We start from the raw sequence: 71,175 nt of genomic DNA, 5'->3' as shown, positions 1-71,175 counted from the left end.
GTCCAGTTTATGGTTGAGGTGAACATCTACAGTAGGTACTTAGAACTGTCCACAGTCTCTATGTCTGTGCTCTTGAATCACCATCTCCTTGGTTTTACTGGTGTTTAAACACAAGTGGTTGCGCCCGCACCAGTCCATAAAGTTCTTGATGACTGACCTGTGTTCCAGCTCCTTCCCCTCAGACACACAGCCAGTCTGAGAACGTCTGGATGTGTCAGCTGTTGGTGAAGTCAGAGGTGTAGAAGGTGAAGAGAGGAAACCACCACCTCAGACACATGATGCCAGCCTATCAGCCTTGTGACATGGCTGTCTTTTGGGAGAACGACAGGGTGTTTAAGCTCTAGATCAAGGGATGACGCTTTCAGTCTGCCTCCAACACGAATAAGTCCATCATCCAGAATAGGGTCAAGGCGAACAAGAGGACTTGATCTCGGAAGACTATTTCCCTTACGAAATAGCCTTAGCTCTTGGGAGAAAGTGTCCTGCTGAACAAGCTTAATCACCACCTTGGCAGCCTCCTTACGTTCTTCAACAGTCACAAGTTCGCTTTGGTGTTCCAGCTTGCACCCTAGTCTCTTGATTCTGGCAACCACCTTAATGAGCCTTGTCCAAGTGGAAAACCGACTCAGGCGATTCAAAACATCTCTTTGCTCGCTGACCTGTGTTGCAAAGGCTTGGACTGATTTAACTTCTGGATCGCCAACAAGCAACTCAGTTGGTGGATTAGGCGCTGGGGGAACCTCCTCTTCCCACAAAAACCTAGGCCCTGAAAGCCAGGTAGTTGAAGAGATGTCCTTTGCATGAAGACCTCTAGAGGCATGATCAGCTGGGTTTTGTGTAGTGTCGACATAATGCCACTGACTTGGGTCTGTGTTGGCTCCTATCACTTGAACACGGTTGGCTACAAACACATGAAATCTTCGTGCTTCATTGTTGATGTATGCCAACACTACTTGGGAGTCAGTCCAGAAAAATTCTCTGTCAATTTTCATTTCAAGTTCAGTCTTAAGCACAGTACTTAGTTTTGCTGAAGTGACCGCAGCAGAGAGCTCCAGCCTTGGGATACTGTGGACCTTGGTAGGTGCAACTCTTGCTTTAGCCATCACAAGGTTACAATGGACTTGGTTGTTGTTATTTTTATATCTGAGGTAGGAGCATGCACCATATCCCACGTTGCTGGCATCTGAGAAGTGATGCAATTTCACTCTAATAATGTTATCTACAAGTCTTGAGGATGATAACATCTGGGTATGGTGACTTCCTTTAACCTCTGAAGACCATATTTCCACTCCTCCCACCGTGGCAGCAAGTTCTGAGGAAGTGGGTCATCCCATCCGTGATGCAGAGGGAGAGACTCTGTGGTACATTCCCCACCATGGAGTGTACCACCCCAGGAAGCCAGACAAAGTAAGAGTTGTTTTTGACTGCTCAGCAAAGTTCCGTGGTATCTCCCTAAATGACTCACTGCTCACAACGGAGGTGGAATTTCCCAGTTGAACACTTGTTCTGAGTGCTTTGGCTCTCTTTGGAACTCTCTCATCTGTAGTTCTAGTGTTCATCAAGAATGGGGAAGTGTGGTGGAAATTTTCCATAAAGAAGTAGATGAGAGAGAGTTGTCCTTTTGTGCGATTTATTGAAATAGTAAAGAAAATAAAAATAATGGGGAAAGCAAATAAAAAGCATGGATGTTGATCGTGCACATCAACAAACCAAAAACCAGCTGGGGAGATCAGTGCACACACCACGAAGGTGTGATGCAAAGAGCCCACGATCCTCAAGTTGCTTCTGCCTTTTAGCTTCTCTGTCCGACTAGGGTGGAATGTCTTTCCAACCCAATCAAATTACATGCACCATCTCCTCCCTGTCGCAGTGTGTGTGAAGATATTTACATTCTCACACCTGCATCGCTGACGTCCAACTATCTGTGAGAAAGGAGCACCGAGTCTCAACAGACAGAGACACAACTCCCCGACCTTGGGTTTGGGAGCTAGAGTTGAGAGTCTATCAGGCAGAGACAACCATTGAACAATGTAGGTGAAATATCAAATGCATACAGTAAGACAAAACATAAGATATTATTGCAGAACATAAGTCATAACTCGTATAATAACTGCATAGAAATGCATAGAAATAAGGAAGACACATAAAAATAAGAGACAATTTTTCCCATAACACTCCCCCCTTTTGATTACACATTAATCAAACCATAAAGGAATAAAAATTGTCAACATCACATTCTGTAATAATAAAAGATCCTTGCAAATGAAACAATAAGGGTATTAACTCATCAAGATTCAAAATACACCTTCACATAAAATGGAAGTAACTAAGGGACAAAAGGTTGGGAGCTGTTTTTGGTGGGTAGTTATACAAGAATAACTTCTGTATCGGCATGTGAAGAAAATGAGCCCATACCATCGTCAAAGTCATTAAGTGAGTTAGAGTTGGGGTTTTTGAACATAGTGCATTGTGTCATCTCATACGAGAGTGTTGCTGAGGTCGCACGCATGATGAGACCTCTAACCAGTGGGATAACGCAACAACCAAACAAGAGAATCACAGCCATCACAATGATAAAGGAAACAGCTGTGGACATGAGAACAGATTTCCATTTTCCAGACATTTCGTCTAGCCAATTCCAAGAGGAAGAATCTATACCAGAGTTAGCTGAGATTCTGAAGGCCGTGGAGCGCCTTCGCCACAATACCATTAGAATCAGTGTTATTCAGGATGTAAGTACAACATGCGTCTCCAAACATAACACAAACGCCTCTTTTCTCTGCTAACAACGTGTCTATGGCCATTCAATTGTAATGTAATAAAGACAATTAATGTATGATAACCATAGGTTTCCGGTGGGGTTCTGTTTCATATATTCTTAAGATAGATTTAATGCTTTCGGATCTTTAATTGTACATTTGCGTCTAGAGCGAATAGGAGATTCAGGGATTTAACCAGAATGATGATGCATATTTCCGCTTGTGTTGTCTTTCATCTGTAGATGAAGGATAGAACTAATTGTAGCAGTGAATAAAGTGATTGTGAGCAAATTAAACACCAAGTCAACTTCAGGATATTTAAACTCAGTGTTGTTGTTGTTGTGAATTTTCTCATTCAAAAGTAGTGTGTAAAGTTACAAAGAAACATCATATGCTAAAGGCAATAATCCAAGTAACATAAAATGAAGTCTAACAAAGCATGTTTACAATTGATGTCTCGTAACAATCTGCTTCTTCCTGTTGAACAGTAGCGTTAGATTGTTTCCAACCTGTGTGTTGAAGTATTGACAGCTCGTTGGGGTTCTTCAGGTTGTGATCAGCTGATCACAGAGACACTTGGGGTTCGTTATCACCGTCAGGTTTCCTCCCAATGTCGTCTGAGTCACTGTCACTCCCGTGATGTGAAGAGTCTACACGTCGTCCAGCGTTGGCAACTCAAGGCTGCTCGTGTGTGTGTTTTCTCAGGAGCGTGTGTGTAGATGTATGGTCTGATAGTGTGATTCACCGGCGCAGCTTCAGGCGGCGCTTGGCTCACACCTTTAGCTGAACGGTCAACGCAGCCTCGCCTCAGTGCGTGTGTGAGCACAGCGAGGGTCGTCCTTCTCAATTCTTTTCGTCAGTGGTGGTTTTCTCGTGTGGTGTAGATGTAGATGGAGGGTCGTCTGTTGGATTCGGGACCTTCCTGCAGTGGCTGGAGTGGATCCAAGTCGCTCTTTCTGCGATCTTCACAGCCGTGTTGGTCGTCAGAAGGACCTGGAAGGGACCTCGCCACCGTTTTGAGTCCCAATGCTTCCTCCTGAACTCCTAACGATCGCCAGTCCCCTCGTTGGATGGTGTAATAGTCCTGTCGCCTGTTTTCACCTGTTGGGAAATCTGAATTGTGGGGAAAAGGTGTTTGGGCGGCACTGCTTCCATCAGGCCCAAACCAGACTCCATGGCTACAGGTGGAACCATTCGTCTGCCAGAGTCTGCGTTCCTGTGAGGTAGAAAATGTTTAAACCACAGGGAGATGAGGAAGGAAAGGACAGAGAGAGTTTGAGAGAAAACAAGGATCAGGAGAGAAAACAGGGATCAGGAGAGGGAGGGGTTGTTGGGCAGTGACCTTCGCAGCAGCGTCTGCAGCTGCATGTCGGCACAAACAAAGTCGTCACTGATGTTGGACAGTTACAAACAGCATTAGCTGTAGGTACTGTAGCAGGACAGCGTCCAGCAAAGCAGAACCTTATCATGATGTAAGATAAGTTTGCAATCAGACTTCAAAAGCTTCCTATGCTTCCACAGAGCATCTGTAGAGTCTGTGTAGATGGTAACAGACTCTCCTTCTGCTAGTTTACTAGCTTCAGTCAACGCGATCAACTCTGCAGCCTGAGCAGAGTAGTGTCTTAGCAAAGCACTAGACTTCAAGACGACCTCTTGATAGTAATGTTCAGCATGTTGAGCAAGGTGGTGTTGCATCTAAGCCATCGGGCTGTAGAAAGATGTGATCTATTTCAAAAGAATCAAAAACAGTATGAGGACAAAAGAACAGAAGTCGTACAACCTGATTTCTCATCCACTGTTTGAGTGAAAGGTCGCGTAGGGTCAGATCAGAAAGACCCAAAGTAGGAGCCTGAAGAGCAAGCATGAGGTCAGTGAACGTTGTTCAGCCTCAGACGTCCACGTGAGACAAGAAGTGGACGATGAAGACGTCTGCATCAGAACCCTGAGTGGGGCCTCAAAGACAGTAAAGTTAGGAACGAAAGTCCTACAATAAGAACAAAAACCTAGAAAAGACATCAGCTGTTTATACGTGCACGGTTTAGGCAGGTTTCAAATTGCTTCAAATCTGTTGGGTGAGATGGATTTGCCATCAGCTGTAATTACAATGACCCAGAAAATAACCTTTGTCTGAACAAAGTGTAATTTAGACAGGCTCTCTTTGTGGCCTGTAGCATCCAATGTTTCAGTAGCTTAGTGGTGTCTGCAGTAACGCCATCTATGGCTTCCTTTAAGAGGGTGTTGTTGTTTACATGGTCTGTGGTCAGATTTAGGTGTGATGACCACTGGTTCACATCCTCTGATCGAACCTACATCATGTCTGTGTGTGAGCCACAGGGAAGCAGGGCTTCCTGTAAGGCTGAGTGTTGGGTCAGAGCGTCCTCTGAAAAATCAAAATAAAAACAAAAGCATGTAATGTGGGTAAATACGTCACATGGGGTCAGAAGTCGTTCACCAGTCTCCACCCCGTTGACATCTGATCACGAAAGGACCCACGTCCTGCATCTGTCTCCATCATGTTTTCACAGAGGGACGTGTGGAACTGTAGAATAAAAATCAAAAATCTTTTTGTTCGTTAGGAAAAGAAATCGCAAGCGCAGACCTGTGTTCATCCCAAAAGAGGGAAGTTGAGGCCAGTTTGTCAGTGTGTGTGTGTGTGTGTGTAAAATCATAAACAAGCTGTGATGCAGCCTGTGTGAGGGCCTCAGTTACAGCCCCCCCCCCAGCAGCTAATGATAAGAGCACAGCTGAGCTGAAGTTAACACCAACAAAAGAGGGATTATTTAGAATGTCTGTAGATGTAACCTGCACTCCGTCTGGAGTGGAAATCAATCAAATATCTAAACTACATGAGATCTCTTCCTAAAAATTTAACTGGGCACAAGTTTGAAAGCAAAGATGAATGTTAAGGTGTCTTGCTGTCAGATGTTGCACAAGACAGTGAAACAGTAAGTTTTTCTTTAATAGTCTGGTACGTACAGTAATTATTATTACTTCTCTCTAATAGTCGTCTTCCCTTTAATAGTCATTAATAGTCTGTTTCAGTCAGTCTCAGTCTTCCTATAGTCTGTTTTTTTGTTTCTTTTTCTACCGTCTGTTTTGTTTTCTCTATAGTCTGTTTTGTTTCCTATAGTCTTCTAGTCTGGCCAGACAAACCTATATTGTGCACAAACCCTTTTAGAAACATAGAGGATTTTATTACTGAATTTGTTGCAAGTTAAAATAGTTTGAACCCATCAGACTGTAAAGTCATGCAGCAATTGTCATTTAGCTGTTTGTCATCATTTTAAAATCACTCTGTGGGATTTTTTTAAGCAAAAAGCGATTCTTCATTGCGAGCAGATAAGCATGAACATGAATTTGAGCGTGTATCAGCTGTAAGCGTGTTTCTTCATTGCGTGTATGAATGTGTGTGTGTGTGTTTGCGGTACCGTCTTGTACGTCACGTGAAAAGGAACCGTCACCTTCCTCCTTCCCCAACCATCAGTCTGATGTGAGCGCCAGTGGGTGAAGCCTTTCAATGGGACAGTTGTTCCTCGATGACAGACCTTTCCTGGATCCTCAGATGCAGCTCTATTGGGCCGATCACGTCTGAAGCCTCTCCTGTTGTTTCAACCAGTGTCTGTGTCAGAGCACGTCTTCTCTGCTGTTGCTCTGTCCTTGTTTTCCTTTGCTGATTGTCATAAGCAGGTGTCTGTGTCAGACACACACGCTTGTAGTAGCTGGTTCATCTGATGAGCCCAGAACGTGATGGGTGCAGACGTTGTGGAGTCTGTGAGGCCTCCATGCTGTGGTCTGTGTCCTCCAGCTGCCGTGGCGTCAGAGCTTCCACCCCGTTCTGGTTGTTGGTCGGCGCTTCTTCTCCTTCGGTTCTTCTGCTGATGGTGGGAAAGGAGTCCAGATCCGGATTTACCCTCATCGCGCTCGGTTCTGCATTAGGACAGAGAGCAGAAACAATGGGAGCATTTGCTCTTGACATGACGTGTGTGTGTGGTATGTGTGTCTGTGGCAGAGTGCAAACAATTCTTCCCCAGAGTTGTTATCTCCTTTCTTTCCGTTACTCTCATCTTTTGTTTCTTTTAGGGCTTTAGTTTTGATAGTTTTGCTTTTTCAAGTATTTTCTTTTGTCTCTAATTTTTCTTTTAAGGTGCATATGTCCTTACACAAAGCGATTCTCCTTTTGAACCCATAACCAGTTTCCCACTCATGGAAATATGAAACGCACTAATAACCATATTTACTTTTTACTTTTATAATTACTTTTACTTTTGTAATGCTGCAGTCTGGTGGTGGAGACTTAGATCGCCCCGAACCCATCTTTCAGAGTCCCGGCGGTTTCCTGCCTTAGATTTTTATGTGTTCCGGCCGGAACCTTTTTTCGAAATTTCTCTTCCACGGACGTCTCCGTAGAAAGGGAACCGCTCAGATCAGCGACAGGGTTCTCGGAAGTGGTCCCTCACCGTCAGGCCCCTCTAAGACCCGGGTCCCTCGTATCTCAAAACCACTTCCCCCTGCAAACGCGCTCCGTCTTACAGAAGCCGTCTTTTATTTCCTTGTCCACACCCTTTGGACTGCGCTCAGATCTGCACACTGGTCTGTATCCTCAGTACAGACAAAACAAGCTCGGTCCCACGAGCCAACCCTTAGCAACCACCGTCTCGGCCACCAGGGCAGACTTTGACCTAATTAATTTTTTTACCCGAATATTAAATTTTTTTAATTAAAAAAAATTGTTTGGTCCTAATTATTATATTTTAGATGTTTTCAGCCACATAGTCGTTTTAGAAATATTATTCTCTCTTTTCCTAGTTATATTTTCTTTTGTCGTTGTTTTAGTCTAGTTGCGGATGTTTTAGAATTAATTGTTATTTGCCTTACTTTCCCTAAACCAAATGATCAGAGCCAAGTAAACCCGAATACCTGAAACCAATTTCAAACCCGTTTTCTTTTTTTTTCAACCAATTGAAATGTTTCAGCTAAATTAAAAATAAAAGTTCCAATCTTTTTGTTTTTTCCCGAATCAAAAGGAATCTCTCTCACCGAGCCGAGCCAAATTAGGATTTGAGTTTGAATCTGAGTTCGTGGATCTCGTCAGAGGCGATCCAGACGGGTGAGCAGTCCTCCCAGCTCTGAATGTCTGTAGAGGTTTGGAGGCTGAGCGACCCTAGTCCTCAGGACTATCGTCCCTGGTCACACCGTCCAGACGACCTGCCGCGGGATCCTGCCGACAACGCCAATTTCTGTGGTGGAAATTTTCCATAAAGAAGTAGATGAGAGAGTTGTCCTTTTGTGCGATTTATTGAAATAGTAAAGAAAATAAAAATAATGGGGAAAGCAAATAAAAAGCATGGATGTTGATCGTGCACATCAACAAACCAAAAACCAGCTGGGGAGATCATTGCACACACCACGAAGGTGTGTTGCAAAGAGCCCACGATCCTCAAGTTGCTTCTGCCTTTTAGCTTCTCTGTCCGACTAGGGTGGAATGTCTTTCCAACCCAATCAAATTACATGCACCATCTCCTCCCTGTCGCAGTGTGTGTGAAGATATTTACATTCTCACACCTGCATCGCTGACGTCCAACTATCTGTGAGAAAGGAGCACCGAGTCTCAACAGACAGAGACACAACTCCCCGACCTTGGGTTTGGGAGCTAGAGTTGAGAGTCTATCAGGCAGAGACAACCATTGAACAATGTAGGTGAAATATCAAATGCATACAGTAAGACAAAACATAAGATATTAATTGCAGAACATAAGTCATAACTCGTATAATAACTCCATAGAAATGCATAGAAATAAGGAAGACACATAAAAATAAGGAAGAGACAATTTTTCCCATAACAGGAAGCAATAGGGTTACAAGCTATCCGTGCTTCTCTCTGCATGAACTCTGTTCTGTGCAAAGCTTGGATAATCTCCCTGTTTGTCTAATTCCTCCACAATGATTCGGCTCCATCTGTAGACCAACCACTCTGGCAGTTTTCTGAGGAGTTTGTGATTTTCCTCAATCATTTAGGATGGCCAGACCCTTAACATGGGGTATAGCCTCAGCACAGCCTTGGAGGAAGTCTGCAAACTCCCTGAGTGCAAGGGGGTCATTTGCCGCTATTTTGGGCCACTTTGTGAGCTTGTCTCTAAATGCCCTTTGGATAATGAATGGACTTCCATACCCGTCTTGCAGGACTGTCCAGGCACCATTATATGCATCTTCTGTGTTTCGGTAGAAAAATCCCTTCACAGCCTTTTGTGCTTCACCTGCAAGATAACTTTTTAAGTAAAGCATTTTTTCACTAAGGCTTCTGGTCAATGAGAGTCGTGAAGGATAACTTCCAATCTAAAAACTTTAAAGGGTCCTCAGTGAAGACTGTGGGTTCTGGAACAGGCAGACGGTTTAAGGTGAGTGAGCTTGCAATTGCCTGGGCCAAGCTGACTGCATCCTGAGTTGATTGGGCTTCCAATGTTGCATGATGATGCTGAAATTCTGCAGCTTGTGGGTTTAGTGGGGTCTCTATTTTAACATTTTGGCAACTAGGTAGTATTTTGTAGTCAGACTCTTCGTTATTCTCAACACCATCAAAAATGTTGTATACTCTTACTCTTGCTGCTTCTACCTTAACCTCATTTTCTGCTTGCATTTGTCGTAACCTTAGTTGCTCATCTTCAAGTTTTGATTTCATTTCTGCCTCCCTTTGCCTAATTTCAGATAGCATTTGTGATTCTTTCATTTGTGAGACTTTCCATTTTATTTAACTTGGCTTGTTGGGCTTGTATTTGTTGCACAGCCTTTGCCTGTTCTAATTTGGCTGCAAGGTCTGCTTCTGCGTCTGCTTGTTTGGTGGAGGACCTGGAGGTGATGTTTGAGTCACTGAGCCTCGTGGTGACTCTGAAATTACTGTTTCTGTATTTGTGTTGCCAAAAACAGATCCATACTCTTTATTTAAAACCATCCTCACTCTTTCCTTTTCGAGTTGATCATTGAAGGCTTCATCTATACTCTCTAGTCGCTTACTGACAAGTTCACAAGTCTCAGCTGTCAGAGTGACACATGCATCCATTCTCTTGACAATGTCTGGAGCAGAGGTGTGGTTACGTAGAATTGTCTCATAATGCTTCTGTACAATGGCATGTCCAGCCTTAATGTCTCTTTGGCTTTTACCAAGGTCTTCTAGTGAGCAATAACTCTTCAGTCTGACTCTAATCTCTTTTGCTGTTGCCTTATTGAATGCCTTTTCAGTTTTCCTTGCTTCCTGTTCATGCATCTCCTGACCCTTCTCTGTTAAGCGTCGCTCACGAGAGCTGGACCTGACCTGTTGCGCTTCCAGGAGTTTGTCTGTTTCCACAGGCGTTAACATTTTGTTTGTACGTCTGCAGTGCGACGTTAATTATAAAACTTGAGTGTTTTATGTCTGGACTCAAAGTAGTTGAGAGATGGTTTTAACTTATTGTTAACACTATGTCACAACTCACATCAGACATTTACACTTAATGGACACCCAAGATTAGCAATCACACAGTGTAAACTCAAATAAAGATAACAGACGTTTGGGCCTCAGACCTTTGGATCTAATAGGATGTTGCTGATCTAAGATACACTATTACTTTGCAAGACTCAAATTATTTAGGCTTTAATCCTGATACTCATTACTCGTATAACTTACTTTGGATTGCCTTACTGAATTAGATGAGCAGGTGTAAATGTTCTTATCTTGTGTTTTTCTGCGTTGCTTTATACACAAGTGTGCCAAAGTTTCTCACTGCAGCTGTAGCATCCACGCAGCATGTTGTAGAATCTTGCTTCCGTGGCAGATGAAGCTGCTCGTAGAAGACAGGTGGATAGCTCAGATGTAGCGACGAGTTTTCACTGTAGCTGCCCTTGGTATCAAAAAAATTCACAGGAGAGTCTCTAACGGGTGCGGTGAGTTTACTTGCTGGTGTCATCCACAGAAGTTTGTCCAGCAACACTTGAGCATCCTTCAAGCACCGTGAAAACTAAAAATGAACGATACGATGAGTCAAAATGACATACCTCGCTCCGCTTACCAAGGGTGCAATAATTAGAAAACGTGTTGAAGTCTTCGATCTTAGCATCGCTAGCTTGACTGACACACACACGGCATCTGAGCTAAAAATAGCACATGCATGCAAGCGAGGTAAGAAAAACTCAACTATGATTTGTAAAGTGTTTACATATTACCAAATAGCGTTAAATAAAACAACATAATAAACGTTACAGTAACATACAAACTTACATTCAACTTGAAGAAACCTGAAGGCAGAGTCTGCCGTAAATCTCCGTGCTCGGCACACATGGTCTGGGGTGAGTCTGCTTCAATTGAGCCACGCCCACAACGAGTAACTGACATTACCTTTGTGGTCATTTACACTGTCCATCATTTGTGCAGCAGCTCAACATCAACTGCTTTAACATCACTGTCATTCATTGAAACTATTCCAACATTAACAATGACTTTGTTTCTGAACATGAGGTTCAGGAAACGTAGATGTGGTGACAAACACAGAGGGAGAGTGAGGGAGGAACTACTTTCTCTGTGCTCACTTCCTGTTCAGGGGGAAACATTTAACGCTGCACATGATTGACAGGTGTCAGTGCTCTGAGTCCAACATGGCTGACGTTGAGTCGCTGACTCCCTGATGTCACTAAATGCTCAATGGTCTCTGTTCGAGAGTTAAATTGATCAAAAATAGATACAATTTAAAGGTTCACTTTGATTCTGATTAATGATACTCAGATTATGTTGCTGCACAAAACATTTAGACTCTAGTCTCTATGAATCCTCCCTAACAGACAACGACAAAGTCAGTTTTTAGTCACTTCATTCTAAGGACACAAGAACAGTTGTAGTGTTTAACAGGATCAGAGGCAGAAAAAGGTTCAACTTTATCACCAGTGACGTCACCAATGTCTCAACACGGAGCAACTAGTGATGACGATGAGCTCAGTGAGCAGCTCATTAAAAACCAAAGAAGAAATCATGGTTCTAGTTCATCACTTAAATCCTGCATCACAGAGAAAAAGACAGAAATGAAGCAAGTTACAAACTACTCACCAACAACAAGATGAACGGTGAAGGTTTGATGAAGATTTGGTAAATTACAGGTGTAGAATCCACTGTCAGACACTTTAGTATCTCTGATGGTTATGGAGGCGTCACCGTTCTTCAGGTCATGATCAAAATGAGACACGACCTTTGAACTGATCATCTTGACCTGATAACGGTCCAAGTTCATACAGGTAAACGTCCTTCTTTCCATCTTTCTTCCACTCAAACTCAATGTTCTTGTTCATGTAACAGGGCAGAGTCACTTCATCCCTTTCTGTCACTGATGATCTCTGGAACTGGAAAATTAAAACCTTTTTTAAAAATAATTAAGATTTATTAGTAGTGACTAATATCTAAGTGTAAAGTGGTGCAAACTAAATTGTATGTAAGAGTTTTATACTTTTATTTTTCTAATGGTCAAACAAAACACATTTGTACCAATGGACGACTAGTGAAAAACATTGTTCTCACAAAAACAGCATTTTCCTGGTCAAACTGATTGAACCAGATTGTAGAACTGTGGTTTAAGTACAGAACAGGAAATGACATCAACTCAGAGTTGTTCTCGTTTAGTGTCGTTTAATTTCTGCCTTAGCCGAGACGTCACCACAAATGTATTAAAATACAACAGTTGTAGAACCATTCACATTGTTGTTCTACGTAGAAACAGCCTGTCTCTGCTGCCACAAACACATGGAGCAGATGGTTTTTCATGTTATGAAGCAGCTGTAGTCAGACACGCTGCAATGAGAGACGATGCTACTGCGGTCAAATGAGGCGCTGTTCACATCAGCCGTCGCAATAGTTGAAGTGCGCAATTCATGCGATACTTACGGTAACAGTGTTGCAATTGCAGAGAACCGAGACATTCACTCTAATGAACAACAGAGATGATGTTAGAGCTAAAGTCCTAATGAAACATACTGTAAACTGCAAAATATCAGAGGTGATGGAATTTACTGTGTATGTTTACAAAGACTCACTGATGAAATGTATAAACACACAATTGGCCTCTATTCTAAAACTTGGCTTTGAATAAAATGAGTTCCTCAAAAGTAGTAGAACATTATTCCTTCACAGTACTACTTAGTACTTCATGGACTACTACCACAGCAAATATGAACTTACAGTAACAGCTTGTGCTGCCGGTTTGAAAGGAACCATCTCAATAGGCTCAGCCACACCCCAACACGCACACCCTCCCATCACCAGACCCCCTGCCGGCACCCGAGGTTCGTGAAGGAGATGTCTGTCGCCTCCATCACAGGCAGAACACCAGAAAAGGCTCCAGGACCTGACGGCACGTCCCCAACCTGCCTCAGAGTCTGCTGAGCATCCGGCACTGATCTTCACCCAGATCTTCAACCGGACTCTGCATCTGTCTACAGCGTCCAACTGCTTCAGACCGTCCACCATCGTGCTCCTCCCTAAGAAGTCCTCCATCAGCAGCCTGAACGACTACAGGCCTGTCAACCTCACGTCTGTGGTCATGAACATATGTCAGGATCCTGTTCATGGACTTCAGCTCTGCCTTTAATACTATCACCCCTGGAATACTCCACCATAAACTGAAGCTCATTGGGACTGAGCCTCCTTCTCTTAAGCACCTGTACCGGTCCACACTCAGGAAACGGGCTGTCAGCATCACTGCCGACCACACGCCCTGCACATGTAATGGGAAAAATGTGCCTTTGTGCTATTTCTTATCCAACACAGTCGTCATGTGCTGGTTAGGGGCAATACTGAACATTCTTACACAAACAAATAATCTCTTGTGCTGACGTACATCAAGTCTAAACATCTGATGTTCCATTTGACTGACTAATAATTTATGATATATGTTTGTCTTTTACACCCGGACTCTGGCTCCATCCTATCTGACTCCCCACCAGACCCAAGGCTGTTAAAGCCAATGCATCTTGTCTTGGAAGCTCGGTGTTCCTTCCTTTGGATAACAAGACATGACGATGCAGAAGTGAGAAAGCAAACATTCTCACTCACAGCGAGATAAAGTGGCACAAACAGTTCCATTGGTGCAGAGAGACATTCCACCAGAGCCAGAGAAATGGGTTAAAAGGCAGAAGCAACGTGAGGATCGTGGGCTCTTTGCATCACACCTTCGTGGTGTGTGCACTGATCTCCAGCTGGTTTTTGGTTTGTTGATGTGCACGATCAACATCCATGCTTTTTATTTGCTTTCCCCATTATTTTTATTTTCTTTTATTTTTCATAATAAATCACACAAAAGACAACTCTCTCACCTGCCTCTATGGGAAGTTTTCACCACACACACAAACTATCTAAGCTCCTCCCCTCTGGCAGGCGTCACAGAGCCATAACCACCAGAACCAGCAGAACCAGCAGAACCAGCAGACAGGGGTGCCACTAACAGTTGTGGACCCTATGAAAAAAATTTGAGGTTGGAATGTACAGTATAGAAAGAGTCCTGGCTACTGCTGTTTAACCAATAATGCTGGTGCAGTTGGTTAGGGTTTAATGTTAGTAATACCAAGCTTGTAAATTAAAATCTTGCTGCAAGATTAGTTATTTGTTTTGACAACAACGTATCAGTATTCAGTCATAAAGTGGTTGGAGTGAGCGCTCTTACCGCTCTCGTCAAATAGCGCATCTTTGACGTATCTTCCGTTTGTTAGCTAGCTTTAACAGTGAGAAGGAGTAACGGCAGCAGCTCACGTTCTTCAGCGTGTAATTTAATGCAAGAAACGAACGCCTCGTGAGGACATTTTGTGTTTGCTGGTTGTGTAGCAGCACATGGTGCACGCGCTGCGAGGACGGTACACAGAGTCTGAGCTATGAAAGTAGCGCTAACATTATACTGCAAATGAAGATCCGTGAATAAACAAAGCGTTCTTTAATCATTTGTGGACGTTATTGTGGTTTCTGCTTTGTTAAACTCTTCTTTTCGTTTCTGGGGGATGTATTCATGCTTCGTTGTCTGCGAGGACGCTGCTGCTTCATTGACATCTGTCACTCAGTAGCGTCAGGATCCACGGACGGACAGAACCATGCAGTAAATAGGAGGAGGTGGAATGTGTTCTGATAATTTGAGGAACTCATTTCATGAGAGGCCAAAATCCAGCCATTCAAATCAAGGCTGTTTACTGTAGGAAAACGTAGTAATGGATTATTCCAAAAACAATGCAGTAAAATAAGCAGTACTAAGTAGTACTGTGAAGGAATAATGTTCTAATACCTTGAAAACCCCATTTTATTCAAAGCCAAGTGTTAGAATAGAGGTAAATTGTGTTTTTATACATTTGATCAGTGAGTCTTTGCAAACATACACAGTAAATTCCATAATTTCTGATATTTTGCAGTTTACAGTATTTTTTTAGGACTTTAGCTCTAATATCATCTCCGTTGTTAACTAGAGTGAGTCCTCGGCTCATCTTTGCGATCGCAACACTGTTACCGTAAGTATCGCGCGAATCGCGCACTTCAACTACAGCGACGGCTGATTTGACCCCGGAAAAGCGAACAGCGGCTCATTTGACCGCAGTACGATGCTCCACGTACAGAAAACGACTGTGTTGACTGAATAAAAGCACAACATGAACTGCTGCTGTTCATGTGTTCATCATGTCGGAGTCTCAGAGCTTCACCTACTTTAATGAGACAACGCCCTGAACGGACGTCGAATAAAAGCATGAACGGATGAACTGAGACTCATTCATTCACATTATTAAGCATTAACATATAAACACAGACTCTTTATTTCACCCACAGATAAACAGTCTCCTGTTTTACGTCGTTTATATCTCATTATATTCGGTTCCTTCTCTTCAGCTCATAATAAACTTTTCTCACCGTTTCCGTCAGAAAACGTTGATCCAGTCAAAGTCAGGAGACAGAGACTCAGAGGAAGCAGCTGCATGTTGACGGACTCCTCTGATTAACGATCACAACCATCGATTGAACCAACAAAACACACGAGAACCCTTACCTGCGTTAACTGTGACCAGGTCACTGTTGTCATACTGACAAAAAATGTGACTAATAAATGATACAAAAAATATAATAGAAACAGGGAAAATAGAACAAACTGAAGAGTCATATGACTATACCTGAACAGGAGAAAAGAATAGAAAACAGAAGTTCAGCTTCACTGCAGTTAAAAGAAAAAACTTAAAAAGACTCAGTCCACACACTGATCTACTCACAAAAACACAAACACCAACAACACAGCAAACGGAGACTGGAGGTTTGAGCTGCCAGGAACCAGTTTATGACATTTAGCCACAGCTGCAGTTTGTGACTAGAACTGGTTTAAAGCTAAAACACTGCAAAGAAACGGACCAGAACAAACAACACCAAAGTCACAGACTGATCAGAGATCAGCACTGAATGATTCCAGAACCATCCTGTTAATGTCACAGTATCATGTATAGAACCACAGAACCACGTCATCACTTGTGGACATCATCGGTCCAACGCTGAGCAGAGATCAGAGTAAAGCTCCTTAATGTGACCAGCAGATGGAGCTGAACTACAGTCGCTCACATTATGTCTCAGTCTGATGCAGCAACACAAACTCACAAACATGTGACTTAAAGGTCCATGCACATGCAAAATTCCCTTTTTGGACATTCTGGTACGTTTATTTGACTCCCTGGGTCACATTAAGACACTCCTGGTGTGTTAGAAGTACGCCCCCTACTTATTTCACATTTTTGAGAGTTTATCCAATCAGGTTCAAGAACCAACGTTTCAAATTTGGCGGACTGGATACGTCTGCATTCGCGCTGACCAATCACAGAACCAAATTCGCCCCCCCCCCCCCAGACAAACCTGGACCCCTAAATGTACCTGAAACATTTCGTTTTAGTCACTCCAGTCACAGACAAAAGAAGAAGTCACTCACTGTGCAGTCTACCATAGGAGGCGGCGCTAATGCACCTTTCAGTTGGTTGCCACCCGCCATTTAAAAGACAAAAGAAGAAGAAGTCACTCAGGTCGAAGAAGCGCCCACTTGCTGCTTCCCCAAACGTAAGTACATGCTTGATTCTTATTTGATGTATGTACTCCAGAAGTTTCTCTGTTTATAATGTAGCTTCCCTCCTGTGTAAGGAAAGCTAATTGCTAGAACCTTTGAATCTAACAGCTACAGCTACAGAGAGAGACAGTGTTGCAAGGTGCTGACACACAATTTGGATGAGTCCAAGCCTCTCCAGCATTTGTCCGGTTCGAATCGTGTATTATATGGTACTGAGGTCATTCACTCAGCTCACATTATAGCTGCTAGCGCGATGGTAGCGCAGCGTTAGCGGCTAGCGCTAGTAAGTTGAAAGTCAGCTGTGTTTCTAATTACTACCGAGCCTGTCGTGTGTATGTTGTAGCCCGAGTAGACCCGTGAATTTGGGTTATTGTAAGTTCTATCTAAGTCTTACATGTGTTGTTGCTTGTCTAGTCAGCTACTTTAGATGTAAACGTGAGATGTTTTTTTATACAGGCTGACGCATGCCAGTTACCGAAACGCGAGGAGGTTGCTTCTCAAACTGACACGCGGATACCTTGTAGAAGAGTAGAAGAGTGCTCACCTCAGGAGCAAAGGTATGTACATTTAACAGCAGTATAATCATTTGTTGGCCAATATGCAGAGATTTTGCATTTCACATTTCAGTAGTTGTAGTATTCATAATCTGATCTATATTATTGTCTATGTATTTAGTCTGTATGCAATTGGTCAACTTATTTTGATATTTTAGTCTGTTGATGGGTAATTTGTAACTCTAGTGTTATGGTGCAGATTATGTGGAAAATGTGATGGAGACCATCTTCATAAAGTTCTGCTGGACTCAGGTTGTTCTATGGAGGACCTTGTAAACATCCCTGTCCCACCGACCCTCTGAGCAGAATTTGAGCAACCTGACAGAAAGGAGGTCATTAATGTCATGCTAAGATTTAACAAACCAGCACTATAAAATAAGTTGAAAACGTGTTTGCTCCAAACACCATTAAAACTGATCTAACTACTGTAATGGAAAAATTGTACTTTAATGCTTCTTGTGTTCATTTCTGACTCTGTATAGCGACCATGCATTCTGTACTTGTTGATTAGATCCAGAACTGAACATTCTCAGACAGACAATCTATCTCCCTCTCAAGGTGACCGATTGTTCATGGCCTGAGTCTGCCTTTTAACCCTGGGCTCTGGCTCCTTTCTATCTGATGCCTCACCAGACCCAAGGCTGTAGCCTTGTGTATTCCCTGTGTAATGTGAACATCTTCACCCACAGTGTGATAAGGAGATTCCACCAGGTTCCGGGAGAGGGGTTAAAAGGCAGAAGCAACTTGAGGATCGTGGGCTCTTTGCATCACACCTTCGTGGTGTGTGCACTGATCTCCCCAGCTGTTTTTTTGTTTGTTGATGTGCACGATCAACATCCATGCTTTTTGTTTGCTTTCCCTATTATTTTTATTTTCTTTATTATTTCAATAAATCACACAAAAGGACAACCCTCTCATGTGCTTCTTTATGGAAAATTTCCACTGCAAGAGACCCATCTCTTTTGACGACAAAAAAGCAGCCAGCGCCTGCCGGAGAGGACGAAGGTCTAAACAGCCCCGCGGCCAAGGCACTCTCCAAGTACCCCTTGGCCTTTCTGTCCTTGGAAGAGCTTATAAAGCCTCCCCTTCAGCGGAACTGCACCTGGTCTTAGATTAAGGGCACAATCGTGACTGCGGTGATGAGGGACGGAGGGAGGAGACATGAAGGAAGGAAGGAAGGAAGGAAGGAAGGAAGGAAGGAAGGAAGGAAGGAAGGAAGGAAGGAAGGAAGGAAGGAAGGAAGGAAGGAAGGAAGGAAGTGAAGAAGGGAGGAGACAGGAAGGAAGGAAGGAAGGAAGTGAAGAAGGGAGGAGACAGGAAGGAAGGAAGGAAGGAAGGAAGGAAGGAAGGAAGGAAGGAAGGAAGGAAGGAAGGACAGATTACAAATCTGTGTTATCCTGTACTGGATGATGGCGCCGTTGCATGAAGAGACAGGAAGGAAGGAAGAAGGAAACGACAGAGGGAGAGAGGCTTGAAGGAAGGAAGGAAGGAAGGAAGGATGGACACATCAGGCGGCTGAATCACCCGGTACTGCACGATGGTATCGTTGCATGGACACAGGAAGGCGTTTGGCTCGTCTCAGAACTGAAGGCTTCACTTGTGTAGCTGAGAGACCGGCTCGTCACGAACACTCTTTGCTGTTAAAAATTAGCCGTACTCCGTTGATCCACCACCAAGTTTGAACCACTTTGAAGTTTGAAGCTTCCTCTTCTCCTTCTTCCTCATGTCTTTAGCAATGAAACGCACATTACCCCCACCTACTGGTTCTTTGTGCTTTTTTGACTGAACGTTTCTGCTGCTGCTTCATTAGGTTATGTTCAGTATTTTGGAATCACATAATGTGCCATTTTTCCTACAAGATTCTGAAAATTGTTTAATCTGGAAATAATCTGGAAATAATCTGGAAATAACCTGAATCATGAATGAATGTGCAAATAGACTCCACCCCTACCCTCAAACATCGCTGGTCTCAGATCAGAGACGTGTATCAGGGCTAGCCAAGAGCGGACAGGAGAGAGGGACCTAAGCATGCAGCTCAGGAAACAGGTTTAAGATAAACCAGGTTTATTTGGCATAAACCAAGGGCGCAGGCAAAACAGAAGTCGGACAGGCAATAGTCAGGACCAGTAAACACAATCTTAGAGCAGAGGTACAGGCAAGGACGAGGCAAACGCGGTCAAGAAACAGGCAAGAGTCAAAACCATCGACTTACTCTGAGTTGGCTAGGAGACTGACAGATCGGGTGCTCGACGAACAGAATCCGGAAACACTACCAAAATAAAACAGGAAATGAACATGACAAACCATAAAAACACAGGAACAGGCCAGGTTCATGACAACGTGAACTCAAACACCTGAAACAGTACGCGCAAACCCCGCACACATCTGACCTGGAAACTTTTGTTTATAGCGTGGACGTAACTTCGGCTAGCTAGTAAAGTTAGCTAACTAATTCTCCACCGGCGCCACAGAAATATTCTATTTAAACCTACTTAACTCCCTATTAATGGTGTTTACGGCAGCAGCAGTTTGAAGCGGAGCCTCAGCCCGCACACCTGCCGTTACAGCCCGTTCAATCTCCCCCAACGGGAGGGAGTCGGAGCTGGCGGCCATGATGGCTTCAACTTCAGGTTTCTCTCCAGTATTGTCGTGCACCGATCCAGAGTCAGATGTGGGCGAAGCAATGCGTACTGTTTGAGGTGTCTGAGTCCACGTCACTGATATGGGATCAGCTGTTTGAGGGTAGGGGTGGAGTCTACTTGCACATTCATGTATTCATACTCAGTTTTACACTCGGCGATCATTTAACATTTAAAACTTACATTTAACATTTACATTTAACATTTAGACTTTTGAACATTTAACTAAATGTGAGAAAACATGTTGTGTCATTTAGTTAAATGTGAAAAAAATAGTTATAGGTGCTCCTTTTACATTTGGCACCCCATAGGAGCGAATGCCAAACGCAGATCGCTTGTTCAAACACGGACCGCTTGTCCGAAGGTACTCTCATTTGAATGTGTGTTGAATGTCTAAAGTCAAACTAACTTCACTGCGGTCAGGCACCTTAGGCAAGTAGGCTATTGTAGTGTTTGCAAATGTGTTGAAACACCGAGTTAAACCATCAAATGAAAAGCCTGAAGTATTTGTTTGCAGATTTAATTCCCTTAAACCAGGGGTCACCAACCTTTTTGAAACTGAGAGCTACTTCACGGTTACTGAATCATACGAAGGGCTACCAGTTTGATACGCTCTTCTGAAATAACAAATTTGCTCAGTTTGCCTTTAGTTATACATTATTTATAATGATTAGTAATACTCACCTATGTAAAGACACTGATCATGTTAATGATTTCTAACAATGATTATCAAAAATGACAACAAGGTGGGAAACAGATATCAATATTCAACACTTTATCTCTATTAATCACAGTATTTGTTACATTTTCAGATGATCACTTACATCACTACATTTTAGCAAAAAATATCCCATTTGCACAAGCCACTGACATGCCCTGTTAACAAATCATGAACTATGTTGCAACATGTTTCAAAAAGTTAACAATTATGTAATGTTAAACAAAATCAACTTACATATTTTTAAATATGTAATACATTTTTTATTTCACATTTTGAACTAATGGCCAAGTCTGTGTTATGTTTAACAAAATTATAACTTTTAAATGTCATGAACACACTTTTAAATTGAACACAATTCTTCAATATTTTAATTCAACTTTGCCATGGCACTACCATGTTGTCACTGACTACATCTGGTATCCGTCCTTGGTTAGTGGGAAGACTGGCATTGCATGCTGTTCACCAGTGTGTTGTAATCTGGTGTGTAACTTGACACTGCAACTGTGAGTGAGTCTCTCAGATGTGCATCAGTGAGGCGTGTTCTGTGTTTGTTTTTGATGAAGTTCATGTCAGAAAATGCTGATTCACAGAGATAGGTTGAGCCAAACAGGCTGGCAACCTTCATGGCTGCTGTGCATACTCCACTGTACTTCTCTGTGTCAACAAGGCGCCAAAAGTTTGGTGCAGCCTGGTAGGCTTTGAGATGGAGATCATTTTGCAATGTTATAATTTCAATCTCCACCTGTCCAGCATCCAAGTTGAACGTTGCACTTAACTGCTCAGCAAAGCATGTGGTGTCCCCATTCATGAAAGGGTTGGAAATGAAGAACACACATGGTTCAAGCTGATGAAGGTCACAAAACCTATTCTCAAACTCTTGCCCAAGTCTGTTTATTACTTCAATGTACTTTTCTGCCACTTTTTCAAATGTCTCAGATGCAGAAGCATTGTCTTTCAGCACTGACTGCACAGAGGGAAAGTGCAGAACTTTTTTTCTCTGTAAATCTGCAGAGAATGCATTCATTTTGGCTTTAAATGCATTTAAAGCACTTATCATATCGACAACAGTCTTACCTTTGCCTTGCAGCTGGCAGTTCAGGAGGTTTAGTTTCCCAGTAATGTCCACCAAAAATGCAAGGTCAAGTGTCCACTCTGTGTCCTCTAGCAGTGAGACATCTTCGCCTTTGGACTGCATGAACTCTTTGATTTCACGCAAAAGAGACAAAAAACGATGCAAAACTCGTCCTCTGCTGAGCCATCTGATTTCTGTGTGTAGCAGTAGGTCCCCATATTCTGCTGACATCTCCTCTAATAGTACCTTGAAAATCCTGTGCTGCTTTGCTTTGGAGCGGATTTTGTTTATGATTTTCACAACGGGAGTCATCACGTGCCCAAAGCCGATCACTTTCGCACACAACGCCTGCTGGTGAATGATGCAATGGTAATGCAGAAATTTGGGGAAGTCTGGGTCACGTTTACAGTGAGCGATGAAACCTGTCTGTCGACCGACCATAGCAGGAGCCCCGTCTGTTGTCACCGCTACCAGCTTTTCCAATGGCACCTTTTTCTGCACGAAAAACTCCTTCACCGTGTTATAAATGTCAACTCCTCTCGTAGTTGTCTTTAAGGGCAGTAGTGTCAGGAGTTCTTCTTTTGTGGAGAAATCATTAAACACCATCCGGATAAAAACCAATAACTGCGCTGTACTGCTGCTGTCCACGGACTCATCGCACTGGAGGCTAAACCACTTGCACTTCGCCAGATCCTGCTCCAACTGATCGACCAAGTTACTGGACATAGCTGATACTCGTCTTGCCATCGTAGATGCCCCCAGTTGGACGTCGGAAAGAGTGGAGATTAGGTCGCTTCCATTTTTCTCGTCTTTAAATACAGTGTTAGCAATTAATAACATCGCTTCTTTGACAACTTCTCCATCTGTAAATGCCTTTTTTTTCTTGATCAGAAAATGTGTAGCTCTAAACGAGGCTTCGGTTGCTTTTTGTGAGTTTTTGGCCGGCCTCGTAAAAAAAGACTGTTGCTTACCCAGAGCGGTCTTTAGCTCACGGGCTTTTTCTGCCCGTAGGGCGCTTGCAGGTGGATATTTATCATGGTAGCTTTTGTGACACGTATTGAAATGTCTCTCCACATTGTGCCGTTTTGCTGTCGCCACGGTCGTCCCGCAAATCAGACACACGCAGGTTTCTTTTACAGTCGTAAAAAAGAACTCCTCTTCCCATTCACTGTGAAAGAGATACGTTTTCTTTCTTTTTTCTGCCATGTTTTTGGGGTACGAAAGTGCATACAGCGCCCGCTAGCTTACTCTCCACATCCCACAAGCTCTACTTTACTGCCCATAGGTAAATATTGTGCGCGTTAACCTTAAAGTATTTTTAAGATAGTATTTTTTAAATCTATATACATACAAGTGTGATTAAAAAAATAATAGCAACAGAACAAAATTAATTTTTAGACGCAGCTCTCTATGAGATGTGCTATTTTTGGAACAGGCCCGCGGGCGACTCATGTGGTCCTTGCGGGCGACCGGGTGCCCGCGGGCACCGTGTTGGTGACACCTGCCTTAAACATTTAACATTTAGCGACAACATCTATGAATGCACTCCTCCTTCCTCCATCCATCCATCCATTTTCATCCGCTTATCCGGGGCTGGGTCGCGGGGGCAGCAGTCTAAGCAGAGAGTTCCAGACTTCCCTCTCCCCGGACACTTCCTCCAGCTCTTCAGGTGGGACCCCAAGACTTCCCAGGCCAGCCGAGAGACGTAGTCTCACCAGCGAGTCCTGGGTCTTCCTCGGGGCCTCCTACCGGTGGGACATGCCCGGAACACCTCCCCAGGGAGGCGTCCAGGGGGCATCCGAACCAGATGCCCGAGCCACCTCAACTGGCTCCTCTTGATGTGAAAGAGCAGCGACTCTTCTACGAGCTCCTCCCGGGTGACAGAGCTCCTCACCTTATCTCTAAGGGAGCGCCCAGCCACCCTGCGGAGGAAGCTCATTTCAGCCGCTTGTATTCGTGACCTTGCCCTTTCAGTTATGACCCAAAGCTCATGACCATAGGTGAAGGTAGGAACGTAGATTGACCGGTAAATTGAGAGCTTTGCCTTTTGGCTCAGCTCCCTCTTCACTTCGACGGACCGATACACCGACCGCATTACTGCATCCACCGCACCGATCCGTTTGTCAAACTCACGCTCCTTCCTTCCCTCACTCGTGAACAAGACCCCAAGATACTTAAACTCCTCCACTTGGGGCAGCAACTCTCCTCCAACCTGAAGAGAGCAATTATGGATAACCACTCCTACTTCCTTTTCCAACTAAACAATCGAAACCATGACATATTCATGCACACGATTCCGTTGCATCGTCTTAACCATTTAACAATATTTAAAATTTTAACAAAACACAAATCAATGATGAGACAAGTGCCTTAAGGGCAACACACTCCCCGTCTGGCCTCTGTGAGGTCACTACACTTAACTATGGCCCTAAATTTAACCTTTAGCCAGAAGAAGAATAACTTCTGTGACTGGTTGCATAGGTCTTTATATAGCCTTGGTCGGTTTCGGTGTGGTAATGTCCATTGTTGACTCTCTCCTCCAACGTGTCCAGAACTGGTTGGCAAGGGCCTGGACCTGTCTCCATTGCCTGGTGCAAAGATCTTTATCCAAAAAGTCGCTGGGTGGGAGCAAGAGGCCAGATTTCTGGGTAAGAAGCATTAAAGGGGAGAGAATGAAGGGATTCTCCGGATCTGAAGAAACTGGAAGGAGTGGTCTGGCGTTTATGATTGCTGTTACTTCAGCCATGAATGTGCATAATACCTTGTGCGTCAGCTGGATCTGCTGGTTTTGCAGCAGCATGGAGTCCAGGATTCTACGAGCGATGCCGATGATACGTTCCCACGACCCGCCCATGTGGGAAGCATGTGTCGGATTGAATACCCAGGTACAGTCTTGATCACAGCAGCCAGAGTTCTGACAGGACTTAGAAAGAGAGATCACATTTCTCCTACATTAGCTTCTCTGCACTGGCTGCCTGTAAAATGTAGGATAGAATTTAAAATTCTCCTGCTCACATACAAAGTACTCAATGATAAAGCTCCTTCTTATCTTAAAGACCTTATAGTTCCTTATGCTCCCAGCAGAACACTTCGTTCTCAGAGCGCTGGGCTACTTACGGTTCCTAGAGTGTTTAAATGTAGAACAGGGGGCAGAGCTTTTAGCTACCAGGCTCCTCTCCTCTGGAACCAGCTCCCTCTTCAGGTTCGAGAAGCTGACACACTCTCCACCTTTAAGATTAGGCTTAAAACCTTCCTTTTTGATAAAGCTTATAGTTAGAGATGGTTCAGGTCACTGGCAATTATTGTTAGTCACAGGAACCATCTCTTAGTTAAGCTGCAATAGACATAGACTGCTGGGGGACTTAATTTATACACTGAGCTCCTCTGTTTCCTTCTACCTCCTCTGTCCCATAACCTCCCATCATTGTCCCATGTTTAACTAACCTTGTCTCTTTCTGTCCAGTAGTTGTGCTTCTCTCCTCCCCCCCCCCCACCCCCACTCTTTCTCCCTCTCTGTCCTCACCCACAGGTATCATTGGACTCAAAATTTGGTGTCTGTGATGGGCAGCTGCGGATCCAACCATCCTGCCTGCATCCAGTCCCCGGTCCTACCATCCTGCCTGTGCTCTGTTGTTGCTTGTTGTTGCTTGTTGCTGTTGCTGTGCTTTTCTATCTCTCTATCCTCTCACCCCAACCGGTCGAGGCAGATGGCCGCCCACATCCAGTCTGGTTCTGCTGGAGGTTTCTTCCTCGTTAGAGAGGGAGTTTTTCCTCACCACTGTTGCTGTCAAATTAAATGCTTGCTGTATGTGGGATTTGTTGGGTTTAGTTGTGTGAGGTTTTAAACCTTACTTTGTAAAGTGCCTTGAAATAACTTTGTTGTGATTTGGCGCTATATAAATAAAATTGAATTGAATTGAATTGAATCACTGAGGTAATGCTACACTGCTTGGTATATTCCTAACTCCTTGGATGCTCCAACAAAGTTAGTGCCGCGATCTGATAACAGATCTAAAGACTCTATTATTTCTACATGTGCAGGTCTTGAGCTCATGCAACTGAACATAATGGCCCACCGTTTGCTTTCTGCTTGGCCTCCGTGTGTACGCCTGGTTGTTACTGTCCATGGCCCACAAACATCAAGGCCGACATAAGTGAAGGGTGGACAGGCCTTGAGGCGTTTTTATGGAAGATCTGCCATACGTTGTTCCTCTTGCTTTTCGCACAGTTTACGACAGATAACACATTTATTAATTACTGAGTTAACTAGTCTTTTGTCGCCCAAAAGCCACAATACTGTAGCTCTAATAGCACCTTCTGTCAGGTGGCGTCCTTGGTGCTTCACCTGCTCGTGGTGATGGCGAGTGAGCAGGAGAGAGATGTGACTGTCCTTGGGTAGAACTATAGGGTTCTTTTCAGTCTCTTCGATTTCTGAGTGTTTGAGCCTGCCTCCCACACACAAGTCAGTTTTTCACTACTGGGCTGAGTTTTTGTTAGGGGCTCCGCTCCGGGATTAGGTTTTTCACTTTTTAGGGCAGACAGTTCTTTTTCAAAGTTGGCCTCTTGTTTCTCTTTGAGAATGATATTTTTTGCCTGAGTCATTTCAGCTGGTGTCCGTGGTAAGTGACATTTGTCCCAGCCTTTACATTCACTGTGTGGATTCGTGCCACCAAAGGATTTTGCGATGTGGATAAGGAAGGCTATCGCTCTGACTAAAGATTTAAAGGTGGAAAAGTGCTCGAAGCGTTTAGTGGTAGATACTTGGAGGCTGGTGGAGTAAGTTTGAACTTGTGCCCTGATTTCTGAGTCTTTTTCTGGCTCAACTACTGTAACTCAAACCTTTCACTTATTTGGCATGTTCCTGCAAGAGAGCGATAGATGAATGGTGGTACGATGAACCACGTAGACTTTGCCAGCTGTGATGGTGACAACGAACTTGATGCATGGTCTGCCGGGTTTTCCTCCGTCTGCACGTAGTACCACTGTTCCAGCTTAGCGGACTGGCGAATGCGCTGTACTCTCTTGTGGACATATGTGTAGAATCTTTTTGACTCATTGCAGATGTAGCCAAGTACCACCTTGCTTCCTTTGTGAAAACGCACTGCGTCAAAATGTATATCCGCCTCGTCTTTAATAAGATCAGCTATTTCTACTGCCAAGACGGCGGCACACAGTTCCAACCTTGGTATAGTGGGTTCTGATCGAGGAGCTAGCTTTGATTTGCCCATAATGAATCCGACTTCAACTTTCCCATCGGTTTTCATCTGTTTTCAAGTACGCTACAGCTCCTATCGCCTTAGTCGATGCATCTGAGAATACACACAGATCCTTGTGGCTGGAAGATTCTGAAGTGAGCTCTCTTAGTAAAGCTCTTCCTTGGATTGTGACAGGTGCCAATAGACCCAAGGGATCAAAGATGCTATTGACTGAAAAGAAGACACCGCGCCGCGTAAATGGTTTGTTTGTGGTAGCCACAGAGTAGGTGTATGTGTCTGGCCTGACTTCCCAAATGAGGCCCAAGCTTCTCTGTGAGGGCACATGTTTTCCACCTAGGTCCAAGTCCTTGACAACTGCTGCCCGGTCTCCCGGCGAAAAGGCCTTTGTTACTGTCTGGGAGTTGGAAGCAAATTGGACTCTTGGCTTGCGTTCTTTGCAGCAAATCAATAGCCTCGGCAGGAGTCAGTAATGAGATCAAGCCATCATCTACATAAAAATGTCTTTCTACGAACTTTACAGTGTCCTCACCATACTTTTTGGCACCTTCTGTGATTGCTTTACGTAGTCCATAAACTGCTACAGCGGGGGATGGTGAGTTGCCAAAGACATGGACCTTCATTTTATATTCAATAACTTCCTTGTCAATATCATTGTCTTTGTGCCACAGGAAACGGAGAAGGTTGTGATGGTCCTCACGCACTCTAAAGCAGTGGAACATCTGTTGTATGTCAGCCATAATGGTGACATTTTCCTTCCGAAAGCGTAGAAGAACTCCAATGAGAGTGTTAAGATCAGGGCCAGTAAGCAGTACCTTGTTAAGTGAAACACCTGCATACTGAGCACTGGAATCAAAAACGACCCTGATCTGGTCTGGTTTTCGTGGGTGGTAAACGCCGAACATTGGGAGGTACCAACACTCCTCTCCCTGCCCCATAGGGGGTGCTATCTCAGCGTGACCGTTGTTGAAAATCTTTTCCATGAAGTTCACAAATTGTTTCTGCATTTGGGGCTTCCTTGTTAGGTTCCGTTTCACACATGACAACCGACTCAGTGCGTGCTCCTTGTTATTTGGCAATTGTTGGCAATATTCTTTGAAGGGAAGAGGGGCAACCCAACTATTTTCTTCATCCCTGTACATGTCTTTGCCCATTATTTCGAGGAAGAGAGTGTCTTCTATTGAGGGAGCTGGTTTGTCGTCAGTGTCAGTCTGAGTGAAAACTGTCTGTCCTATAGTTCGCTCAGTTGCTTTTGTGGGCCTGTTGTTCTGCAACGTTTCTTTGACATGCAGAAGGCCACAAGGTTGGAAAGCTGTCGTGCGTCCAGTTTTCAGAATAGTTGTCTTAAATGTGCCAACTACTTTTGGCCTATGTACATTACCCAGACACACCTCTCCGACTGTGACCCAACCAAGGTCTAAGCGTTGGGAAAAAGGGGCGTTAGGAGGGCCGTTGATTTGCTGCCTAACCTTGTGTGCCTGTATAACATCCCGACCTAGCAACAAGAGTATTTCAGCTTCGGGGTCTAGTTCTGGAATGTGTTTGGCTATGTGTCTGAGGTGATGTGGTGTAGCACTGCACTGGGTGTAGGGATCTCACACCTATTGTTGGGAATATCCTGACACTCGACAAGTGGTGGTAAAGGGATTACTACTGACCCGTTCAATGATTCGATCTGAAACCCTTCTGCTTTTTTACCCCACCTTTCTACAAGGCCAGAGCCCGTCCTAAGGTTGTAGGAAAAGGGTTCGTTTTCAATGCCAAAAAGTTGAAATAATTCTGGCCTGGCTAGGGAACGATTGCTCTGGTCATGTAGCATTACATACGCTTTGATTGCTTTGTCCTTAAAACCTTCGGGGTATATCCTAGTGAGACAGATTCTTGAACAGGAACGACTCCACTGGCCTGGACCGCAGACTTCTGTACAGCTTGTTGTAATGTTGACAGTGTCTGAAGAATTTTCTTCTTCCCCGCCGTTCTCCTGCGCAAGCGGAGGGGCCTGTGTTGGACGGCCAGGATGCATAATTGCATCGTGAGTCATGCTGTTGCGTTCAAGGCACTTTACTGTAGATTTGCAGTCCTTGGCAAGATGGGAATCTGAAGAGCAGCAAGGGAGGAAAGCAGCCGTTGTTATCCTCCTTTTATTGTGATCCATGAGACATCCACTTCTCCTGAAGTCCATATGGGAGTTTGTCTATGATCGGGCCTATTCCGTGTGAAGTGTCGAGGTATAGTAAGCCAGGGAGATATCCGTCTTCCTTCACCCCTTGGATCTCTTGTAGCAGATCCTCGAGTTCACGCAGCTTAACGTGATCTTTGACTGTCAATCTTGGAAAATTATTGAGCCGTGATTTTTCAATTACCTCGGGTGCTGCATAACACTTGTGTAATCTCTCCCATGCTTTATGCAAGGCCAATGTGGGATTGTTGACGTATACTGAGCGTATGCGTCTCACCTGGTCACTCGACTCCTTCCCCAACCATTTTACCATGAGATCTACTGTAGCTCTTGGGTGGGTGTGAGGCGGACCTCGCTGGTGGCGCCATTAAACAATGAGTTCCATGCTCTGAAATTCTCTGGCTTGTTGTCATATTGGTAAAGACCTGAAGTGATCAGATCACAACGCACCATATACTGGGCAAACGGCTCAGCTGGATGTGATGTGCTTGCTAAGGTGCTATAATCGGGTATAAACGCTGGAGTAAATGGGTTGAAAGAGTTATTTGTTTGTTCTATCTTGAGTTCAGTTTCACCTTTAGGGTTATCGAGGGTATTCTGGATAGGAAGAGCTTTTTAGTAGGCACCCGGTCTAAATTGTCCCCATCCAGTGCATGCCAGGTAACGAATGTATTAGACGCGCTTGCTCGTCGATGAACTGTGGGTGATAATTGTGGAGAACATGGAAATTTGTTGAGGTGCATTTGAGTCTGTACATATTGTCTTGTTCGTTCTCTGCTCACTATGTCTGATGCAGATTTATTGCCCCCTGCGGCATCCTGTGTCGCCTCTGCTTCCTCTAGTACTTACGCTTCCGCTACCGCAGCATTAGCTTTTTTTTGTGATGTCAGCACGTCTAGTTCTATTTTGACTCTTTCCATTTGTCGTTGAGCATCTATCTTAGCCTTTTCGACGTCGATCTTGGCCTTTTCCATTTTTAGCTGAGCCTCTTTGTTTGCATATAATGCCCTCACCTTAGCAGCTTCAGCCTTAGCGCAAGCATGGGCGGTGCTTGCAGCAGATGCAGATGTGCTGCCGGTCCTGGTGCTGGACATAGACTTGTTACTGGAAGCCATCTTGATCGCGATGAAACATCGAATGGCGCCTTTTCACTGTAGTGTTTGCAATTGTGTTGAAACACCAAGTTAAACAATCAAATGAAAAGCCTGAAGTATTTGGTTGCAGATTTAATTCCCTTCATGAGACGGTGAAAACTGTAAAACAAATACATACTCTTAATACATACAATGGTTGTTCAAATGAAAATAAAGCATATCGAATTTCACACACTTAGTACTTCAACATTCTAAATAACACGACTTAAAGCTTTACACACGTTAACTAATGAGTTGAGGCACGGCGTTCCCCGCCAAATGAATCACCACGGATAGCGCTAGCTTCCAGTCGCTCCCCCGCTACTGTCCTCCGCAAGCGCACGAAAACCCGGAACCGCAAATGACTACCCAGAACCGGAAGTAACATTTAGCGACGAACTTCTACAAACGCACTCCTCCTTCCTTTTCCAACTAAACAATCGAAACCATGACATATTCATGCACACGATTCCGTTGCATCGTCTTAACCTTTAACAATATTTAACATTTTAACAAAACACGAATCAATGATGAGACAAGTGCCTTAAGGGCAATACAGCTATATTATTATTATTACTACTAATGAGTAGGCTTTGCTGCTGTGCAGTTAAGTTAATGAGTGTCTTCTTCCTCCATTTCTGCCGTCCCTGCATGTACGGCGCCCGTAGCGTTTACCTACATTATGCTGCCGATGCCACGGGCCCCGCACGCGCACCTCGAAGTCCTCATTACTGCTGTTCTAACAGGTGGAGACCCACTCTATCCACCAGGGGGCGCCGTTTGTACAGTAGTTTCTCTGGTTCAACCTGTTTGACGTTTGTCAACAGTAGTTGCTGCTGGAATAATAGACATGAATCTAATTGTTTGTTTTGTACCTGATGATCGACCTGCTAATATGATGAAAGCAAACAGATAAGAGGTGAAGCAGCTGCATTAGGTCTGATCATTAAACAACATCAGAAACAAGAGAAAACTTTATCTGGACCCAAACTTCACTTTGTCAAACAGGAAACAAAAGTAAAATGTTCCACAAAACAACGTGTCCTGATAAAATAATGATGAAATCCTTCATTCATAAATGATTAACTGTGAAGCTGCAGGTTATGACCACATCATAAATACTGTAAGAGCAGCTGCTCATCAAACATCTGTTCTGATGTTTAGACAGGAGTCAACATTGACAACTCAACGTTTGATACTTGATGAATGAGCTGCTTACTATCTTTTAATCTGGTAAGAAATGAAGAAGTTGCATTAAACTAAAGAGGAAGTTCAGACGTTCACATCACGTTTAACATCAACTGAAGAGCTGCCCAAACACTGAGATGCTGATGACGACGTGCTTATGCTTTATGTTCTTGTTAACAAGCTTCAGGTTCCTGGAACCTCTGCTTAGCAACAGGTTTGTGCTTTGAGACAGATACCAACAGGAAATCCAACATTCACCACTGTTATTTCCACAACACAGTCAGAGTCTAACAGTTCAGAGATCAAGAATCTGCAGCCAAAGGTCTGAGAGGATGCAGAGAAATATTTAATGCTGTCAGAATAAAGTTCAGAGACATAAACACAAATAAAAAACATCAACAAACAGGTTAAGTCATAGTTGGACGTTTTAACTTTCAACTTTAAGAAAGTTGGTAGAGCGTTAGAGGGTTGGGGAGCAGAAGGTCCCATGATCAAACCCACATCAGAGCACCAAGTGTGTCCTTGAGCAAGACACTTCACACTAACTCAATGCATGGCAGCCCACTGCTCCCCAGGGGATAGGTTAAATGCAGAAGACCAATTTTGTTGTTAGATTGTATGTGATAATGAGCAATAAAGGCTTTCTTCTTCTACATAGAAAAATCATCTACAAACAGTTTGAGTATATTATGTATTTTAATGTTTGCACAGTTAAAAGTTATTTAATAATGACAAATATTTGTTATTAGACAACAGGAACTATTTTAATTTCCCTACGAAACAATCTGATCTCAAGTAAAACCTGAATCTGAACTAAAATTATAACAGTTATAAACAGTATCTGAACTAAATCAAACAATAAAGTAAATGTGTTTTAATATTGCAGCATAAAAACTGTATCTGACACTAATTAGATAAATCATAGAAATGTTACATCATGAAAATGAATTAATACGACAAACTCTGAAAAAGCTAAAGTTAATCAAATAAAAACGACTAAATGCTAACTGTAACTGTTTACTGTTAACCACATGAAGATGTCCAGATTTTGGACCAACACTTTATACAGAAAAGAAGGAACCATTAAATAAAAGTCACATTTTGTTGAATGTAGCTGCTAAATATTCACATTAAATACATCAAGTTTAAGCCAATGAATCAATTAAGCGTCTGATCACTTTAAACGGGGAACGACTGTTTCCTCCAGCTGGTTCCTCTGTTCAGGTCTCAGGGTCACTCACTTGTTTATACTTAAACCTTAGCTGCTTGTTCACAGAAAATATATATTTAATTATATATTTCATGAGGTTGAATATTTGGAATTGAAGCAAAATGTTGGTAAAATCCTTTAATTGCTTTTAACAGCAACTCAAGTTACATTTGACTTCAAAGCTGCACAACAATGTAAATAATTATATTCACCAATGGTTCTACAGCCTGTGTTTACGTGAAGCTGGAAGGTTTTACCATCAGGTTCCTGCAGAATCATCAATGTCTGTTTATAGTGACGTCAGACATTTACATCAACATGGACTGAAAACAGAAAAAACAAAACCTAACACCTGTTCAGGTAAACACAGGGTGAACTAAGACAATGTGAAATAAAATCACTGTAACATCATGTCAGGTTGAGTCATGTGGACACAGAAACATCGAGTCCAGATGAAGTTCTGTGTCACACCCCGGTCTGGATGTCTGGAAGTTGTCATGCCTAGATCCGTGACCTAAGGAAATAACACAGAGGATTCGTTAATTGAATTAAACTTTCTTTTACTCTTTTTTGGAGCCAGAGTTGTCATGTTTTCTGTTTGTTTCCTTCGATGTGTTCTTTTGACACTAAGCAGCGACCACACAACTAAAGCCACACATGGTTGGCAGCAAAGAGCGGAGCTCTGTTTCTCCCACATGATTTAAGCTGGAGCAACAGACTGTGGTCTCTGAGCCCCAGCAGCATTCTGTAACATGTAACAGCTGCTTAGCTCTGTGTCACTGTAGGCGACAACAATGCTGCTGATCAACTGTGTCCAAGTGTTTGTGTGTTGGAAATCCAGTTTTGGAGTTTATCTGAGCAAAACCACAGATGGTTCTGTGAGTGGTCTGCTTAGAGTCGACATAGAGGAGTTTGAGAACCAAAAAATGCTAGGATGCAAGTGCTAGGATGGCGTTTGACACTTCTAACTGTGTCTAAACATGAACAAGAGAGACGAATAAATCTACCAGAATGTCTAAAAATCATTAAGTTTTTCTGGATCCTTTCCTGCACATACCACAGGAAACACCATCAATTATCTTAACTTTAAGATAACTGGTGGAGATCCAACTAAATGACATCTGAGCAGCGAAAAGCATCAAGCGTTGATCAAGGCAGGACTTCACTGTCACCCACTGCTACTAACACACTGCTTTAAATCACCAGCACCAAGATGCTGATCCAGGAACAGCTGCTCCCACACTGACTCCATGTCCGACTCCACAGGCTCAGTGACGGCTTTCACCCCTGATGTCACTTAATGCTCAGTGGTCTCAGTTGAAGACGCTGATTCATTGAATGGATATAATTTAAAGGTTCACAGTCTTTGATTCTAATTAATGATCTTCAGATCAGATGTTGGTGCACAAAACACATAGATTGTAATTAGTTTAGTGTCAGCAGGTCTCTATGAATCCTCCCTAACTCAGGAAACAATGGGTCTGAAAAGGTTTATTGAACCACCTCCAGAAAAACAGTGAAGCTGAAGTTAAACTATCTGAACCTACTTTTGAAACTACTAAGTAGTTTGTCCTAAATGGTTCAAAGTTAATGCATCTAAACCTGTTTTTATTCTACATTCAATTATTGATCCTAAGCAACTGCACCAGTGTAAGTGTCTGTAAGGAACTAAATGTAAAGAAGATTCAAGAAATGATGGAGGGAGAAGGGCACTGACTCTGAATACAAACAGAGACATATCTTCATGTCAATAAACGCTTCAACATGTGGATGATGTCACAGTGACAGAGCATCAGTCCATGTTCAGCTTCCTGGAGGCCGTCTGCACCTCAAGCTGCTGAACTACAGTCAAGGCTCAGAGTTGGACACAGACACCAGCTTTAGTTTCTACTAAGATCTGAGCTGATGAACAGGAAAAGAGCCTCAGTCACAACGTGGACCATGAGAGGAAACATTGAAATGTGTCTGAAACACAACGTTCATGTCTCTGCCTCAACTTCTACAAGAATTCAACCTGAACCTCATCAGTTCAGCTGCTAAGAATTATGTCTGAACATTATTTGACATTTAGGAACATTTGAAGTGGACGAAGAATAAAAAGCTCAAACAGAAGCTGATGGAACCGAAATATTCTGATGTTATGCTGATGAAAACACATTAAACTTACCTGTTTTTCTTCCAGAGTTTGTATATAACTCCAGCCCCAGCTACAATTATAAGAGCCATAACTGCTAAACCAACCCACACACCCACTGGGATGTCTGAAACACAGAACAAACATTAGTGTGACACAGATAATGGAAGTGAAACATAAATACGATGATGAAAACCTGTTATTCCCATAAAATAAAATGTGAGCAAAAAATAATATTTTCAAACATAAACATTTAAAGTGAGGTTTTTGTGGGACTTAACAACCAGCATCTAAAAGCCAAGAGTCACTGACGTCTCAGAGTAAATGAGACTAAATGTTTAAAACCTGCTGTTGTTTAATTTCGTGACTCGACTGATGCTTTGGTCCAAAGTGACCTCACACAGCAGCAGTTCACCACGTGGCATCAAACTAGCAACCCTCCACCCTGTTTGACGTGTGAGCCTCCTCCTGGTGAAACCCTGAGGCTCCACGTGGTCCAGGATCCACCAGGAAGAGACCGACACATGAGCAGAGCGGGATCTGCTGAAGAAGAGCGAGCGTCGTCCTGGACGCTTCATGAGGAGTCGCACTCTGCTTTGCTGCCTTGCTTCACTGCTGCCTCAACTGAAGCTTCATGCTTCCTGCTCTGCTCCATCAATCAGAAGAATCACATCAGGAGTCAGTGACGACGCACAACGACCACGACTTCATGAGCTTTAAACTATTTACAGTCACTGTTGTTACAATGAAGCTTTAAACATGTGGTGCAGGAACCGATCTGCTCCACAGCAACAGGAGATATCTACAGTCACAGATCAAAGGTGGTGAACTGAGGATCTGGAGGGAAACTCATTGATGGTGGGACTCACCTGAAGTGTTGTTTAAGTCTTCATCTAAATAAAAAATAAAACATGCCAATCAACAACTGATCTCACATTTACAGACACAAATGTTTTGTTTGAATCTTAAATAGAAATAACAAATCACATTTTAACTGATACGTTTCCAATAAGAAGCTGCCATGATACTTGAATTCAATTGAATTGAATTTAATGAACTAAAGAAAAACTACAGGAACACATTGTAACATGTCTGATAGATGTTAATAACTTTAGATGTGGTCACAGCTGTTTGGTTGTGAACTTGACACAGATTAGACACTATCAGACAAATGTTTATGAGATTCTCCAACGAACTGTGCTTGAATGACTGGTCTCACTGTTTATTACAAACTTAACTTATCTCAGCTGTTTCCATTCAAGTCTCTGATTCTCTCTCTGAAGATGAGTGAAATTAATTCTCAATAATTAATAAATATTTTCAAAATCAGTAGATTTTATTTGAAAAAAGAGCTAAAGTTATTAATCAGGTTACACAGAAACTCACCTGTGACAGTGACATTATCATCAATCTGATGACTAAGTTCCTCCATTGTTGCATCACAGCGATAAGTATCACTCTTGGTCACAGTAGTTTGGAGGATGTGGAGTTCTCCATTTTTTTTTATCTCTAATTGTGAATTGAGTTTGTTTCCAGAGCTGTCGAACCAGGAGATTTTCAGTTGAAAATCAGGAGATGCATCTGAAACCAGACACAGCAGCGGGACCCCGTCCTTCATTTTTGTAAGTTTTTTGGTGTGCAGCTTTGCAACTTTACCTGTGAACACAAACAATAACTTAAGGATTAAACATGTGAGTTTCGATCAGTGTTTAATTTAAATGAGAATGAGACATCGGTAGTTACACAAACTAAGTAACTCTTCAATTAGTGTCAAGTAAGCAGCTCAACTACAGACACATTAATTTATTTTCTTATTCAGGATGAGGATTTTAAATAGCAGAAAGTGTAATTTTTGCTTGAATCTAACAATACCTTTGAATCATTAATTTCCTAACTTGAGTTTTTTCAAGTGTCTTTATAACATTGAATAATGTAATTTATTCTAACCCTAACAAAACAGTACATTTACCAGTGATGGAAAGTAAAGTAAGTAAAGAAAACTAACTTTATTGTAATGGCTGATAGGTGTCAAACTGTGACACACAGTAACAGTATCATAACCTGTGAGCTTTTACTGCTGAACGTCTTTTCTTCGCGTCACTGCTTCGGTCGAACTCACCAGGAAATTCACGGCTTCGGTCCTTTAACCGTTAAAAGCGCGGAGGATGGATGCGACCGACATTTACACGTTCACGAGACAAACGAAACGTTAATGTTGGACGTGAATGTTCACAAACGTGTTTTAGGTCGTTTAAAAGGGCTAACTGTTCGTTTTCCTCCGTACATAGGAATCAACGTAACGAACGTACGACATGTAAACATAACGTGCCACTTTACGGCAGTGAACGTTTAGCTCCAACACGTTCACCTGGTTCCTCACTTTATACACAACTAAAGCCCAGGACAGGTTATATAAGATAACGGAGAGCTTATATAAGATAACAGGGGGTGGAGTTACAGGAAACACATTCATAGATTAAAACAAACTCTGGTTAAATGGGTTTAATATTAAATAAAACAAAATACAAACATTAATGTTACCGTCAATTAGTTTTTACCCTCCTCCCTAACCAGTCACACGGCGACGTCAGCGTCGGGTGTGAAGCAGACAAACGATTTAACCAATGTTTAGTATCTCTGAAATTACTAAACGCCTAGAAACAAAACTAGCCAATCAGCATGTGACGACAATTCAGGGTGATGTAGCTAACAAACCTTTAGTTTATCAGCTCAACTTATCAAAGTTGGTCATGATTAAATACGCTGTACGTGCGTTTATTTCCTTTAACAGAAAGTAATCACCGTGTAAACGAATGTGGTCGACACGTGACCATATATGGTAGTTTATGTTGTCGGACTTTTGGTGACAGTTTGTTAAGTTTTATCTGTCAAATCTGTCACAACTTTAAAAGATTTAAATTTAACCAATGATGAAATTTACACGTGTTTAATTCATACTCGGACATTATTCCACTGTAATTAAATGTTTTATGCTATTATTTGTTATTAGAGCAGCTTTGCGAAGCGCCGCAGACACCTGTTGGTTAATATCTGAACTGCACTTAATCAAAATCTCAGTCACGTTTATCTAGAAACCTGAAGTTTGACAAACAGAGGAGGAGAGGTAAGTTATTTCAGCCCTGAAGCCTTTGTTATGACTGAATTACAGTTTTAGGAAACAGACAGTGGGAAAAGATATAAAAAAGCATTCAGTATGTTTGAATTTGACACTTTAAAAATTTTATTCTCTCAGCTTTAACTAAGATTCACCAACATAATGAAACCTGTCAGAGTTTGTTACTAGAGTTTTGTTATTACAAGAACTTAATTAAAATGTATCAGTTCCCGGTCATTCTGGAATTTTATACAGTTCAAGCTGAAAAGGTTTTAAAAGACAAAGCCATAAACAATAAAATGAGCTGCATGAGGTTAATTCACCACCTAAAATGTAAGACAAAAAAAGTTTGTAGACTTTAATTTTTTTTTTTTAGAAAATAACATGTTACGTATCATTTGGTTCTAATTCTGTCTGAAAAATGTGGGAGGAATATTATTGGATATGTTTGACAACTTTACAGTCATACAATTAGAAGAGATTAAATGTGAGCAGACTCAGGTTTGCACTCATAAAACTATCTAAATCCTGACGTGATGAGGTTTGTTAACCTGATCACATGTCGACACCTGGAGCTTTGATACAGACGTTAGAACATCAGAGTCACTGTCCATCATTTGTGCAGCAGCTCAACATCAACTACTTTAACATCACTGTCATTCATTGAAACTATTCCAACATTAACAATGACTTGGTTTCTGAACATGAGGTTCAGGCAGCTCATTAAAAAGAAGAAGAAACGCACATTCATCACAACATCAGCTTCAGACTCATCGTGGTTCTAGTTCATCACTTAATTCCTGCATCACAGAGAAAAAGACTGAAATGAAGCAAGTTACAAACTACTCACCAACACGAAGGTGAACGGTGAAGGTTTGGGTAAGATTTGGTAAATTACAGGTGTAGAATCCAGTGTCAGACACTTTAGTATCTCTGATTTTTATGGAGGCGTCACCGTTCTTCAGTTCATGGTCAAAATGAGACACACGACCGATGAACTGCTCATCTTGACCTGATAACGGACTTCCGTCATACAGGTAAACGTCCTTCTTTCCATCTTTCTTCCACTCAAACCGCTTAGACAAAATGTCCTTGTCTTTGATGTAACAGGGCAGAATCGCATTATTGCCTTCTTTCACCTTGATGATCTCTGGACCTGGAAACATTTAGATTCGGATTAGTTCAGTACAACTTGTTCTTGTTAATGGAACAAGGCAGAGTCACATTACCTTCGTTTAACCTGATCACTCGATCTGAAAAACTAAAACGCCTTTTAAACCATTTTTAACATACAGAAGTTACAGAAGTTTGAGTTTCAAACCAGTGTCTAACGTATATGTTTCCTGTTATGACATTATAGCAAATATCTCCACTTCCTGTCGGAGGCGACGCCCTGAATGATCAACATAGAATCCAGAGCTCAGTGATGAACAGAGCTGCAACTGATTTCTGTTTTCATATTTATCTGCTCTGATTATTAGTCATCAACCTGCTGATGTGCAGAGAAAGACGCTGTCTTCACTACTCAGGTTAAAGAGGCTGTTTCCTGTTTTAGCTTTAATTATTAAATCTGATCTCTGTTTCTCACCGTTTCATCCAGTTTTAGTTCTTATTAGGTCTGATAAACGTTTCTCACCGTTTCCATCAGCAAACGTTGATCCAGACAAAGACACGAGGCAGAGACTCAGAAGAAGCAGCTCCATCTCTGACAGACTCCTCTGAACAATGAGGCTGCTGCATTAAACTGCGACAGAATCATCGCAGTTTCACTTTCGGTTTCTCAGTTTTTTCTTCCTCCACAATAAGATAAAATGTTTAATGTACCGGATGTGAAGGTGAGGAAGCAGAAGAGAGACTGAAATAACAGGAACGCACAATAACCATAAACAGATTAGATTTAACCTCCTGGTCCTGGGGCCCGTTTCAAGAAGGAGGTTTAACAAACTCTGAGTTTAAACGAAACTCTGTGTTGATCTACTTTGAGTTTGCAAACCTGGAGTTTTCGGTTTCAGAACAGCTGAAAAGAGTTTAGAGAAAAGGTTTAAGCAACTCTGAGTTGTCTGACTCAGAGTTAAGCGCGTGCACCGCGACGATACAAAGCCCTGATCAATGGAGTGAAGATATTACGTGTCACCATGGCAACAGGACAACATAAGACGACAGGTGTCGTGCCAAAAATGACTGTCTGCCAGGAACTGATTTCCGCACGCGGGAGCGCGCACCGCCTCGTTAATGCGTTTAGCTTGGTTTGTGTAGGCCTACAGCTGCTTATTTCGGTTTCAAACGGCCATAACTTGTAAATATGATCCGCTACACGTTTTCTAGTGGACGTAGTGACGCCACGTCTTTTAGATTTTGTGTAAACGACGGAAATAATTATCGTAGTTCTCTTTACAGCGATCGTCGATCGTGAATGTTTAACTCTGACATGACGCTAGGACTCAGATCTACGACCCAATGTTGCTGCAACATGTTTGTTCTTTACATTTTGTGTCTGATTAAAACTGGACGAATGACCACCGAGTTGTTTCACCACTTTTAACTTCCTGTATGGGACCAGTTAAACCAGTAAGATGCTTTCATGTTGCAGAAACGTGATTATTAGAGCCAAAGCTTTTGGTCAGAAGCTTAATTATGTCTTATTTTAAATACACTGAGCTCGGCTTTGTTATATTTACAGATGTAATACACCTGGGGCCCGTTTCAAGAAGGTGGTTTTGTGGAAACTCTGAGTTTGTTAACCCGAAATGAGGAAAACTCAGAGTTTCGGTTTCAGAAAGCGGGGTTACTTAAACCCGTAAAGCGGGGTAAGTTTAAGCCCGTTTCAAGAAGCGAGGTAACCGAAACTCAGAGTCAGTTACTATGGCAACTGACTCTGTGAACCAAACCTGGTCGCGAGCAGGTTTTATTCGGGAAACCCAGAGTTTCCTTCGGTCTCCGCCCCTTTTTAAAGTGAACAGTGTTTAAATACCTCGTTTAATCTTTCAGTGCATTCATAGATTTCACCTGTTTCCTTCGCGCAGAGACCAAAATGTCCGTTTCTAGAGGATCCTGTAGATGAGGACGCTGTATTAATTCACACGACGTTGAATTCACGCCGCGAGAGGATTTTGACGCCACGAGTTAATTTTCTGTCATATCGCAGTGCATATTTATTTGAGCGGTACCGATTTTCTCGAGACTCCATACATATATTTATAATCTTATTCACCCATTCATCAAACACATCACCCATCGTGGCCGCGCTTTTACATCCGAACAGATTCTTTGTGTTGCGTTACGTTTTTTTTGCAAACGGTAGTTTTCTTTATAACATTGGAGATGCTGAGCACATTAGTGAAGCCACTGTTTGTAGAAAAGTTCGACCTCAAGCGCTTTCCTTGACACAAACTCCTTAAAGCCATTAAAGAGGAGTTTCACAGTATTGCAGGTATGTGGTAATCACTTTGTTTCATTGAGGCTAATCTGAAAAATGATGATCAGTTAATAACATCTTGCTGTGATCTGAAATAAACTGATAAATGTGCAGGTTCACTGACTACTCTTTCTAGTGGTCACTGTAACTGACATCACATTGTTTACATCACCAAGATCATATGTGATGCTGCACATATCATAAACGTGAACTCATGAATATATAGTGAGTCAACCCTAAATAACAGGCTGCACTGTGGTAAGTACATGTATGTCCTATAGACTTATTTCAATGCATGCACTCACACTCACAGGAGCACTTCTATGCAGCACTAAAGTAATGAGAACTTTCTTCTAGGAGAGATTGACGGCTTTCTGCTGGAGATAGGGGTTAATGCCAGCTCACACTACTGACCCCTCACCCAGAACCTGAAGCAGAACCCCAGCAGCGCTTTAATGTGGCCCTGCAGAACAAGAGCCCGGGTGGAAATGACCATAGGCCTGTTGAAAGCACGTCTTCAGTGCCTACGTCACCTCAGGGAAACACCTGAGAGGTCTTATTATTATTATTATTATTATTATTATTACCTCAGGGAAACACCCGAGAGGCCTGTGACATTAATGTGGCATGTGTTGTTCTCCACATTATTGCAATTATTAGAGAGGAGCAACACCCTGCAAATACAAGACCCTGAGGAGACTCCTTCCATCACAGTAATCTGCAGAGTGGATGGACAGATTTGCTTTAATGTCTTAATCAACCATCACCACCACCACCAATAAAAGAAACTGAATAGATGTAAATCATAATTTATTTGTTTTTTTTTCATTTCCTACAAATACAAAGGCAATTGTTAGATTTTATGATTCTTTCAATAATTCATACAATTCACCTTTAACTATACACTCATCTCCAGCTTGTGTTTGGGAATTTTAATTTCTAGATCTGCCTTTTCAATCTTGTGGTACAAGTATAACATTTCCTTGAGATTACGTTTATACAACTCTGTAACCGGTAACCTAAAATACAGAAGATTTATAGTTACATGACATCTCGAAATGACATGTTCCTCATTACTCTTACAGAATTGAACTCTGGCATTTACTGAACATCACTGAACTGTGTGCATCTGTGCAGCAGAATGTGACTGACCTCCTCCTGCTGTTCTTCCACACTCTGGGGCAGAGGGGAGATAATAAAGTCAGTATACATGGAGATCAAGTTACATCATTTAAGCTACGCAACACAAACATCAGAAATCATGTGATGTGTATAAACTGTATTAATATTACACTTTATAATACTGCTTATAATAATTTAAGCTTTATTTAGTAGTATACTTACAACATCCTGGGCTTCTGTTGTGACAGGAGGATTCATATATTACCATCAGAATCTGTTGAGACCAAAGAACCCAACCCAGAGTCTAAGAAAAGTAAAAGAAACTAAGAAATTAATATATCAAAAGTAGCCTATGTAAAAAATCAAATATATAGGTAGACCTCTTACATTTTACACATGCACTTGTATCCTGGGGAGTGACGGGTTCTGATGAATTCCTTTAGCCCCTGCTTTCCAGTGTTCAGGCTGAGGCCCTTCTCCTCTGCATGCGTCAATGGTGGAGGTGCAGGTCCTCCACCAGTTGTTTTAGCCTCTGCCTACTTTCTGTTGGCTGAGTAGAAGTCAAAAGTTTAACTGTGTGAAAACATTACAGCCATGTTGAAAATGCTGCTGCACTGCTATACTCTGCATGCTATTTAGTTATTTTATATGTCAAATATTGTAAAGTCAGGTAGTCTACACCCATGACATGATGGTGCCTTATACCTGTTTGAATTATGTTTTTATATTTAATTTTTAGCCACGTTCTTTTATGTCTGCAGGATTGTGCCTACATGAAAACTGAAATTAATTTCTTATATTATTACGTGTTTTGGGTAACTTTTAAAAACCTAATTAGATTAATGTAATAATTGCTCTCCATAAAACGTATTGGATTATTGAATTATCATTACTCTACAAATCCCACATCAACCACAACAGGAATTTTAAAAATGCATAGACATAACACTGCACTTTTAATTCATACAAACGTCGGCATTTGCAATTACTGAAGTAACGCCTTAGATGAGTGAAAAAGTCCTTACTTTACGAGTGAAAAATGACAACAATACTAAAATTATTTAGTATTTAGTTACGCTGAACACTGTATGTATTAAATGTAAACTTACGCATTGACTCGAGCAGCTATTTTCTTCCAAGCTAATTCTTTCTCTTTCGCCGCTGCAGCCGTGTTGCCTTTTCTACGGATTATAGACTCGTAGTCGTTATATGCTTGAAGTATCATATCCATTTCCGGACGTCTTTTGTTGTCCTGTTGCCATGGTGACTCGTAATATCTGCACTCCATTGATCAGGGCTTTGTATCGTCGCGGTGCACGCGCTTAACTCTGAGTCAGACAACTCAGAGTTGCTTAAACCAACTCTTTTCAGCTGTTCTGGAACCGAAAACTCCAGGTTTGCAAACTCAGAGTAAATCAACTCAGAGTTTCGTTTTAACTCAGAGTTTGTTAAACCTCCTTCTTGAAACGGGCCCCAGTATGCTGGTTTTATGTTGCCACAACGTGATTAAAGCCAATATCTGTTTACTGAAAGCTTCTTTCTCCCTTATTTTAAGTTCACGGAGCTCTGCTGGATTATAATAATAGATTTATGAGCATCCAGTACATCTTATCACTTTCCACACCTGGCTGAGACCAGTTAAACCAGTAAGATGCTGTGTTTACGTTGCCAAAATGTGATTGCAGCCAATATCTTCTGAAAAGAAGCTTATTTCTTCTTCTTCCATGTTTTTGGCAACATGGAACGAGCTTCTTACTGGTTGTACTGGTCTCAGACAGGTACAGACAGTGGTCAAGTTAATTTGAATGTGTTAATATAAACAAGAAGAGCTCCACTGACTTAAAATGAGGCAGAAATAAGCTTCTTGTTAAAAGATATTTGCTGTAATCACTTTTTGGCAACGTGGAAACAGTATCTTACTGGTTGCACTGGTCTCAGACCAGTACAGACAGTGGTCAAGTGAGGTGGATATTTATTAAACCTGTCATTTTAACTTAATGAAGTTAAAATAAAGAAGAAATAAGCTTCTTGTTAAAAGATATTGGCATGAATCACTTTTTGGCAACATGGAAACAGTATTTTACTGGTTGTACTGGTCTCAAACAGGTGTAGACAGTGTTCAAGTGAGCTGGATGCTCATTAAATGTCTGTATATGAACAAGAAGAGCTCCACTGACTTAAAATGACACAGAAAGAAGCTTCTTGTTAAAAGATATTTACATGAATCACTTTTTGGCAACATCGAAAGAGCTTCTTACTGGTTGTACTGGTCTTAGACAGTTACAGACAGCGGTCAAGTGAGCTGGATGCTCATTAAACCTGTTAATATAACCAAGAAGAGTTCGATAAAGATAAAAATGAGGCAGAAATAAGCTTCTTATCAAACGATATTGGCTTTAACCACTTTTTGGCAAGGTAAACACAGCATCTTACTGGTTTAACTGGTCTCAGACAGGTGTGGTGTTATGGGAAAAATTGTCTCTTCCTTATTTCTATGTCTCTCCCTTACTTCTATGCAGTTATTATACGATTTATGACTTATGTTCTGCAATTAATATCTTATGTTTTGTCTTACTGTATGCATTTGACATTTCACCTACATTGTTCAATGGTTGTCTCTGCCTGATAGACTCTCAACTCTAGCTCCCAAACCCAAGGTCGGGGAGTTGTGTCTCTGTTGAGACTTGGTGCTCCTTTCTCACAGATAGTTGGACGTCAGCAATGCAGGTGTGAGAAAGTAAAAATCTTCACACACACTGCGACAGGGAGGAGATGGTGCATGTAATTTGATTGGGTTAGAAAGACATTCCACCCTAGTCGGACAGAGAAGCTAAAAGGCAGAAGCAACTTGAGGATCGTGGGCTCTTTGCATCACACCTTCGTGGTGTGTGCACTGATCTCCCCAGCTGGTTTTTGGTTTGTTGATGTGCACGATCAACTTCCATGCTTTTTATTTGCTTTCCCCATTATTTTTGTTTTCTTTATTATTTCAATAAATCGCACAAAGGGACAACTCTCTCTCATCTACTTCTTTATGGAAAATCTCCACCACAGAAATTGGCGTTGTCGGCAGGATCCCGCGGCAGGTCGTCTGGACGGTGTGACCAGGGACGATAGTCCTGAGGACTAGGGTCGCTCAGCCTCCAAACCTCTACAGACATTCAGAGCTGGGAGGACTGCTCACCCGTCTGGATCGCCTCTGACGAGATCCACGAACTCAGATTCAAACTCAAATCCTAATTTGGCTCGGTGAGAGAGATTCCTTTCGATTCGGGAAAAAACAAAAGGATTGGAACTTTTATTTTTAATTTAGCTGAAACATTTCAATTGGTTGAAAAAAAAAAGGAAAGAAATCTTCTGTTTGGTTGAAACACTAAATTTGATTAGGAAAATTAATTAGATCGAGAAGAAAAAAAAATCCCAATAATACGTGTTCTTAATTAGGTGAAAGTCTGCTCTGGGTGGTGAGACGTCGGTTGCTAAGGGTTGGCTCGTGGAACCGAGCTTCCGTCTGTACTGAGGATACAGACATGTTTTTTTGATCTGTGCGTGGTCCACACGTGGGGGACTGAGTATAAAAGACGGCTTCTGAAAGAGGGAGCGCGTTTGCAGAGTGAAGTATTTTCAAGATACGAGGGACCCGGGCCTAGAGGGGCCTAACGTTGAGGAAATACTTCGGGAAAGGCTCTGTCGCCAGATCAGGTTGGTTCCCTTTTTACGGAGACGTCCGATAAAAAGGCATTTTGGGAAGGTTCCGGCCGGAACACACAAAAAATCTAAGGCAGGAAACCGCCGGACTCTGAAAGACGGGTTCGGGGCAATTTGAGTCTACACCACCAGACAGCAACCGTACAAAACTAAACGTAATTAAAGTAAATATGGTTATTAGTGCGTTTCATGTTTCCATGAGTGGGAAACTGGTTATGGGTTCAAAAGGAGAATCGCTTTGTGTAAGGACATACGCACCTTAAAAGAAAAATTAGAGACAAAAGAAAATACTTGAAAAAAGCAAAACTATCAACACTAAAGCCCTAAAAGAAACAAAAGAGAGATGAGAGTAACAGGAAAAAAGGAGATAACAACTCTGGGGAAGAATTGTTTGCACTCTGCCACACCACACACACACCACACACACACATATCATGTCAAGAGCAAATGCTCCCATTGTTTCTGCTCTCTATTCTAATGCAGAACTGAGCGCGATGAGGGTAAATCCGGATCTGGACTCCTTTCCCACCATCAGCAGAAGAACCGAAGGAGAAGAAGCGCCGACCAACAACCAGAACAGGGTGGAAGCTCTGACACCACAGCAGCTGGAGGACACAGACCACAGCATGGAGGCCTCACAGACTCTCACAACGTCTGCAGCCATCACGTTCTGGGCTCATCAGATGAACCAGCTACTACAAGCGTGTGTGTCTGACACAGACACCTGCTTATGACAATCAGCAAAGGAAAACAAGCACAGAGCAACAGCAGAGAAGACGTGCTCTGACACAGACACTGGTTGAAACAACAGGAGAGGCTTCAGACGTGATCGGCCCAAAAGAGCTGCACCTGAGGATCCAGGAAAGGTCTGTCATCGAGGAACAACTGTCCCATTGAAAGGCTTCACCCACTGGCGCTCACATGAGACTGATGGTTGGGGAAGGAGGAAGGTGACGGTTCCTTTTCACGTGACGTACAAGACGGTACCGCAAACACACACACACATTCATACACGCAATGAAGAAACACGCTTACAGCTGATACACGCTCAAATTCATGTTCATGCTTATCTGCTCGCAATGAAGAATCGCTTTTTGCTTAAAAAAATCCCACAGAGTGATTTTAAAATGATGACAAACAGCTAAATGACAACTGCTGCATGACTTTACAGTCTGATGGGTTCAAACTATTTTAACTTGCAACAAATTCAGTAATAAAATCCTCTATGTTTCTAAAAGGGTTTGTGCACAATATAGGTTTGTCTGGCCAGACTAGAAGACTATAGGAAACAAAACAGACTATAGAGAAAACAAAACAGACTGTAGAAAAAACAAAAAAACAGACTAAAGGGAAGACGACTATTAGAGAGAAGTAATAATAATTACTGTACGTACCAGACTATTAAAGAAAACTTACTGTTTCACTGTCTTGTGCAACATCTGACAGAAAGACACCTTAACATTAATTTTTGCTTTCAAACTTGTGCCCAGTAAAATTTTTAGGAAGACATCTGATGTGTAGTTTAGGTATTTGATTGATTTCCACTCCAGACGGAGTGCAGGTTACATCTACAGACATTCTAAATAATCCCTCTTTTGTTGGTGTTAACTTCAGCTCAGCTGTGCTCTTATCATTGGCTGCTGAGGGGGGGCTGTAACTGAGGCCCTCACACAGGCTGCATCACAGCTTGTTTATGATTTCACACACACACACACAAACTGACCTCAACTTCCCTCTTTTGGGATGAACACAGGTCTGCGCTTGCGATTTCATTTACTAATGAACAAAAAGATTTTGATTTTTATTCTACAGTTCCACACGTCCCTCTGTGAAACATGATGGAGACAGATGCAGGACGTGGGTCCTTTCGTGAACAGATGTCAACGGGGTGGAGACTGGTGAACGACTTCCGACCCCATGTGATGTATTCAACTACTTTGCATAGTTTTAGAAAACTTTTTTTATTCTGCCTGTTATGTGCAGCAAACAGTGAACTGGGTACCTCCACATTCTAATGACACACATTACACGCTTTCGTTTTTATTTTTATTTCAGAGGACGCTCTGACCCAACACTCAGCCTTACAGGAAGCCCTGCTTCCCTGTGGCTCACACACAGACATGATGTAGGTTCAATCAGAGGATGTGAACCAGTGGTCATCGCACCTAAATCTGACCACAGACCATGTAAACAACAACACCCTCTTAAAGGAAGCCATAGATGGTGTTACTGCAGACACCACTAAGCTACTGAAACACTGGATGCTACAGGCCACAAAGAGAGCCTGTCTAAATTACACTTTGTTCAGACAAAGGTTATTTTCTGGGTCATTGTAATTACAGCTGATGGCAAATCCATCTCACCCAACAGAGTTAAAGCAATGTGAAACCTGCCTAAACCGTGCACGTAAAAACAGCTGATGTCTTTTCTAGGTCTTTGTTCTTATTGTAGGAACTTCATTCCTAACTTTACTGTTTGAGGCCCCACTCAGGGTTCTGATGCAGACGTCTTCATCGTCCACTTCTTGTCTCACGTGGACGTCTGAGGCTGAACAACGTTCACCGACCTCATGCTTGCTCTTCAGGCTCCTACTTTGGGTCTTTCTGATCTGACCCTACGCGACCTTTTACTCAAACAGTGCATGAAAGATCAGGTTGTACGAAATCTGTTCTCATGTCCACAGCTGTTTCCTTTATCATTGAGATGGCTGTGATTCTCTTGTTTGGTTTTTGCGTTATCCCACTGGTTAGAGGTCTCATCATGCGTGCGACCTCAGCAACACTCTCGTATCAAATGACACAATGCACTATGTTCAAAAACCCCAACTCTAATTTACTTAATGACTTTGACGATGGTCTTAGGCTATCTAATCACAAAATATAATCTGATACAAATATGATTATGAGCTTATTTTCTTCACATGCTCATACAGAGGTTATTCTTGTATAACTACCCACCAAAAACAGCTCCCAACCTTTTGTCCCTAAGTTACTTGCATTTTATGTGAAGGTGTATTTTGAATCTTGATGAGTTAATACCCTTATTGTTTCATTTGCAAGGATCTTTTATTATTACAGAATGTGATGTTGACAATTTTATTCTTTTAGTGGTTGATTAATGTGTAATCAAAAGGGGGGAGTGTTATGGGAAAAATTGTCTCTTCCTTATTTCTATGTCTCTCCCTTACTTCTATGCAGTTATTATACGATTTATGACTTATGTTCTGCAATTAATATCTTATGTTTTGTCTTACTGTATGCATTTGACATTTCACCTACATTGTTCAATGGTTGTCTCTGCCTGATAGACTCTCAACTCTAGCTCCCAAACCCAAGGTCGGGGAGTTGTGTCTCTGTTGAGACTTGGTGCTCCTTTCTCACAGATAGTTGGACGTCAGCAATGCAGGTGTGAGAAAGTAAAAATCTTCACACACACTGCGACAGGGAGGAGATGGTGCATGTAATTTGATTGGGTTAGAAAGACATTCCACCCTAGTCGGACAGAGAAGCTAAAAGGCAGAAGCAACTTGAGGATCGTGGGCTCTTTGCATCACACCTTCGTGGTGTGTGCACTGATCTCCCCAGCTGGTTTTTGGTTTGTTGATGTGCACGATCAACTTCCATGCTTTTTATTTGCTTTCCCCATTATTTTTATTTTCTTTATTATTTCAATAAATCGCACAAAGGGACAACTCTCTCTCATCTACTTCTTTATGGAAAATCTCCACCACAGAAATTGGCGTTGTCGGCAGGATCCCGCAGCAGGTCGTCTGGACGGTGTGACCAGGGACGATAGTCCTGAGGACTAGGGTCGCTCAGCCTCCAAACCTCTACAGACATTCAGAGCTGGGAGGACTGCTCACCCGTCTGGAGGACAACTCTCTCATCTACTCCTTTATGGAAAATTTCCACCACATGTGGAAAGTGATAAGATGTACTGGATGCTCATAAATCTATTATTATAATCCAGCAGAGCTCCATGAACTTAAAATAAGGGAGAAAGAAGCTTTCAGTAAACAGATATTGGCTTTAATCACTTTATGGCAACATAAAACCAGCATGCTACTGGTTCTACTGGTCTGGGTGTATTACATCTGTAAATATAACAAAGCAGAGCTCAGTGTATTTAAAATAAGACATAATTAAGCTTCTGACCAAAAGCTTTGGCTCTAATAATCACGTTTTGGCAACATGAAAGCATCTTACTGGTTTAACTGGTCCCATACAGGAAGTTAAGTGGTGAAACAACTCGGTGGTCACTCGTGCAGTTTTAATCAGACACAAAATGTGAAGAACAAACATGTTGCAGCAACATTGGGTCGTAGATCTGAGTCCTAGCGTCATGTCAGAGTTAAACAGTCACGATGTACGATCGCTGTAAAGAGAATTACGATAATTATTTCCGTCGTTTACACAAAATCTAAAAGACGTGGTGTCACTACGTCCACTAGAAAACGTGTAGCGGATCATATTTACAATTTATGGCCGTTTGAAGCCGAAATAATCAGCTGTAGGCCTACACAAACCAAGCTAAACGCATTAACGAGGCGGTGCGCGCTCCCGCGTGCGGAAATCAAAATCTGGCAGACAGTCATTTTTGGCACGACACCTGTCATGGATATGATACGTCAAGCATATAACGACTACGAGTCTTTATTCGGTAGAAAAAGCAACACGGCTGCAGCGGCGAAAGAGAAAGAATTAGCTTGGAAGAAAATAGCTGCTCGAGTCAATGCGTAAGTTTACATTTTAATCATACAGTGTTCAGCGTAACTAAATGCTAAATAATTTTAGTATTGTTATTTTTCACTCGTAAAGTAAGGACTTGTAAAGTAATTTTCACTCATCTAAGGAGTTACTTCAGTAATTGCATAAATACCGATGTTTGAATGAATTAAAAGTGCAGTGTTATGTCTATGCATTTTTAAAATTCCTGTTGTGGTTGATGTGGGATTTGTAAAGTAATGATAGTTCAATAATCCAATGCGTTTTATGGAGAGCAATTATTACATTAATCTAATTAGGTTTTTCTAATTAGGTACCCAAAACACGTAATAATATAAGAAATTAATTTCAGTTTTTATGTAGGCGCAATCCTGCAGACATAAAAGAACGTGGCTAAAAATGAAATGTAAAAACATAATTCAAACAGCTAAGGCACCATCATATCATGGGTGTAGACTACCTGTGTCAAGGAACGCCCGGATGAGGACCCAAATGCACAGCAAAACACAGGTTGACGGTGATCAGACGGTGGTTTATTCCAGGTATTAGGCAGAGGCAGCGTCAGGAACAGGCAAGGTTCATACACGAAATCCAGCATCCAGTACCAATTCGTCAGGCGGAGAATCGTGGTCAGGCAGGCGAACGAGTTCGGTAACGTGCAGAGCAGAGAACGGGGTACACAAAACACGGACGGACAGGAACAGCGAACTGGGAACAACGGTAAGCACACAAACAACGATCTGGCAGTTTGCTAGAGTGAGAGGTGGTGCTTAAATATACTGAGCTGATTACTGATCGCATGCAGGTGTGGGTAATGACCGGTAATGGCAGGGAACAGCTGTGGAGTGACATAGCAGGAAGTAAAGCCGAAACAGAAACAGAAACCGGGAGTGCTACCAAAATAAAACCGGAAATAACTAGACCCAAGACCCAGATCGTGACAACCTGACTGTGGTGGAAATTTTCCATAAAGAAGCAGATGAGAGAGTTGTCCTTTTGTGTGATTTATTGAAATAATAAAGAAAATAAAAATAAAGGGGAAAGCAAATAAAAAGCATGGATGTTGATCGTGCACATCAACAAACCAAAAACCAGCTGAGATCAGTGCACACACCACGAAGGTGTGATGCAAAGAGCCCACGATCCTCAAGTTGCTTCTGCCTTTTAACCCATTTCTCTGGCTCGGGTGGAATGTCTCTCTGCAGCAATGGAATTGTTTGTGCCATCTTATCTCGCTGTGAGTGAGAATATTTGCTTTCTCACTGTCACGATCTGGGTTTTGTGTCTAGTTGTTTCCGGTTTTATTTTGGTAATCTCCCGGTCTCTGTTTTTGGTTTGAGCTTTACTTCCGGTTTTTGTTCTTCTCACAGCTGTTCCCTGTTAGTACCGGTCCGCATTATCCACACCTGCACTTCATCGGCTATTAGTTCACTTTGTATTTAACCACCACCTTTGTCCTCGGTTCCCCGCCAGATCGTTGTTTGTGTTTCTTCAGTGTCCCAGTTTCATCAGCGTATTCGAGTTCCATGAGTGTATGTATGTTTCATCGCCTGACCCTGGACTGCTACTGACCGTGAGTTTGTCTCATCCCTGCCTGTACTTTTGCTGAGCCTCTTCGTGTACGAACCCTGCCTGGACATTGGACTCGAGATTGCCTGCTCCCCTTGTTACTGCTTTAAGCCCTCCCGTGTATGACCTGGACCGTTTGACCGTGCTTTGGAGAATAAACTTCCTTTTGATCATAACCCTGCCTCCGTGCTGCGCATGTGGGTCCTTTCATTGCCGCCCCTTGACAGAACGATCTGGCCAAACTTGGACCCAGCCAGCACTTAGCCTCCGGTCAGGTCAGTGACTGTTTTTCCTTGTTTTTTTTTTACGGCGAGTATAACTCTCCCGCGGAAGTATGGAGTTTACCTGCGCCGAGCTACCCAGCGACCTACATGTTTATTTCGAGATCCTCGCGGAGGATTACCGACGGGCTAGTAACCCGAAGGACCAGCGCTGCGCCGTGGAGGTGGCGATATTGACGCTGGAGGACGATGACACCGCGTTAGATCACCCCAGTGTTCGTCGCCTCTATGAGCGACTGTGCGCGAAGTCTGACGAGCTAAGCGACGCGCTCTGCACCACGCCAGCGCCGGTCGCACCGCCGATGGTTTCGGTTTCCTCTTCCCCGCCCCGTCGGATCGTCGTGCCTGCACCAACCTGCCCAGCTCCATGGTTGTTTCCCTGGGAGGATTTTCTGCTCTCACGCGGTCCTCAGTCTCCAGTTCAGCCGCGCGCTGCTCAGTCTCCAGTTCAGCCGCGCGCCGCTCAGTCTCCAGTTCAGCCGCGCGCCGCTCAGTCTCCAGTCCAGCCGCGCGCCGCTCAGTCTCCAGTTCAGCCGTGTTTAGCCCAGTCTCCAGCTCAGTCGTGTTTAGCCCAGTCTCCAGCTCAGTCGTGTTTAGCCCAGTCTCCAGCTCAGTCGTGTTTAGCCCAGTCTCCAGCTCAGTCGTGTTTTGCCCAGTCTCCAGCTCAGTCGTGTTTAGCCCAGTCTCCAGTTCAGCCGCGTGCTGCCCAGTCTCCAGTTCAGCCGCGTGCTGCCCAGTCCCCAGTTCAGCCGCGTGCTGCCCAGTCTCCAGTTCAGCCGCGTGCTGCCCAGTCTCCAGTTCAGCCGCGTGCTGCCCAGTCTCCAGTTCAGCCGCGTGCTGCCCAGTCTCCAGTCCAGCCGAGCCCCGTTCAGTCTTCAGCCCAGTCGAGCCCAGCCCAGGTCTCAGTCCAGTCGAGCCCAGCCCAGGTCTCAGTCCAGTCGAGCCCAGCCCAGGTCTCAGTCCAGTCGAGCCCAGCCCAGGTCTCAGTCCAGTCGAGCCCAGCCCAGGTCTCAGTCCAGTCGAGCCCAGTCCAGGTCTCAGTTCAGTCGAGCCCAGTCCAGGTCTCAGTTCAGTCGAGTCCTGTTCCGACCCCAGTTCAGTCGAGTCCTGTTCCGGCCCCAGTTCAGTCGAGTCCTGTTCCGGCCCCAGTTCAGTCGAGTCCTGTTCCGGCCCCAGTTCAGTCGAGTCCTGTTCCGGCCCCAGTTCAGTCGAGTCCTGTTCCGGCCCCAGTTCAGTCGAGTCCTGTTCCGGCCCCAGTTCAGTCGAGTCCTGTTCCGGCCCCAGTTCAGTCGAGTCCTGTTCCGGCCCCAGTTCAGTCGAGTCCTGTTCCGGCCCCAGTTCAGTCGAGTCCTGTTCCGGCCCCAGTTCAGTCGAGCCACGTTCCTGTCCAGGTTCCAGTACAGTCGAGCCACGTTCCTGTCCAGGTTCCAGTACAGTCGAGTCACGTTCCTGTCCAGGTTCCAGTACAGTCGAGTCACGTTCCTGTCCAGGTTCCAGTTCAGTCCAGTCACGTTCCTGTCCAGGTTCCAGTTCAGTCCAGTCACGTTCCTGTCCAGGTTCAGTTCAGTCACGCGCAGGTCGTGTCCCAACCAGAGGGCACCACCTGTCGCACAGGTGCTATGCACACCCGATCAGGCCCGACGTCTGTTCCGTCGAGCTCGGCAGCGGCAAGTAGCCATGCCAGCTCCAGAGGAGACGCCGTTTCAGTCCCTGCCGGCCCCTGTGAGGAGTCTGAGAGCAGCGCCGCCGGCTCCAGTGAGGAGTCTGAGAGCAGCGCCGCCGGCTCCAGTGAGGAGCCTGAGAGCAGCGCCGCCGTCTCGAGTAAAGACGCCGTCCCAGTTCTTGTCGGCCATGTTGCGGCCGTTCCTGTCGGCCATGTGGCGGCCGTTCCTGTCGGCCATGTTGCGGCCGTTCTAGTCCCTGTTCCTGTTCCTGTCGGCCAAGTAGAGGTCGTTCCTGTCGGCCAAGTAGAGGTCGTTCCTGTCGGCCAAGTAGAGGTCGTTCCTGTCGGCCAAGTAGAGGTCGTTCCTGTCGGCCAAGTAGAGGTCGTTCCTGTTCCTGTCGGCCAAGTAGAGGTCGTTCCTGTTCCTGTCGGCCAAGTAGAGGTCGTTCCTGTTCCTGTCGGCCAAGTAGAGGTCGTTCCTGTTCCTGTCGGCCAAGTAGAGGTCGTTCCTGTTCCTGTCGGCCAAGTAGAGGTCGTTCCTGTCCCTGTCGGCCAAGTAGAGGTCGTTCCTGTCCCTGTCGGCCAAGTAGAGGTCGTTCCTGTCCCTGTCGGCCAAGCTGAGGTCGTTCCTGTCCCTGTCGGCCAAGCTGAGGTCGTTCCTGTCCCTGTAGGCCAAGTTGAGGGCGTTTCCGTAGGCCAAGTTGAGGGCGTTCCCGTAGGCCAAGTAGAGGTCGCCCCAGGCCCCGTTCCTGTCGGCCCGAGAGAGGTCGTTCCAGTCCCTCTCACCCTCGGAGCCGCAGCGCCCGCCGGCCCCCAGGAGGAGGTCGCGCCAGCTGCAGTTCCCGCGCACCTCCAGGAGGAGGTCGCGCCAGCTGCAGTTCCCGCGCACCTCCAGGAGGAGGTCGCGCCAGCTGCAGTTCCCGCGCACCTCCAGGAGGAGGTCGCGCCAGCTGCAGTTCCCGCGCACCTCCAGGAGGAGGTCGCGCCAGCCGCAGTTCCCGCGCACCTCCAGGAGGAGGTCGCGCCAGCCGCAGTTCCCGCGCACCTCCAGGAGGAGGTCGCGCCAGCTGCAGTTCCCGCGCACCTCCAGGAGGAGGTCGCGCCAGCCGCAGTTCCCGCGCACCTCCAGGAGGAGGTCGCGCCAGCCGCAGTTCCCGCGCACCTCCAGGAGGAGGTCGCGCCAGCCGCAGTTCCCGCGCACCTCCAGGAGGAGGTCGCGCCAGCCGCAGTTCCCCGCGCACCTCCAGGAGGAGGTCGCGCCAGCCGCAGTTCCCGCGCACCTCCAGGAGGAGGTCGCGCCAGCCGCAGTCCCGGCGGACCTCCAGGGGGGGGTCGCGCCCGTCGCAGTCCCGGCGGACCTCCAGGAGGGGGTCGCGCCCGTCGCAGTCCCGGCGGACCTCCAGGAGGGGGTCGCGCCCGTCGCAGTCCCGGCGGACCTCCAGGAGGGGGTCGCGCCCGTCGTAGTCCCGGCGGACCTCCAGGAGGGGGTCGCGCCCGTCGTAGTTCCTGTCGACCCCCAGGAGGGGGTCGCGCCCGTCGCAGTCCCGGCGGACCTCCAGGAGGGGGTCGCGCCCGTCGCGGCTCCGGCCGCACCTGCATCGGTTCCTGGCGGCTCGGCTCCGGCCGCACCTGCATCGGTTCCTGGCGGCTCGGCTCCGGCCGCACCTGCATCGGTTCCTGGCGGCTCGGCTCCGGCCGCACCTGCATCGGTTCCTGGCGGCTCGGCTCCGGCCGCACCTGCATCGGTTCCTGCCTCGTCCCCACGTCTGCCTTCGCCTCCGGTTCCTGCCTCGTCTCTGGCTCCGCCGCCGGACGGGTGGCCTCGCCCTCGGTACCTCCCGCTGCTTGGATGGCGCTGCCTCCTGCGGCGCCGTCCGCCTCGACTCCTCAACCGCCTGGATCAGCGTCCGCCAGGAGGACATCGCCGTTCGGGGAGATCCCCGTGGACGCTGGCCCAGCCCAGGGGCGCTGGGTGTGCCCCTCTGCCTCAGAGGGGGCAGAGGCGGCTGGGCAGGATCTCGCCGCGTCTCCACCCGCCTTAAGAAGGAGCAGCGGGACGTTTCGGTTATTCATGCACCCTGGACTTCTCTCATGGACTCTGTTCTTGTTTCATGGACATTCGTGTTGGTTTCTTGATTTTGGGACTCGGTCTTGTTCTGTTTTTCTGTTAGGTCCTCTGGTCTGTCGAGTTCGGGCGTGAGTTTTGTTTTGATGGGGGTTCCCGTTCTGCCCTCCCCCAGTCCGCCCTCCGCCCGCCCTGTCGGTGTTCTGTGCGGGTTGTTTTTGGTTCTGTCCCTCCGCCGGTCCTCCCTCCGCCCGCCCTGCTCGGGTTTGTTGTTTTTTGTTTGGTCGTCTGGAATCCGCCCTTGGGGGGGGGGTACTGTCACGATCTGGGTTTTGTGTCTAGTTGTTTCCGGTTTTATTTTGGTAATCTCCCGGTCTCTGTTTTTGGTTTGAGCTTTACTTCCGGTTTTTGTTCTTCTCACAGCTGTTCCCTGTTAGTACCGGTCCGCATTATCCACACCTGCACTTCATCGGCTATTAGTTCACTTTGTATTTAACCACCACCTTTGTCCTCGGTTCCCCGCCAGATCGTTGTTTGTGTTTCTTCAGTGTCCCAGTTTCATCAGCGTATTCGAGTTCCATGAGTGTATGTATGTTTCATCGCCTGACCCTGGACTGCTACTGACCGTGAGTTTGTCTCATCCCTGCCTGTACTTTTGCTGAGCCTCTTTGTGTACGAACCCTGCCTGGACATTGGACTCGAGATTGCCTGCTCCCCTTGTTACTGCTTTAAGCCCTCCCGTGTATGACCTGGACCGTTTGACCGTGCTTTGGAGAATAAACTTCCTTTTGATCATAACCCTGCCTCCGTGCTGCGCATGTGGGTCCTTTCATTGCCGCCCCTTGACACTCACTTCTGCATCGTCATGTCTTGTTATCCAAAGGAAGGAACACCGAGCTTCCAAGACAAGATGCATTCACTTTAACAGCCTTGGGTCTGGTGGGGAGTCAGATAGGATGGAGCCAGAGTCCGGGTGTAAAAGACAAACATATATCAGAAACTACTAGTCATCAGATGTTTAGACTTGATGTACGACAGCACAAGAGATTAGTTGTTTGTGTGAGAATGTTCAGTATTGCACCTAACCAGCACATGATGACTGTGTTGGATAAGAAATAGCACAAGGCAAAACTTTTCCATTGCACTGACTTTACAACATTTGACATATTAAATAACTAAATAAACTAAAATAAATAGGATGCAGAGTATAGCAGTGCAGCAGCATTTTCAATATAGCCATAATGTTTTCACACAGTTAAACCATTTGACTTCTACTCAGCCAACAGAAAGAAGGCAGAGGCTAAAACAACTGGTGGAGGACCTGCACCTCCACCTCTGACGCATGCAGAGGAGAAGGGCCTCAGCCTGAACACTGGAGAGAGGCTGAAGGAATTCATTAGAACCCGTCACTCCCCAGGATACAAGTGCATTTGTAAAATGTAAGAGGCCAACCTTTATATTTGGTTTTTTACATAGGCTACTTTTGATATATCTATTTTTAGACTCTGGGTTGATTCAGATTCTGATGGTAATATATGAATCCTCCTGTCACAACAGAAGCCCAGGATGTTGTAAGTATACTACTAAATAAAGCTTAAATTATGATAAGCAGTATTATAAAGTGTAATATTAATACAGTTTATACACATCACATGATTTCTGATGTTTGTGTTGCGTAGCCTAAAGGATGTAACTTTATCTCCATGTATACTGACTTTATTATCTCCCCTCTGCCCCAGAGTGTGGAAGAACAGCAGGAGGAGGTCCGTCACATTCTGCTGCACAGATGCACACAGTTCAGTGATGTTCAGTAAATGCCAGAGTTCAATTCTGTAAGAGTAATGAGGAACATGTCATTTCAAGATGTCATGTAACTCTAAATCTTCTGTATTTTAAGTTACCGGTTATTGAGTTGTATAAACTAAATCTCAAGGAAATGTTATACTTGTACCACAAGATTGAAAAGACAGATCTAGAAATTGAAATTCCCAAACACAAGCTGGAGATGAGTGTATAGTTAAAGGTGAATTGTATGAATTATTGGAAGAATCATAAAATCTAACAATTGCCTTTGTATTTGTAGGAAATGAAAAAAAAACAAATAAATTATGATTTACATCTGTTCAGTTTCTTTTATTGGTGGTGGTGGTGATGGTTGATTAAGACATTAAAGCAAATCTGTCCATCCACTCTGCAGATTACTGTGATGGAAGGAGTCTCCTCAGGGTCTTGTATTTGCAGGGTGTTGCTCCTCTCTAATAATTGCAATAATGTGGAGAACAACACATGTCACATTAATGTCACAGGCCTCTCAGGTGTTTCCCTGAGGTAATAATAATAATAATAATAATAATAATAATAATAATAATAATAATAATAATAATAATAATAATAATATTATTATTAATAATAATAATAAGACCTCTCAGGTGTTTCCCTGAGGTGACGTAGGCACTGAAGGCGTGCTTTCAACAGGCCTATGGTCATTTCCACCCAGGCTCTTGTTCTGCAGGGCCACATTAAAGCGCTGCTGGGGTTCTGCTTCAGGTTCTGGGTGAGGGGTCAGTAGTGTGGGCTGGCATGGGTGACCCCTATCTCCAGCAGAAAGCTGTCAATCTATCCTAGAAGAAAGTTCACATTACTTTAGTGCTGCATAGAAGTGTTCCTGTGAGTGTGAGTGCATGCATTGAAATAAGTCTATAGGACATACACGTACTTACCACAGTGCAGGCTGTTACTTAGGGTTGACTCACGATATATTCATGAATTCATGTTTATGATATGTGCAGCATCACATATGATCTTGGTGATGTAAACAATGTGATGTCAGTTACAGTGACCACTAGAAAGAGTAGTCAGTGAACCTGCACATTTATCAGTTTATTTCAGATCACAACAAGATGTTATTAACTGATCATCATTTTTCAGATTAGCCTCAATGAAACAAATTGATTACCACATACCTGCAATCCTGTGAAACTCCTCTTTAATGGCTTTAAGGAGTTTGTGTCAAGGAAAGCGCTTGAGGTCGAACTTTTCTACAAACAGTGGCTTCACTAATGTGCTCAGCATCTCCAATGTTATAAAGAAAACTACCGTTTGCAAAAAAAACGTAACGCAACACAAAGAATCTGTTCGGATGTAAAAGCGCGGCCACGATGGGTGATGTGTTTGATGAATGGGTGAATAAGATTATAAATATATGTATGGAGTCTCGAGAAAATCGGTACCGCTCAAATAAATATGCACTGCGATATGACAGAAAATTAACTCGTGGCGTCAAAATCCTCTCGCGGCGTGAATTCAACGTCGTGTGAATTAATACAGCGTCCTCATCTACAGGATCCTCTAGAAACGGACATTTTGGTCTCTGCGCGAAGGAAACAGGTGAAATCTATGAATGCACTGAAAGATTAAACGAGGTATTTAAACACTGTTCACTTTAAAAAGGGGCGGAGACCGAAGGAAACTCTGGGTTTCCCGAATAAAACCTGCTCGCGACCAGGTTTGGTTCACAGAGTCAGTTGCCATAGTAACTGACTCTGAGTTTCGGTTACCTCGCTTCTTGAAACGGGCTTAAACTTACCCCGCTTTACGGGTTTAAGTAACCCCGCTTTCTGAAACCGAAACTCTGAGTTTTCCTCATTTCGGGTTAACAAACTCAGAGTTTCCACAAAACCACCTTCTTGAAACGGGCCCCAGGTGGTTCAGATTCAGACGTGCAGTGCTTTATTTCCCAGTAACATGAAGCGTCCAGTGTTTTAGTCATGAGTATGTGTCGCCCTCTAGCGGCTGGTTACAGTCAGTGCAGGTCACAACGCTGCAGGTAAGAACCAGGACGACGGGCGTCACCTGTGGAGACTCGGTTCTTAGAGTCACTGAACTACAGTGAAGCTGGAGGCGACGAAGAAGAAGAAAGTCTGGATTCAGCTGAAATTAAAGCTTCAGCAGTGGATGTTTATCTGTTCAACCCAATGAAACTAATATGAACTTTATGTAGCAGAAAAAACTCAGGTTTGAAATTATTAAACGTGTTTAGTTTATTTTATGAAAAAGCAAAAAGATCACAAATGATTTGAGATTTATTTATTTATTTATTTATTTAAACACAGACGTTTTTTAAAACTATGATGGTTAATCTAAGCTGATGTCAAAGTAAAAGAGCATGTTTATAAAGTAGCATAAATGTATGAATATAATAAAAATAAACAGGTGCTGGAGTAAATGTTTAACTTTACACACAACAAAATCATTTCTGCTGAAGCAAATTAGTTAAAGAAGCAAAACTAGTCAGACATTAAACTGTAAATACGTCTGTTAGTAGGAACCAAAACAAAGTCGAGAATGTCATTAAAAAACACAAATCCGAATATAATACCAGATGATTTACTAGTTATTGAGGATCCACTGGAAGATACTTCTTGTATAGATGCATGACTAAACTTAACTAGGCAACTTCATTCAGCTTCTTCCCCTCGGGAGTCGCCACAACGAATGGTTCGCATGGTTGATTCAGCAGGTTTTTACACTGGATGCCCTTTCTGACACAACCCCTCTATTTGTTCAGGCCATGATTAAACTTAACTAAAGTAAGCTAAAGCTTTTTACAAAGAAACGTAAGTGAACTATTTGCATCTGCTTCACCTTGTACATAAACCTTCTGCACTAACTTCTAACAGATTAAATTCATGCTTTGTTTCTTTGCTGTCGCTTCATGGTTTCGGGTTTTTCTGCCTCCAGGTTCAGAAGCTGATCGTTGTCCTACAGGATCTTGTGGATGAAGCTCAGCAGAAGCTGATGAGGAAACAGGACGATTACACTGAAGTCTGCAGCCGATCTCTAAATGACTTGACTGTGACTCATCATGGATCATGTTGTGTTATTACAGCTGCAGGATGAGACACATTCACTAGTTCAACAACCTGATGACCTGGAGCAGCAGCTGGTTCAGAACCTGCTGGTTCTGACCCATTTGTTCCAGAGAAGCGTCTGTGGAGCGTTTAGTCTGATGTTTCCCTGCTCACATTCATCCAGTCAGAGGCTCCACAGCCTCCACTCAGAGGCAGCAGGTCTGAGTGTTTGATGTCAGTGGAAGAAACACGTCAGGACTCAGAGCAGTTGATCTGTTATCAGGGCGTCGCTGTGGAGACTCTCCTCAGCGTCGCTCTGACATCAGCAGCAGCTCATCCGTTCTTTACTGTTTAGTTTTACATTTTATTTGTTGTGACAAAAAGCTGCTGATTTCATAATTATTAGGCCACAAACATAATTTAGATGAATAAAAACATGATCCATGAGGGTCCAAGAGAAAATGATCAAATCATGCACCTGCAAAGGTGATAGAAGCTGTTGTCATGACAACAAGGGTAAACCAACTGTCTCCAGGAAAAAAATGTCACTTTTAAAAAGAAAGACAGTGGGTTGTTGAGGGTCGATGAAGGTTTGGAATCTGAGGAAAGAACCACATCCTGCCTCTTTCTAGATGTTTTCATTATCCATTTGTATCCTTGATGTTTTTAAAGGTTAAAGGTAGATAGATGCATGTTTCCTGCAGAAATTAAGCAAAAAACTAAATCAAATAATGTTAAAGACTAAGGGTGAAGTAAGTAAACACTCAAACGCCACACACACTGGCTGATTTGCGTCTATACAGTTCTCAGAGCTCAACGGTCTCAGTTTATGCTTGTTCAGTTTCACCACGTCTCTATGAAAGGCCTCCAAAGGACGACGAGACAAAGAGGCCAATTTTTTGCATCAGCTGCAGAAAAACAGTGAAGCCAAACTCTATTAACGTGTCTACGAATTAGATGTGTTAAAAAAAGATTCAAGAAATGAAGAAGGGAGAAGGAGTCAACTGAATACCCGGATGTTGCAAACTGATTTTCACTGACTCTGAATCCAAACAGAAAATAAATTCATGTAGATCAGAGTTTAGTTTCTGCTCCGATGCTGCAGCAGCGATCACGTGTTCAACATGTGGATGATGTCACAGTGACAGAGCATCAGTCCATGTTCAGCTTCCTGGAGGCCGTCTGCACCTCAAGCTGCTGAACTACAGTCAAGGCTCAGAGTTGGACACAGACACCAGCTTTAGTTTCTACTAAGATCTGAGCTGATGAACAGGAAAAGAGCCTCAGTCACAACGTGGACCATGAGAGGAAACATTGAAATGTGTCTGAAACACAACGTTCATGTCTCTGCCTCAACTTCTACAAGAATTCAACCTGAACCTCATCAGTTCAGCTGCAAGAAATGACGTCTGAACATCATTTGACATTTAGGAACATTTGAAGTGGACGAAGAATAAAAAGCTCAGACAGAAGCTGATGGAACAAAATATTCTGATGTTATAGTGATGAAAATACATTAAACTTACCTGTTTTTCTTATAGCGTTTATATATAAATACAGCCACAGCTACAATTATAAGAGCTAAAACTGCGACAACCAACCCAATGATCAATGGGATGTTTGACCCTGAAACACAGAACAAACGTTAGTGTGACACAGATAATGGAGGTGAAACATTGTTTCTTCATCCTCATCATCACACAAACAATAAAACTGATCAAAGCTGAGAACATTAGTTAAAACATCAAACCTCAGTAAATGATCAGAACCTGTTATTGTTATAAAATCAAACTATGTGAACATAAAATATTATTTTCAAACATAAACATAATTTAAAGTGAGTTTTTTGTTGGACTTAACAACATGGATCCAGCATCTAAAAGCCAAGAGTCACTGACGTCTCAGAGTAAATGAGACTAAATGTTCAAAACCTGCTGTTGTTTAATTTCGTGACTCGACTGATGCTTTGGTCCAAAGTGACCTCACACAGCAGCAGTTCACCACGTGGCATCAAACTAGCAACCCTCCACCCTGTTTGACGTGTGAGCCTCCTCCTGGTGAAACCCTGAGGCTCCACGTGGTCCAGGATCCACCAGGAAGAGACCGACACATGAGCAGAGCGGGATCTGCTGAAGAAGAGCGAGCGTCGTCCTGGACGCTTCATGAGGAGTCGCACTCTGCTTTGCTGCCTTGCTTCACTGCTGCCTCAACTGAAGCTTCATGCTTCCTGCTCTGCTCCATCAATCAGAAGAATCACATCAGGAGTCAGTGACGACGCACAACGACCACGACTTCATGAGCTTTAAACTATTTACAGTCACTGTTGTTACAATGAAGCTTTAAACATGTGGTGCAGGAACCGATCTGCTCCACAGCAACAGGAGACATCTACAGTCACAGATCAAAGGTGGTGAACTGAGGATCTGGAGGGAAACTCAGTGATGGTTGGACTTTGAGCTCAGATGCTCAAATTACAATTTAAATGAAAAACAAGACACGTAAATCTGAATAACAGAGTTAAACTGAGAAATAAACCATTCTTTCAACAACTGATCACAAATTTAGAGGCAGTGTTCTGCTTAAATCCCAAATAGAAATAAAGCACATTTAACTAATTACAGTGATGAACTGTTGATGAACTGAAGAAGATCTACAGAAAACATGTCTGATTAGACTTAATGACTCCAGATGTGGTCACAGCTGTGTGGACGTGAACATGACACAGATTTATTATTAAGACAGAAACAATTAATGACAAACCAGGAGACAGTGAAACTCACCAGGGACATGGACATGAATTTCAGAATAAACCTGGTGACTGAGTTCCTCCATTGTTACTACACAGCGATAAGTGTCGCTCTTTGTCACAGTAGTTTGGAGGATGTGGAGTTTTTCACTTTCTGTGTTGCTTATTTCTTCAATAAGTTTGTTTCCAGAGCTGTCGAACCAGGAGATGTTCAGTTTAAATCCTGGAGAAACATCTGAAACGTTACACTGCAGCGGCACTCCGTCCTTAGTTGCTTCTAATGATGTGACATACGGTTCACGACATGCACCTGTGAACAAACACAAGTTAATCGGTATTTTAATGTCATGAATCTGTTTTGATTCAAATCTTGGGGATTTAATACAACATAAACTGTAATAACACATCTTAGTTGTTTAAATCTAACATGTTTAAAATACACATTTACATGTGTCTTACAAAAGATAACAGTGTTGGGAATTTTACTGTTAAATGCATTTTCTTCGTGTCAGATACAAACGTCACTGCTTCGGTCGAACTCACCCTGCAATCCACTGCTTCGGTCCTTCTTTTTCACCACCTGAAATGAAAAACAATAACACCATTTTAGACTCTGTTAAAGGTCAGTGGAAGTATACTGTAATATGATTACTGTAGATAACTGGTTAGAAACTGGTCAAATACACAGACTATATCTGCAATATGAAACAAACATCAGTCATGTTTGAAACAGCGTGAATGAACCCAGATGAGGGTTGATTGAGGAAATCAGGAACCAGAACCAGATGACTTCTTTTGTTTATAATCAGACATTTACTCACCAACCAGAAGCTTAACAGGAAAATTTGGTGAAGATTGGGAAATTTACAAGTTTAGATCAGCAGCAGCAGCTGGTGTTAAACTCAGTGCAGCTCATTGAATCGTTGCTGAACACAAGGAGCATGAATCTAAATCCTGAATCTAAACATCAGAGTCACTGTCCATCATTTGTGCAGCAGCTCAACATCAACTACTTTAACATCACTGTCATTCATTGAAACAATTCCAACATTAACAATGACTTGGTTTCTGAACAGGAGGTTCAGGCAGCGGGCGGCACGGTGGTGCGGTGACCGTCGCCTCACAGCAAGAAGGTTCTGGGTTCGATTCCTGGAGGCGGCCCTGGTGCTTTTCTGTGTGGAGTTTGCACGTTCTCCCCATGTTTGCATGGGTTCTCTCCGGGTTCTCCGGCTTCCTCCCACAGTCCAAAGACGTGCATTAGGTTGATTGGCTTCTCTCCATTGCCCGTAGGTGTGAGTGTGTGAGTGAATGGTTGTCTGTCTGTGTGTTGCCCTGCGATGGACTGGCGACCTGTCCAGGGTGTACCTGCCTCTCGCCCATGGCCAGCTGGGATAGGCTCCAGCACCCCGCGACCCCGCATTAGGGAGTAAGCGGTTTAGAAAATGAATGGATGGATGGAGGTTCAGGCAGCGAGAAGGAAACGTAGATGTGGTGACAAACACAGAGGGAGAGTGAGGGAGGAACTACTTTCTCTGTGCTCACTTCCTGTTCAGGGGAAACATTTAACGCTGCACATGATTGACAGGTGTCAGAGCTCTGAGTCCAACATGGCTGACGTTGAGTCGTTCTAGTCACTTTATTCTAAGGACACATGAACAGTTGTAGTGTTTAACAGGATCAGGGGCAGAAAAAGGTTCAACTTTATCACCAGTGACGTCACCAACGTCTCAACACTGAGCAACTAGTGATGACGATGAGCTCAGTGAGCAGCTCATTACAACATCAGCTTCAGACTCTTCATGGTTCTAGTTCATCACTTAATTCCTGCATCACAGAGAAAAAGACAGAAATGAAGCAAGTTACAAACTACTCACCAACAACAAGATGAACGGTGAAGGTTTGGGTAAGATTTGGTAAATTACAGGTGTAGAATCCAGTGTCAGACACTTTAGTATCTCTGATTTTTATGGAGGCGTCACCGTTCTTCAGTTCATGGTCAAAATGAGACACACGACCGATGAACTGCTCATCTTGACCTGATAACGGACTTCCGTCATACAGGTAAACGTCCTTCTTTCCATCTTTCGTCCACTCAAACCGCTCAGACACAATGTTCTTGTTCTTGATGTAACAGGGCAGAGTCACATCATTGCCTTCTTTCACCTTGATGATCTCTGGACCTGGAAACATTTAGATTCGGATTAGTTCAGTACAACTTGTTCTTGTTAATGGAACAAGGCAGAGTCACATTACCTTCGTTTAACCTGATCACTCGATCTGAAAAACTAAAACGCCTTTTAAACCATTTTTAACATACAGAAGTTACAGAAGTTTGAGTTTCAAACCAGTGTCTAACGTATATGTTTCCTGTTATGACATTATAGCAAATATCTCCACTTCCTGTCGGAGGCGACGCCCTGAATGATCAACATAGAATCCAGAGCTCAGTGATGAACAGAGCTGCAACTGATTTCTGTTTTCATATTTATCTGCTCTGATTATTAGTCATCAACCTGCTGATGTGCAGAGAAAGACGCTGTCTTCACTACTCAGGTTAAAGAGGCTGTTTCCTGTTTTAGCTTTAATTATTAAATCTGATCTCTGTTTCTCACCGTTTCATCCAGTTTTAGTTCTTATTAGGTCTGATAAACGTTTCTCACCGTTTCCATCAGCAAACGTTGATCCAGACAAAGACACGAGGCAGAGACTCAGAAGAAGCAGCTCCATCTCTGACAGACTCCTCTGAACAATGAGGCTGCTGTATTAAACTGCGACAGAATCATCGCAGTTTCACTTTCGGTTTCTCAGTTTTTTCTTCCTCCACAATAAGATAAAATGTTTAATGTACCGGATGTGAAGGTGAGGAAGCGGAAGAGAGACTGAAATAACAGAAACGCACAATGACACAATTTAACAGATTAAATGTTACTGATTCAACCATGAACAGATGATTTTTAACCTCCTGGTTCTGGTCTCATACTGGTTTTATTATTATATTGTTTTTTAGTTGTTTCAGTTGCTGCAGCTCCAGCTCTGCATCACTCAGGTTCATAGACCTAAACTGATTTATAGAAGGCTTTTATTTTGAAGGGCTTTTCCGTTGGTGCAGTAGGTTGGACTGAGTCCAGGTCTTTTTTTATGACCTGAAGGCTTCATGTTTAAACAAGCAGAGCTGCAGATCCAGAGAAAGTGAATTTAGTCTATGTCGGTCTTGTTGTTTAGTTTCAGTCACAGGAAGAAGCAGAGAAACCATCAGTTCAGTAACTGAATCTAAGTCTTGTAGTTTTATTACAAACATCTCAAAAGGAAATATTCGAGCTTTGCTGCATTTTAACATTTTTACCAGAGGTTCTAACGCTGTTCATCAGCACTCAACACTCAGATTTACAGTGAATAAATCACAGCTGCAGGTTGAAGCTCTAAACTTGTTATTTCACTGTAGTATTTGTTAGTATTAGTATTAGTAGTATTTATTTAGTATATCTCCACCATTGCTGCTACTTTCAGATCTGTTTTAGTTTTTCTCCTCCAACTAACCTGAACTCACCACCTCTTCACCACATGAGTCTTAAAACGTCACGTGTTCATATCCTGTAGCTGCACATTTGTACGAGCACTTTATGGCGTCTCTTGTCTCCTTTGTATAAGTGACTTTGTGTGTAGTAATGTCAGTGTTGTAAATCTATGTTGTATTTACGTTGCATGTATGTAGCACCAAATGTCTGTAGGATTGTGTAACATTTACAGGTTTAGTAGATGATGTTCGACCTGCTCAGTTTCCTGTTTCACTCTCTGCTGAATGTTTAATTTTTTAAAGCTGTAAATCTTTGCATGTAGCAATATGTTATTAGAAAAAGAGGAGTTTCTCAACCTTTTCACAACAAGTGGACTGGAGCCAAGTGAAACTTCTGGCTTTTTACCAATATGATGCTAAAGTGTTTGTAGTAAACAGACAAAAACAAACTTTGTTGTAAATTTAAATGTTGTAAATTTAAATGTAAACAGGTGAATTTAACTTCCTTTGGTGGGGAATCAACCTGTTTACAGTAAGAGCTGCTGCTTTTTAAATAAGAATAAGATTCACAAACAGTTTGTTAGAAAGTGACAGTTATGACTCAGACGTTCAGCAACATTATAATTAGACTCTGTGACTCACACATCGACCAGCGTTAAGTTACTGTCAGTTACTGTCAGTGACTCAGGGATCATTCATTTCTGCTTCTCAAACACACCACCCCTGAACAGGATCCAACTGAATCACATCCTGAAGTAAACACTCAGTGACCTTCACCCTCGTTGACCAATACGATAAAAGCAAATAGAAAAGAGGTGAAGCAGCTGCAGTAACATTAGATCTGATCATTAAACGTAAGAAACAACAGGAAACTGTATCTGGATCAAACCTTCAACCTGATAAAACAATTAAATCCTTCATCATTGGTTTTGACATTGTGAATTGTGTGAATATGTTTAGTTGTTTTGTTTGTTGCTTGATGAAAGTATTGAGCTGATTTGTTTCCTTTAGTTTAACTCGACTAAAAAAGAAGAAGTTGCATTAAACTAAAGAGGAAGTTCAGACGTTCACGTCACGTTTAATATGAACTGAACAGATGATGTCACAGGAAGTGGAGTCAAACTAAATAAACACAGGTTAAAATGTTCTTCAGCTTCATGTTTGAACCGACTCACATTAATGAACCTTTAGGTTTTAGTTCTAGATGTTTTTTTGCTGCCTGAACACTGAGACCCAGATGACGACGTGTTCATGCTTCATGTTCTTGTTAACGAGCTTCAGGTTCCTGGAACATTCAGAGTTGTTGTAGTTTCATATCACATGTGCATCAGTTATATTTCTCTGCTCAGCAACAAGTTGGTGCTTTGAAGATGACAAACACCAACAGGAAACCCATAATTCACGCAAATCTATTATTATTTAATTATTATTATTTATTATTTATTATTATTTATTATTATTATTCAGAGAAATAAACTGGACTTTGATGTCTTCAAACAAGGTTTTTGTCCTTCAGATCCAACGCTGGAACTGGGCTTGATGTGTTGTTGTGTCTGAGCTGGTTCCGTCTTCTGTGTCAGAAACTGCCTCACATGCGTGTACACACACACACACACACACACACACACACACACACACACACACACACACACACACACACACACATACACACACAGCTCTGTGTTACAGTGTAGTGTGTATCTGATCATCAGACTCAAGTGAACTAAGGTTACTCTAGTCCAGTCCTGTTATTGAACCTGTTACTGAAGTCTTGTTGCTGCTGCCTGAACTCTGTCTGTGCCGTCACTTTACAGTACGTGATCCAACTGTTGCCAGTCTGCTCCTCCTGTACTCCGTCTCTGCCTGCACCTTGTCTGTACCTCTGGACAACTGGGAATCGACTTCTGTCTGTACCTTGACCTATAGATACTTATTAAATCCTCTATACTTACTCCACTGTGCATGTGGGTCCACTATATAAAGTGTTATGACAGTTTGGGTCCAACCTGCCTCATGGTCTCGTCACCAGTCGTGTCCAGAACCAAAGTCTGTGTCTTTGAGCGTCTGCCTCCTGTTCAGGCCCACGCGACCACGGGGAGAACATACAAAATTCCACACAGAAAGGCACTCTCCTGTATAGATTATATTTTAGTAAATAACTCAATCCTACAAGATGTCTTTATAACAATCAACGATCATGCACCAGTGTCCATTTCTTAGATTAAAACAGTTACACCATCAACCAGGAATTGAAGGTTTCATACATCATTACTTAATGATCAAGACTTCATCAGTTATGTCAAGAGAGAATGGACAACCTATATAGAAATCAACGATACACCGGGAACCTCACCCTGTGTTCTTTGGGAGACTTGGAAGGCGGTTATGCGCGGTAGAATTATTTCATATTCATCTCACAAGAAAAAAAAGGACATGTTACTTGAATTAGAATTAGAGCAAAAAATAAAATCTCTAGAGATTAAATATGCTGCCTCTCCAACCAATGATAGAATCCTAGAAGACCTAAAGAATCTAAAGCTGAAATTAAATAATATAATTGATTGAAAAACTCAGTTTCAGATAGACCAATTACGCTGGGAGAACTTTGACCATGCTAACTAACTAAAAAGAAAGGGAATATTACTCGTGATCCCCATGAAATAAATGATACCTTTAAAAACTTTTACCAAGAGTTATATACGTCCCAAATGGATCCATCCACCTCAGCCATAGAGGAGTTTCTGAATAAACTAGAACTGCCAAAGCTAAAGGAAGAACAATCCACAACTCTAGACTCATTGTTATCTTTGGCAGAACTACATGAAGCTCTGCAGGAGATGCCCAATAAAAAAGCTCCAGGACCAGATGGATTCCCAACTGAATTTTATAAAGAGTTCTGGTCCATGCTGGCACCCAGCTTTTACTGTCACGTCCGGGCTTCATAGCCGCCTTTACTCTGAAAGGACTTCCTGCTAAACACCACATATTCAGCTGTTTCCTGTTTTGTACCGGTCTTCATTACCCACACCTGCATCTCATCTGCCATTAGCCTGCTCTGTATTTAAGGTCCACCTCTCACACCTGTTACCTGCCAGATTGTTGCGTGTGATCCCCACTTTCCAACGTTAGTTACCTTGTATTGCCGTGTATTGTGCCTCCCGTTTTGATCTTCGATTCCGAGCCTGCCTAGTCCTTGTCTGCCTTGTCTGCCCTGTTTATCTACCGCTGCACGTTGCCAACCTTGCCTGCCTGACCATGATCTGACGCCCGACGATTTGGTATTGTAACCCATCTCTTGTGTATGACTTTGCCTGTCCCTGACGTCGTCTCTGCCTGATCCTGTTCAGCCCGTTTGACCTCCTGTGTATGACTCTGCCTGGATTGGATTCTGTATTCCGGAATAAACTGTCCTCTTAACATCCGAAACGCTGTGTTGTGCTGTGCATGTGGGTCCGTCATCTACACCGCCCTGACATTTACAAAATGGTAGCTGAAATTAAACAACAGCATTCATTACCCACAAATA

The 71,175-nt window shown here is 43.3% G+C and overlaps 2 protein-coding genes and 4 long non-coding RNA genes across 9 annotated transcripts; 2 read left to right on the top strand and 4 right to left on the bottom strand.

The window, feature by feature from the left end:
* Positions 1-1,613: 1,613 nt before the first annotated feature.
* Positions 1,614-11,774, bottom strand: LOC114850974 (uncharacterized). Of its 3 annotated transcripts, none has more exons than XR_008693976.1 (3): positions 10,785-11,774; positions 10,417-10,747; positions 1,614-6,686 (listed from the first exon to the last, which is right to left on the bottom strand). It is a non-coding gene; the product is annotated as an uncharacterized LOC114850974 (long non-coding RNA). The 3 variants fall into 3 exon arrangements; XR_008693977.1 differs by lacking the exon at positions 1,614-6,686 and adding an exon at positions 6,734-9,013; XR_003784965.3 differs by lacking the exon at positions 1,614-6,686 and having other exon boundaries at positions 10,484-10,747; positions 11,008-11,774.
* An 8,787-nt stretch (positions 11,775-20,561) lies between these two features.
* LOC121202076 (general transcription factor II-I repeat domain-containing protein 2-like) lies at positions 20,562-23,326 on the bottom strand. Its single transcript, XM_041069765.2, has one exon. It carries the CDS (start codon positions 23,024-23,026, stop codon positions 21,179-21,181), a length of 1,848 nt encoding a protein of 615 aa, XP_040925699.1. The 5' UTR covers positions 23,027-23,326; the 3' UTR covers positions 20,562-21,178.
* An 8,830-nt stretch (positions 23,327-32,156) lies between these two features.
* On the bottom strand, positions 32,157-40,092 carry LOC114850973 (coxsackievirus and adenovirus receptor homolog). Of its 2 annotated transcripts, none has more exons than XR_008693972.1 (6): positions 39,629-40,092; positions 38,843-39,148; positions 36,264-36,533; positions 35,747-35,770; positions 34,911-35,523; positions 32,157-33,257 (listed from the first exon to the last, which is right to left on the bottom strand). XR_008693972.1 is itself a non-coding variant. In XM_029142491.3 (6 exons), exons 1-6 carry the CDS (start codon positions 39,693-39,695, stop codon positions 33,245-33,247), a joined length of 774 nt encoding a protein of 257 aa, XP_028998324.1. In that variant the 5' UTR covers positions 39,696-39,858; the 3' UTR covers positions 32,157-33,244. The 2 variants fall into 2 exon arrangements, 1 of the variants encoding a protein (XP_028998324.1); XM_029142491.3 differs by having other exon boundaries at positions 34,911-35,004; positions 39,629-39,858.
* Positions 40,093-40,712: 620 nt separating this feature from the next.
* On the top strand, positions 40,713-42,126 carry LOC129603774 (uncharacterized). The gene is made up of 3 exons (XR_008693975.1): positions 40,713-41,422; positions 41,765-41,960; positions 42,015-42,126. It is a non-coding gene; the product is annotated as an uncharacterized LOC129603774 (long non-coding RNA).
* A 74-nt stretch (positions 42,127-42,200) lies between these two features.
* Positions 42,201-51,536, bottom strand: LOC129603773 (uncharacterized). Its single transcript, XR_008693974.1, has 4 exons — positions 51,422-51,536; positions 42,917-43,079; positions 42,752-42,833; positions 42,201-42,583 (listed from the first exon to the last, which is right to left on the bottom strand). It is a non-coding gene; the product is annotated as an uncharacterized LOC129603773 (long non-coding RNA).
* LOC129603772 (uncharacterized) lies at positions 45,799-49,193 on the top strand. The gene is made up of 2 exons (XR_008693973.1): positions 45,799-46,392; positions 46,721-49,193. It is a non-coding gene; the product is annotated as an uncharacterized LOC129603772 (long non-coding RNA).
* Positions 51,537-71,175: the final 19,639 nt, after the last annotated feature.

This window comes from Betta splendens, unplaced genomic scaffold (genome assembly GCF_900634795.4).
Source record: "Betta splendens unplaced genomic scaffold, fBetSpl5.4 scaffold_35, whole genome shotgun sequence".
NCBI classification, from domain to species: domain Eukaryota; kingdom Metazoa; phylum Chordata; class Actinopteri; order Anabantiformes; family Osphronemidae; genus Betta; species Betta splendens.
The sequence above is the reverse complement of the archived record's forward strand: the minus strand, read 5'-3'. Positions and strand labels throughout refer to the sequence as shown.

Excerpts from the sequence above, each read along its gene's own strand:
- LOC114850973 (XM_029142491.3), bottom strand. The coding sequence starts at position 39,695 with ATGGAGCTGCTTCTTCTGAGTCTCTGCCTCGTGTCTTTGTCTGGATCA. Across the intron at positions 39,149-39,628 it reads AACGTTTGCTGATGGAAACG|GTCCAGAGATCATCAAGGTG; the intron begins GTGAGAAACGTT and ends AAATGTTTCCAG. Across the intron at positions 36,534-38,842 it reads CACCGTTCACCTTCGTGTTG|GTAAAGTTGCAAAGCTGCAC; the intron begins GTGAGTAGTTTG and ends TTGTGTTCACAG.
- LOC121202076 (XM_041069765.2), bottom strand. The coding sequence starts at position 23,026 with ATGGCAGAAAAAAGAAAGAAAACGTATCTCTTTCACAGTGAATGGGAA.